We start from the raw sequence: 70083 nt of genomic DNA, 5'->3' as shown, positions 1-70083 counted from the left end.
GTATTTTTAGTGACTGTGAGCTTTAATCTCTTATAGTGAGCTCTTATGGTGCCCACACCCTAGCTGTATATGAAAACGAAGCAGTAAAAGAATGTGAGGAATACCCTCTAGGAGAGACAAGTAGAGAAGCAGCCAAATGTAATAGAATTGTCCAGAAACAGTGAATGAGGAGATTTGGGTTCCATAATAGGTTCCATATAGCGAGCGGTGTCACCTTGGACCTGTCACACCTTCTCTGGGCTTCAGTGTGTTCATCAGTACAACAGAGAGACTCATGGCATCATTTTCTAGATACTTCCCAGTACGTGGAGTAGTTGGCATACGAAGTGTGTTGAACTCAGCGTTTGGTCTTTCCCCATCACACTAGAGGTTATTTCTAAGAGAATATGCCTTCCTTTTAGGACCGTAATCGTAGACCATTATGGGTATTGCCAGACCCTCGGACGTGTCTCTAGTGATACTGTCCATGCACTGATCTGAGCCCTTGGAAGGTGAACATTTCATGTGCACAGTCGGAAGCGCTACAGTTCGCTTCTCGGAAATGCAAAGCTTTCATACGAGACCAACACATGGGAACATGAGTCCATGTGATGAAGATGTCGTGCTGACTAGTACACGAATTTTACCAGCAAGTGCATGTTTTGGGCCGCTGGGTAAGAGCACCTGAAGATAGTGGAATGCAGCCCATTGTGAAGGCCAACAGCACCATGCCAAGGGCCCACTGTCCTCCACACCCTTCCTCTGGGCTCTCACAGCTGTACTCTCGGTTTCGGAATTGCTTATTTGCATGGTTCCCTCCCGTCTTCCTGCATTTTTTGTTAAACTTTTTTGTGTTCCCGAAAATGAGCAGGCACGGGGGTTTACAGGTGCCTCAGGAGGGTGTTGGTGATAAAATTTCTGCTAGTGAGCGTAACAGAAGAAAAGCTTAACCACAGGAAAGCTCAAAATTACAAAGCGCTTTGAAAAGAAAAGGGAAAAACCCATGACATTGATCGTGCATGCAGGTGGCATAAAGGAGTCAGAGGCAGTGCTGGGAAGATAAGGGCAGTCACCTCGCTGGAACCGGCCAGTGCTACAGAGTTTGCTAGAACGAGCGTGAGGAAATGGAAGACAGGAGCCCTGTCAGGTGTGTGGATTGAGTACCAGACACAGCGGCAGTCAGAGGCAGCCTTTCTCAGAACAAAGAAGGCCTTAGCAGTTGATGAAGACCTTAAGAAAAAGACCTTTAAAAAAGCTGGAACTCCTGCAGAAGTGCCTTCATCTGGAAGAAGCAGTGTCTGTTCTGTGACTTCAGGAACCGCCATGGCTTCCGCCACGTTAAGCTCTCGGTGCGGCTGTGAGTGCATGTGGGAGAAGTGTAGACAGTTCCCCGGTATTAAGACAGTTGACTGATGAAGAAGGCTGTACCCAAGATGAGATTTTTAACTTTAAGGAAACCAGTCTCTATTGGAAGTGGATTCCCTCGAGAGCCTGTGTCCTGAAGGAAGAAACGCACTGTTGAGGGCTGAAGGCCACAGAGATCAGCTGGTGTGATGTTGGGTTCAAATGCCGGTGGGGTTGTAAAGCTGAAGCTTGCCGTGAGCACACTGCCCGCGCACGAGCTTTGAAAGGAGTCGCGAAGACGAGCCTCCTGTAGCCGTAGCAAGAGAGGCTGCCTGACAGTGTAGATACTTATGGTCTTCCAGGTGATGTTTTGTAGATGGTTTAAAAAAGTAACTACAAGAGGAAAAAAAAAATTATGTTTCAAAATTCTTTTGATTCAGGAAATTATAAGCCATCCAAGCCATCCTCCAACAAATCCTGAGCTTTCTTCAAATATTAAAATTCTCTTTTCCCTTCCTAATACAACTTTGGTACTCTAGCCCCTTGATCAGGGTGTGAGCTCAGCCTTTAAGGCTTTTTGCTTAAAGAGAATATTCAAGATGTTTCTTGCACCTACAAGGGGGTGAAATGCATACACAGTTTTTTCATTCTGGAATCAGTTCAACATTAAACTTGCCCTTGAGATTATTGGAGAGGTTTGGAATGACATCACAAAAGCCTGCTTGCTTGCAGGGTAGCATGAAGTTCTCCCTGATTCAGTTCGTGATTCCAGGGGCCGTGAGCCTTCTCAAGAGCTGTGAGCTTCCCAAGAGCTTTCCCAAAGCAAAGCACAGCTGTGTCGCTCTGGCGGAGGCTGCTCATCTGATGAGTGAAGGTACGGGGTGCTGCGGCGGTCCCATGCGGAAGCCCTTGTTCTGTGGGGGCTGCCGCGCTTGGTCACGGGCCACAAAAGGGAGGTGTGGAAGTTGTTCGTGGCTCCATCACTTTCTGCTTCCGGCGATGGAGTGGGTGTGGCAGCTGGCCAAGGACAATGCGGATCACACGGGCTTCGCATTTCTGTGCAAGCTCTGATTTGGAGCCATACGAGCTGTGGTTTATGAACGACAGAAAATGTTTAAGCAGCACAGACTGGGTATCTGCTTGTCAGTCAGTGCCCGAGACGTGAAAACAAGGCAACGAGCCAGGACTGTTTCTGTGTATCTTCTGAAATCAGCACATTTGGCAAACGAGCAAAGGCTTCCCCAGTTGGACTTCCGAAAGCTGTGTCTCTGTCCCCGCTGCACGCTGTCCCCACACCTCTTTCCGACACGGTAGCTTCCCCTTCGTCAGGCAAAGTCCGGCAGGAAATGTAGCCATTCTTTACAATGTCTTTTCGACTATGTTTTTAATGCTTTTATTTTTACTAGGATTACTATCGTTGTACAGGTGCTCTGGTGACAAAGTTGTCTAGATGTTCAGTGGTCTGTCCGGCAACTTTATTTTCTCCATAAACCTTGTTATTTTCTGTGCAGCTTTGCAGAATGCATGTTTTCTCATGTGTTCACATATTCTGCGGTAGATGCCTGTCTAAGCAGTCTCTTACCTGTAGCCTGCATATCTTCTCCCTTTGTTTCAAATAAGCCATATTAGTTTTTCCTGTAAGATGGCCTGTTACTGTAGAATTTTCCTCTTTTCGCTTTGTTGAAAAATGTAGCCGTGGTAGGCCTTGGTGCTCGGTCAGTTCTGGGAAATGTTCACATTTGGTAACTTTTCATACGATTCAGGATTATAGGTATCTCCCTACTCTTACAGAATATTGCATTTGCATACATGTTTTTCATTTTTCTTGTTCCTGTGTGATTTCTGGAGGAGGGGGAAATGTCACCGTTGCAGGCATGTTTGGCTGCCCGCTGGACACAGGTGTCCCTGCTTCAGAAGGTTTCTCTCTGCCCCCTTGACGCCACTTGATTTTACAAAACTTGCATTAGTACAGGAATGGCTCCTTTTCACAAAAATGAAAAATCCTCTTTGGATTTCTTCTGGTGAGAAAACAGGAGCGAATGCAGTCCTTTCAGAGGCGAAGCGGCCCTGGGCGAGCTGACAAAGCGGAGGGACTGTTGTGTGCCATTTTGCTTACGGTACTTCCATAGGAGCGCTCTGCTCTCGGACGGAGGCCCCTGTGTCTGTCCTCCCCTCTGCCCTCCTTAAGACACAGTGATTCTGCCCATGGCAGCAGTGTCCCTTCCTAAATGCTTTTCTGGATTTCCTTGTACTTGAGTTGGCTGTGCTGCTTAGCTCTGGCCGGGGTTGCGGGGGGGCGGCGGGGAATAAGCATGTATTCTGGGAGTTTCTGGGAAGTCTTTTACTTTTCTTATAAAATGTGGCAGATGTGTTCAGTTCTGTATTTTCCCACTTCTGTTTTAAACATAAATGGGGCATCTGGAGCCATCTCAGAAACTTCTTCAGTTGATGAATTTTGAGAGACTAGGATGACAATATTAGAAACAAAAGTGTTTCTATTCATGGTGATTGCTGATGAATATAAAGTTGTAATCTGTACATTTTAAAGCATAACATCTCACTAGCTGATGTCTGAATGTTGGTATGGACTATGTTAGCATAGTTCCTAACGTTGTTCCTATGTTAGCATAGGAAATGATGAGATACCACTAATACCTAGTAAAGTGAATGTAATGTTATATAAAAATTTTATATGTATCTTTACACTGTAGCATTGAAAATCTCAGCACAAGGTCAGACGTCCATGAAAGCATCAATTCCAAACAGTAAGATCCTCCAGCCTTATGTTTTCCGTCTGCCAGATCCAGACGGACTGCATGTAGAAACCTCGTATCTGAGTGTATAATGTACTGCAAATCAGTAAGCAAAAGGACACGTGCCCCAATTAAAAAATCAACAAAATACTCGAACATGCATTGCACAAAAAAAGGATAACTAGCCAGTAAAAGTGTAAAGCAATGATTCAATCTTACTAATCAGAAAAATGCAAATTAAAACAACGTGTGGTACCACTTTATTCCAACCAGCTTGGATTAAAAGTGCTGATGTGACCAAATTTTGGTAAGGACGTTGAGCCACTTTCCGAATGCTTATGTCCTGGTAGGATAAGTTGTTTTGATCACTTTGGAAATACCTACCGCGTGTAACCATGTTCTGACCTAACAAACCTAGTCCCAGGTATGTGTCTACAAGAGACACTTTCGAAGACATGTAAAATAATGGTCGTAGCAGCATCATTATAATTGCCAGAGACTCTGAACAACTGAAATGATTACTAGAAATGGGACGGGGGAACGTAGTTACAGTGTGTTTGTACCGTCGGATACTATACAACTATGAAAATAAATGGACGACTACGTTCGACAGTGTGGATACGTTTCACAAACATGATGTTGAACAAAGAAGCCAACAAAAATAAATGCACGTTGTATGATTTTGTTGATATAAAGTGCAGAAAGCAAAATGCGTCTGTGGGGATCCGTGTCAGAGTAGGACTTACTTTGGGGGGAGAGGGTGTGGCACAGGTAGCCTTCTGAGAGGCTGATTGTGTTCTAGGTGGTTTACTTTGTGGTAGATCATCCAGCTCTACGCTTATGAGCTCTCTGTTTTCCTAAGCATGTAATACTCCAACTAAAAACTGTATTAATTACGAGGTGGCTGAACAGCTGACCCTTGACCTCTGGATGCTGAGGTCAAGCGCCATGTGGGCCCGCGCGGAGTGTACAGGCTGCTGGAGAGTCTCTCTCCCTCTGCCCCTCCCCCATCACGTGCGTGCGCTCTTTCTCTGAAATAAATCTTTAAAAATTGTATTAATTTAAAGATTTTTATCCCATCGTGATGTCTCCTGTACGATGGTCTAGGGTATTTGACTAAATGCACACTTTTAGTTTCATGGGTCATGAGACTGAGGAATTCTTTTTGTAAAGGGAAGACCTGGGGAGGGAAATGTTCAGAATTAACCGAGTTTGCAGATGCCCCCCCAAAGGAGGAGCTGGCTTTTCCTTCGGTTTTGCAGGTGAGGTGCAGAGCGTGGGTAACACACCGGTGTACGGCAGAGCGCGGGTTGGTGAGGTCCCCACACAGGGCTCCGTTCCGATAAAGCGGATGTTGTCTTTGTTTTGGCCTCAAGAACATTTGGTGAGGCAGCCTGTGGATGCTTGCGTCGATCGCACTGGGGCTTCCGCAAGGCTGTTGTGTGAGAAAGCAGGCTTGGCAGGAACATGCGGTGGACGTTCAGGCCGCCGCCGCTGAAAGGAGCCCACCCCGAGAGGCCGAGCGGCGTGTTCTGTGTTCTTGTCACTGTGAGGTCTATTAGGTAAATACAAACGAGAGTTTCTCTGCTTAGGGAGATGATAGCTTGCCTTTTTTTTTTTTTTTTTTAAAGTAACTTTCATTCTTGCTCTGTTTTATTTTTTTTAAAGACTTTTATTTATTTGTGAGAGAGAGAGAGTGAGCGAATGAGCACACACATGCACAAGCAGGGGGAACAGCAGGCAGAGAGAGAAGCAGGCTGCACGTTGAGCAGGGAACCTATGTGGGACTCGATCCCAGGCCCCTGGGATCATGACCTGAGCTGAAGGCAGATGCTTAACTGACTGAGCCCGCAAGGTATCCCCAAAAATGGCTTCTTATGGGAGTGGGGGTGGAGTAGTATAGGAGCAAGACTTCTCTGAATATATATTTTGATTTTTCCCATAGCATGTGTTTTAAATATTTAATAAGCAATGTTACATTCAAAATGATTAAACAAACACAGAAACAGATACACTCAACTGTGTATCAAATTAATAACTAACAGCAAAACAGTAACTCAGGGGACTTGGGCATTGTGTTCTGACTATGTGCTCTTAGTGCAGTACTGTGTGTGGGCACAGAAAGCCCCAGAGTGATTTTGTAGGGGTGTCGTTGGGAGTCTTCTACAACACAAAGCACTGTAATTCTGAAACTTCTGTGCTTATTGTAGGTCACAGTAAATAAGTAGATGCAAGCAGTGGATTGAACTGGGTGGTTTTTGTTTCACTGTGGGAGAAGAATATGTTAAAATGGAATATGGAAAGCTGAAGTGTGGTGTTGAAATGGAATTGAATTCATGATAACCTACATATGCCCTTAACCGCTCTGTCCGCTGCAGGGCCGGGAGGGGGTGGTGCACCAGAACAGTGAGCCCTGCTGCTGCTCAGCCTGTTACCAGCACTGTTGCTCAGAAATGAATCGAGCCTCCTTGGGGAGACAGTTGAAACTAGATCCAGGACCGGGGAAATGCCGTGTGGCCCGTATGTGTGTTGTTCTGGAAAGCACAGATGTGCTGGAAACAGGAGTGGGGTCATGTGCCAAGGATGCAGGACCCTGATGAGCGGGACATGGGTAGCTGAGTGGGAGACAATTTAAGGTCAATGCGAGTGAGGATGCAGTGGGCCACAAAGTAAGTCTGCACGGATGTTTAAGATGAGAGACGGGGCACCTGGGCGGCTCCGTTGGGTAAGCGTCCAACTCGTGCTTTTGGCTCAGATCATGACTGACCTTAGGGTCATGAGACGAAGGCCTCCCCCCTACCCCCCACAGGCTCTGCTCTGAGCATGGAGCCTGCCGAAGGTTCTCCCTCCCTCTCCCCTGCCCCATGCGAGCAGTGCGCACGCCTGCTCTCCCTCCCTGACAGAGAAAGACAGACAGACAGACAGAAACCTCTTTATAGAAGATTGCTAGCTAGTAAATGTAGAAGGAATTGTAAAGGCAGCAGTCACCATTTTGCAACCCCCAGTATAAAAATGGACCAGAATTACCAGAGAATGCTAAAACCGTTGGGGAATAGCTATTTACATAGTTCTACACTATGACCCCACAGCTGACTTACTGATTACAGTGGGAGACGTGAATGGATAGAGCTGGAGGCCACTACCTGAGCTAAGTGACCAAGGTCCCCATTATCCATAATGCAGTAACTCGACGGTGTGCAGCAGCACACAGCACTTACCTAGTATTCTTCCGGAAATCGCCCACCAGAGTCCACGTGCGAAGGAAGACTAAGACAGATCCCTAATGTGGAGATTCTGTGACATAACTGGCTCTGACTTTTCAAAAATTGAATGTCATAAAAAGGCAGGAAACTATTTTAGATTAAAAGAACCAAAAGATACAATAACCAAAACCAATATATAAATATTGCTTCACAGAGTTAAAAAAAAACCATAAAATGTATTTTGGGGACAGTTAGGGAAATTTATTTACAAACCATATATGAGATGATTAGTGTAAGGAGAAGATAATGTTTTCTTTTTCACCCAACCCAGTGATCCAAAATGATTGGCTTCTTTCCCCATCCATACGCTCGGGTAGTGTTTTCCACATTTATTCTAAAACAACTGGCAGATTCCTTTTTGGGTTGAAGCTCATCAGTAACTCGTAGGTAACTTGCATAGCCTCACCTCAAATATTTATTTTTAATTGCGCACACTGAAATCCATTTACAGCTTGCTTTTAATTATCACGATTTGGGGAGGATTCCTTTCATGAGTTTCTGTTGTCATCCCCCAACAGAAACCACCGGGATGAGTAGCAACTTCTGTCCAGTGGGGACGGTTGCTGTTGTATAGCTCTGGCTTTGTCAGTCCCAGGATTTTTCTCTCTTCTTGTTCCTTCTTTGATTCCTCTTAAGAATCCAGTGAAGACTTTTTTCTTCTTATGTTCTATTTCAGTAGAAGAATGTTCCGAGGTTTGTGCAGTGATCACATATATTAATTTCCAGATGTACCTGTTTGTCCTCAGGCCCCACAGAGCACAGATGGGCCAGAAATTCCTGTGGAGGAAATGACTCCTACGGAGACTGCGAAGGAGTCCTTTGGTGCCCAGCTCCAGCGTGTTGAAGACAGAATGGAATGTGACTCTCCAGAGCCACACCAGTCACCGCAGGACAGTGGTGAGGAGCTCCCTACTCAGCGGGGAGTCTGCTTCTCTCTCTGCCCCTCCCCCGGCTCTTGCGGGCTCGCTCGCTCTCTCTTTTTCTCCCATTCAAATAAATAAATCTTTTAAAAATCCATTGCTGTATTGCTGAGGCTTTTCTAGCCCAAAAAAAAAAAAAAAAAAAAAGTCTTTTTTTGTTAGTAAATAAATAACATCAATTTACTTCTTATTTTACATAAAACAGTGCTTTACTTCAGGCTAATCCCAGGTACTGCTCTGGAAAATCACATCGTGGCTTTCTGCTCTTGACTCTGTCACAACTGTCTGTTCCTGGCAGGGGTTCCTCATTTACCTTCTGTTCCTCCAAGGCTGGACTCCAACCAAAACCGCATTCCCCCTATTTTTGTGCTCGTAGCCTCTCTCTCTACCCCAGACTCTAGTGGCTACTTGGGCAGTATATATATTTCAAATTATATTCCCAAGTATTCTAACAGGTTTTTTCTTTATATTGTAGGGTCATTCTTGTGGCTTTCCATGATGTCTCAAAGCATGGGTGATGATAACCCCAGTCGTTTAGACACTAATGAACCAGAAATCGAACCAGAAAACATGAGAGAGAAGTTCTTCAGAAGCTTAGCAGTGTTACTGGAAAACAAAAGTAATAATACCAAGATATTTTCTAAAGCAAAGTACTGTCAGTTAATAAGGGAAGTGAAAGAGGCAAAAGTGAAGTCCAGAAAGGAATCTGTAGACTACCGCCGCTTAGCTAGATTTGATGTGGTCCTCGTACAAGGAAACGAGAAGCTGATTGAGGCCGCAAATGGGGAAACAGACAAGGTGCGGTATTACTTACACAGCGAGGAGTTATTTGACATTCTGCACGATACCCATCTCCGCACTGGACACGGCGGGCGCACCCGCATGGAGAAAGAGTTACAAGCGAAATACGGGAACGTCACAAAGGAAGTCATAATGCTATACCTGACACTCTGCGGAGCGTGCCGGCAGAAGAACGCGAAACTCAAGAAAGTTCTCACATCTAAGCCAATGAAGGAAGTGAATTCGAGATGCCAAGTGGATCTTATAGACATGCAGTTGAATCCCGATGGGGAGTATAAATTTATTATGCATTATCAAGACCTTTATACAAAGTTGAGTTTCTTGCGGCCATTAAAATCTAAAAAGCCTAAGGAAGTTGCACATGCTCTTTTAGATATTTTTACAATTATTGGAGCACCCAGTGTCCTACAGTCTGACAATGGGAGGGAATTTTCAAGCCAGGTTGTCAGTGAACTCAGTAATATTTGGCCGGAATTAAAAATTGTCCATGGGAAGCCTCTACCCTGTCAAAGCCAAAGTTCTGTGAATCAAACTAACGAGGATATCCAAACTAGGATTCTCTCCCGGATGCAAACTCACCAGTCATCACACTGGGCTGAATTTTTGTGGTTCATTCAGATGACCCAGAATCAGCCCTATCACCGAGGCATGCAGCAGACTCCACGTGAAGGCAGCTGGAGCTCTGAAGCTAAACTAGGCCTGTGTCATTCCCAGTTACCCGAAGACCTTCCTGCTAGCCTGAGTCCAGAAAACGGATCCGAACAAAATGCGGCAGGAGCACAGCATGAAGAGAACATGGAGACTGGCTCGGACAGCAGTGACCTTGAAGAACATCTTTCTGCTCCTCCCACCAGGGCCATGAGGAAGCCTCCCGAAAACAGACTAAGATTCGTACCCTGTGTGGTGTGTGAGAAGGAGTGCTCGGGGGCTCATCATTGCATATCCTGTGATGAAAGCGTCCATGCGGTCTGCGGAGCGCCCCGCCAGCAGGACCCCGAGGGCTGTCATCACAGAATGACGTGCAGCCTCTGCTGCGAGACCACGACAATGAAAAGGAAGCATGACGAGACCCAGAGAAGTTTGACCGGTCAGCCTTTCAAGATGCGGAAGCCATCAGAGACACCATTTCCCTCAGACGACGTCGGAGATTGGGTAAGAGTCCGAGCACCTGCAGCAGATCAGGGCAGGGAAGAGCTTCGTTACCGCCCCTGTGCTCGCAGGGGAGGGTGTTTGGGCACACTGGAGACGCTGAAGCCCATGTGGCCGACTTGATTTTGTTTTCTCCAGAGAGAGAAACCCCATTACTGTTAGTGCGCCAGCCCCTCAATGCCTTTTTGCAGGTTGGAAGTTATGACCTTGAATCCTGCGCTGTATGTTGTCTGGGGTTATAATAGTATCTCTCTACTCTTTCTGGTATCAGGCATTTCCTGGGGGGCGGGTAGGAAAGCTAAGGGTGCATTTCCCCAGGAGGATGAATGTGGGAAGAGCGGGACTGGACTTGACTTTGTTGTAGTTGTATGTGAGTTTGGGTGGGGAGGGAGGCTAGGAAAGGGCTTCTCAGGGCAAGTGAAGAAGTATTTAGGGGGAGGGGTGATCCGTTTGATAGTGAGGAATCATATGAGACAGGAGATTGTGAGATGTCTGTGTTGAGAAACGCTGTTTACAGATTTAAACGGAGAGTGTGAGATAAGACCAAAGAGATGTGTGTGAAATCAGCAGGTTTTATAAAGTAGAGTTACTGTGTGTGGAGTTTAGAGTTTCCAGATATGGAGGCTGGCCATGATTTGGGCCCGTGGTGCCTGGAGTGTGATCTTCAGACCAGCTCTGGTCTGCAGACGGTTTCTCCTAGTTCAGAGTGGTGAGTACATTAAGGAGGAGTTAGAACAATTCGACGTTGCTGTAGCACCCAGGCAGGTGATTCCTGAACTCGTGATTTTGAATAGAACACGGGTGGGTTTGGGGGTCACTGACCTCTTGGGGCCAGTCCTCATGCTGGGAGATGCACAAGGTCAGGCACCGTGACAGCATGTGATGTCTGATGGCCAGTCTGTCTGCCATAACTTGGAATCATGTAAACCTTTATTTACCTTCGTAACTTAATTTTAAAACCATTTTTAAGTTTTTAATCAAGCCTAGTTTTTAATCTGTAGTTTGTTACCAGAAAAAGGAGGAAAGTAAAATCTGTATTATTTATTTTTAATCCTAATTTCCAGATGGCGAAACAAGCCTCACTGGACTTTTTTGTCAAGAAAAAACACACCTTTTCTGAATATAGCAGCCGTACTAAGAGAAATGGTAACAATGGAAGTCGCCCAGAGCAGGGGAAATCCAGAAGAGTTCACACAAGTTTCACTCGGAAGTATGACCCCTCGTATATTGAGTTCGGGTTTGTAGCTGTAATCGATGGTGCAGTGCTGAAGCCACAGTGTATTATTTGTGGAGATATCCTTGCCAATGAAGCCATGAAACCATCAAAGCTGAAGCGGCACTTGTATTCAAAACATAAAGAGATAAGTTCACAACCGAAAGAATTCTTTGAGAGAAAGAGTAGTGAATTAAAGAGCCAGCCGAAGCCGGTGCTGAATGTTTCTCACATAAACATCAGTGCTCTGCGGGCGTCCTACAAGGTGGCGCTCCCAGTGGCCAAGTCTAAGACGCCATACACAATCGCGGAGACGCTGGTGAAAGACTGCATCAGAGAGGTCTGCCTGGAGATGCTGGGTGAGTCCGCAGCCCAGAAGGTGGCCCAGGTGCCGCTTTCCAACGACACCATAGCCCGGCGCATTCAGGAGCTGGCGAGCGACATGGAGGACCAGCTTGTAGAGCAAATAAAAGAAGCAAAGTACTTTTCGTTGCAGCTCGATGAATGCAGAGACGCTGCTAACACGGTCATTCTTCTGGTGTATGTGCGGTTCGAACATGATGATGATATAAAGGAAGAATTCTTCTTTTCAGCCTCTTTACCGACAAACACGACTAGCACGGAGCTGTATGAAGCTGTGAAGAATTACGTTGTCAACAAGTGTGGTCTGGAGTTCAGGTTTTGTGTGGGGGTGTGTTCTGATGGCACAGCCTCCATGACAGGGCCGTGCTCTGAGGTGGTGACCCAGATCAAGGAGCTGGCCCCAGAGTGCAAAATAACACATTGCTTCATTCATCGAGAAAGTCTGGCCATGAGAAAGGTGTCAGCGGAGCTAAACAGTGTGCTCACTGACACGGTAAAAATCGTGAATTATGTCAAGTCTAACGCGTTCAATTCCAGACTGTTCTCTCTGTTGTGCGACAACATGGAAGCTGACCACAAGCAGCTGTTGCTGCACGCCGAGATGCGGTGGTTGTCTCGGGGAAAGGTTCTGTCGAGAATGTTTGAAATACGAAATGAACTCTTAGTGTTTCTGCAAAGCAAGAAGCCAGTTTGGTCCCAGCTTTTTAGAGATGTGAATTGGACAGCCAGACTTGCTTATTTATCTGATATATTCAGTATTTTTAATGATCTTAATGTTTCCATGCAAGGGAAGAATGCAACCTGTTTTTCAATGGCTGACAAGATTGAAGGGCAAAAACAGAAGTTAGAAGCCTGGAAACACAGAGTTTCTGCAGGTTGTTATGACATGTTCCATAATTTAACAACAGTAATCCAGGAAGTAGGTAATGACCTTGATGTTGTCCGTCTGCGGAAAGTGATCAGTGAACATCTTACGAATCTGTTGGATTGTTTGGAATTGTATTTTCCTTCAAAAGAAGATCTGCGTGTGGGAAACTCGTGGATCCAAAATCCATTTCTTCCACCAAAAGATAATTTAAATTTAACTGTAACCCTCCAGGATAACTTGTTGAAGCTGGCTACTGATGAAGGATTGAAAACGAATTTTGAAAATACAGCATCGCTTGCTTCATTTTGGATAAAAGTTAAAAATGAGTATCCTGAACTTGCTGAGGTTGCTTTAAAATGCCTCCTTCTGTTCCCCTCAACATCCCTCTGCGAGACTGGGTTCTCTACTCTAAGTGTTATTAAAACAAAACACAGGAACAGTTTAAATATCCATTATCCCCTGAGAGTAGCGTTGTCATCAATTCAGCCGAGGTTAGACAAATTAACAAGCAAGAAGCAAGCTCACTTATCCCATTAAGAACTTGAAGGTGTCCAGGAAGATCACGCACCTACACATCACAGAACAGGAAAAGCTACGATTAAAATAACAGTTCTCTGTATAAATTGTCTATATGTACACTTTCAGTTAAATGTATAGTTTTTATAATTTTTTATTCTTTCTTACATTTGTTATATTTATTAAAATGTAACTTTAAATCTCTTGCTTCTCCTATTAAAAAATTTGGTCCTGTCTTTCGTACGCCTTTGTCACTGTTGTGTTTCCTCGGGGTATTCAGATTGTAGGACAGCTTCAGGCTGGCAGTGATTTCTTGGAGATGGTGTCTCAGCCTACTGATGGGAAGGGAACTCGGGGCTGGAATCAGACTTGGAATGCCAGGGTCGGGGCCGGGGGGTGGGTGGGCTTGTGCAGCTGGTCCTGGGGGAAGCTGATGTGAAGGTTCCTCCGTAGGTGTGCGCTTAGTGTGGCTGAGGTGGGGAAGCACTTCCTCGTCACGGTGTCATGGCTTTGGACTCAGCGTTGGTTCGTTCCGATTTCGTCACAGTTGGGGAGCGGGCCACAGTGAGGAGCTGAGGTCGGGTAAGGATCTCTAGACTTGGCTTGAGCCGATCGCTGTGAGGTTTTGTGGGACAAAGCCAGGTACTGGCTCTGCTGTAATGACCTCCGCCGCGCGGAGACGGTCCTGAATATGCCACACACCTGCACTCGCTCGGAAAGCAGAATTGCTTTCCCTCTACGTTTCTTTTTTAGGAATATTTGTCTTTCCTCCGTTTCTTCCTCCACGCGTCTAATTGTCTTACTGCACATTTTTTTCTTCAACGTCTTCTGAGCTATAGTTTACATGAAGACGTGAACTTGACGACTGGTGATGCCGTAAGTCAGAGGTAAGACGTTTTTCTGCCCGGTGTCTGCTGGTTCGGCAGTGAGTTCCCGTGTCCGTGGACACGTGTGTGCGTATTCCCATGCGCATGTGTGACTTCGGTGTTTGTCCCATTTATCAGGACGGGCGCGTTGCTCTAAAATTGTATTTATAGTCATTGATGTGTAGCAGGATGTCGTGTCGAGTACCCCCTATTCCAAAGAATGGTTGGCACGCTTCGACCCAGAAGCCTCCTGCCTCTCTCGCAAGCAGAGCGCACAGACACACCTCCCAGTGTCAGAAACCACTTGTAAGTGACGCCTTCAGGAAGAGGGCACTTGCATTCCACTTCCAGACTGGGTGCTAGTCTAGCCAGGGGATGTGCTCACCGGCTCTGTGACCACGCGAGCAGGAGGAAGAAGCTGGAGAGAGGTGTTTCGACCTGCAGGAGATTGGCCCACGGTCCCACAGTTTGGCACAAAGATGGGTCAGGTGACATCAAGGAAGGTAGGTCTGAGTCCTCTGCTAGTGTTCCAGCCGGGAAGACGGTCCTCCGGCCAGGAGAGCTCGCCCGCAAAGGCTGCTGACTTTATAGCTGCCGGGACGTGAAGGAGGGGAAGCTGAAGGTAAATGATCCTCTAGACACACTTGTGGGCAAAGCCCCCACGGACGCCTGAGAAAGTCTCTCATGTTCCCCATAAAAAAGCTAGAATTCCAGGGTTTGATCTTATTTACACTTCGTGCGCGCGCGCGTGTTCACACTGACACCTTCAGCCGAACCCCGGTCGCGGGCTTTGTCATGAGCAGGGCTGAGTTTGGGGAAAGCAGGTTACAAGAGGGATGTGCAGTGACAGCTCAGCATCACGTCCTGAGTAATAGCTTGCAGGAGGGCTTTCCTGGTGTTTACCAAGATAGAGTATTCTGAACGCTCAGAAACTATGGAGTTCGGTAATACATATTTTTAATTATAGGCCTTACTACAAATAAGAGCTTTGTTTTTTGTTTATTTGCTTGAGAGAGATCAGCAGCGGGGCCAGGCAGGGTGGGGAGGGAGAGTCCTAAGCAGAGTCAGCCAAGCGCAGAGCCTGATGCAGGGCTCAACCTCACAACCCCGAGGTCATGACCTGAGCCAGAACCAAGAGTCAGACGCTCAACCGACTGAGCCACCCAGACACCCCTGCATTAGAAATTATGACGATGAAATAAAAACCTATTTGCTGGTTCAAAGAATATACTATGTGCTTTGTGTTCTCATATACTTAAGTTGAATTTACTACCAGTTTATATTATTGTTGGTTATTATTGATACAATTATGATTTTAGTTAATTAAGCCTTGGGTTCACTAAAAAATATAAAAGGGAAAGAGCCTCAGGCCATTATGGACTGTATTTTTGTATTTTTTTTTCTAAGATTTTATTTATTTGACACACAGATCACAAGTAAGCAGAGCGACAGGGAAGCAGGCTCCCCAGAGGGCAGAGAGCAGAGAGCCCGATGCGGGGCTCAATCCCAGGACCCTGAGATCACGACCCAAGCCGAAGGCAGAGGCTCAACCCTCTGAGCCACCCGGTACCCCGGACTGCATGATTTTTAAGAGTGGGATTATAATTATAATGTGCTTTACCTTAGTAAACACTATTTTTGACTGAAATCTCTTTTGCATCTCTAGGAGGGCAAATTTTCCAAATTGCCATTTTCCAGTCTGAAAAATCTTCTCTCATAGTTAATGTAAGGAACCAAAAGTGAACTCAGAGTGACTGGAGTATGAAGGAACACAGGGCGCTGTAGGTGGGAAACATGGCCGGAGATGGTTCACGAGGACAGACCCAGGTAAGGAGTGTAGCCTTCATCCTGAAGACCCGGGGAAGCACTAAATGGATGATAGAAGGTGACTGGAGTTATGTGTTAGCAGGATTTCTCTGCCTGCAGCCTGGCTGGTGACCCGGTATGCTAGAGGCAAGAAAGCCATGTCCTGTCACGGGCTAGATTGGTGGTCGTGGTGTGGTTGGGGCACGGCTGTCAGGATGAAAGAAAAGGGACATATTTGAGAGGCTCAGTATTGTAAGGGTGCCAGTTTCCGATCCTACTGAATGTCCCAAGAGAGGTTTCATGCCTGAGAACAATGATCTATACATACATATACTCACTTATACATATACATACACCCATATATACACGTATATATGCAGAGGGTCAGACTTGCCAGGAACATTAAAAAAAAGATAAGAAAACTTGCTTATTCTCACCTCAAACACCGAAACTTATCTTGAAGCCATAATGTGTAGGACAGGGTGGTGTGAGAACAGAGAGACAAATAAACCACCGGGGAGAAGAGGGATCCCAGAAGCAGTCCCACTGATCTGTGGAAGTGTGATATGACCAGGCTATTCCTGCTCAACAGAGAAAATAAAAAATAGATTATCCATTTGCGAGAAAATGAAGTTGGATCCCTCAATTCTAAATATATTAAAGATGTGAATGTATAATGCAAAGCTATAGAACTTTTTTGTAAGCTATGACCCAGTGAAGTTGAAGATGGCCCACTGTTGGCTACGTGTCCGGCAGCTGCAGGAGCCGGGCCTCCAGCACTCATGACAGCAGTGCTAACAAGAGCCCAGATGGCCATCCACAGAGTAAAGCGTACCTACTCAACAACGAGATACAGTGGCAACATTGAGTCACTGTTGAGAATTGGGGGGTTGATGGAATATATATGTATTTGTCAAAGCTCATCAAATTATGTGATTAAGATGAGTGCGTTTCGTTGTATGTACACTGCACCTCAATAAAGTTTGCTTTAAACACAGGTGACCTGTAGTTACGTCAACATGGGCTTAATTCCAGGGTACAGTATCGAAGGAGAAAGCAATGTTGCCCGGCAGGACTGAAGTCTTGCTCAGTCCATATCAGAAGAAGCTTCAGGAAGAGTTTTGAAAGTCTGAAAACCTAAACAGGACAAGTGAGAGATACGATGTGGTACAAACACGAAGAAGAAGAACACCACAGGATGTGGAAACAACTCCAGATAGAGGTCCCTGCATCGGGCCAGGGAGGGACGGAGGGCGTGACTGTGGGAGGGCACTCTGGTCAGAGTTGGTTCTGAACACACGTGGTGAGGACACTACTGTTCAACTTAAGGGGGATTTTTGTTTTAGTGCCTTGTATGCACGTTATAAATATTCTTTGATAACTTTTCAAAGGTCAAAGTACAAAACAATTAGTTAATAGAATATAAATCTGACAAAAGTGATGCTGAACACAGGCAGCAACCTCTTCGACCTCAGCCACAGCAATTCCTTCCTGAAAACATCGCCAAAGGCAAGGGAAGCAAGGGCAAAAATGAACTATTGGGATTTCATCAAGATCAAAAGCTTCTGCACAGCAAAGGAAACAGTCAACAAAACCAAAAGACAACTGACAGAATGGGAGAAGATATTTGCAAACGACATATCAGATAAAAGGCTAGTATCCAAAATCTATAAAGAACTTAGCAAACTCAACACCCAAAGAACAAATAATCCAATCAAGAAATGGGCAGAGGATGTGAACAGACATTTCCCCAAAGGAGACATCCAGATGGCCAACAGACACATGAAAAAGTGCTCCATATCACTCGGCATCAGGGAAATACAAATCAAAAGCACGATGAGATACTACCTCACACCAGTCAGAATGGCTAAAATTAACAAGTCAGGAAACATGGGGACACCTGGGTGGCTCAGTTGGTTGGGTGGCTGCCTTCGGCTCGGGTCATGATCCCACATCGGGTTGAGTCCCACATTGGGCTCCTTGCTCGGCAGGGAGCCTGCTTCTACCTCTGCCTCTGCTGCCACTCTTGTCTGCCTGTGCTCGCTCTCGCTTGCTCGCGCTCTCTCTGACAAATAATTAAATAAAATCTTAAAAAAAAAAGTCAGGAAATGACAGATGCTGGTGAGAATGCGGAGAAAGGGGAACCCTCCTACCCTGTTGGTGGGAATGCAAGCTGGTGCAGCCACTCTGGAAAACAGCATGGAGGTTCCTCAAAAAGTTGAAAATAGAGCTACCCTACGACCCAGCAATCTTACTGCTGGGTATTTACCCTAAAGATACAAACATAGTGATCCAAAGGGGCACATGCACCCGAATGTTTATAGCAGCAATGTCCACAATAGCCAAACTATGGAAAGAACCTAGATGTCCATCAACAGATGAATGGATCAAGAAGATGTGGTGTGTGTATATATATATATATATATATATATATATATACACACACACAATGGAATACTATGCAGCCATCAAAAGAAATGAAATTTTGCCATTTGTGACATCATGGATGGAACTAGAGGTATTATGCTCAGCGAAATAAGTTAATCAGAGAAAGACAACTATCATATGATCTCCCTGATATGAGGAAGTTGAGAGGCAACATGGGGGTTAGGGGGGTAAGAAAAGAATTAATGAAATAAGATGGGATCAGGAGGGAGACAAACCATAAGAGACTCTTAATCTTAAAAAACAAACTGAGGGTTGCTGGGGGTAGGGAGGTAGGGAGAGGGTGATTGGATTGTGGACACTGGGGAAGGTCTGTGCTATGGTGAGTGCTGTGAAGTGTGTAAACCTGGCAATTCACAGACCTATACCCCTGGGGCTAATAATATATTATATGTTAATAAAAAAAAATTTTTTAAAGTGATGCTGAAGACAGGATGAAAAGATTTTAAAAATGAAAAATTGTGAAAGAATTGATGTTATGAAGGAAAGACCAGGAAATTTCAACATCTGTTTATGAGAAGATAATAGAGAGAATAGTCAGTCTTTGAAGAGATGAAGCATAAGAATATTCTGGAATTGAGAAAGGACCATGCCCCCCCCCCCAAATCAAGCTACACAATGAGCTGAAAGCAAGATAAATAAAACTAGGTTTATACACAGACCCATCATAGTGGGAAAATAGATTAAAAGACATTTAAAAATAACAAATAGAAGTGACTCATGGTAGGTTTTTCTAAAGCTATAACAACAACCAGAAAAAGTTGAAAAACATTTTTAAAGAGCTGAGAAAAAATAACTTTCAACCGAATATAGATGAAACCTACTGCTCACTGTGTTCAAGAATGACAGAGGAATAGAAATACTTCACAAATCTTACAAGAGACAGATACCAACAGACTTTCCCTAAAACTACTAAGGACGTAATTAAGAAAGAATGAAAGTATGAAGGAAAAACTAAGTTCAACAGGAATGATAAGCAAAGAAAACAATAAACACCTGGGAAATCTAGATAAACATTTATGGTGAAATAATGTTACTAATACTGTGTGATTATTGGGGTTAAAACACCAGGAGGGAACTTAAAACACTAAACAACAAGTAAGTTGGGCAGAGCAGGGTGAAAAGAACTTTTTATTTATTTATTTATTTTTAAAGATTTTATTTATTTATTTGACAGAGAGATCACAGTAGGAGAGAGGAAGGGAAGAGATCACAGAGAGAGAGGAAGGGAAGCAGGCCCCCTGCTGAGCAGAGAGCCTGATGTGGGACTCGATCCCAGGACCCTGAGATCATGACCTGGGCCGAAGGCAGCGGCTTAACCCACTGAGCCACCCAGGCGCCCAAAGAGAACTTTTTAAAAGGATAATTTAAACTATAAGGAACAAACCCAATTTTCTTTAACTTATATCCAACAAATGCGATTTTTTAGTGACAAGATATTTCATTGAAAGTCCTAATGGCAATTACTATGAATGTCTTTGAATTTGATAGGAGAGCTTCTTGCTCATCTGAGCAAAGGAACTATACAGAAATTCAAATTCATGATGACAAGATGCAGAGTAGGCATATATCTAACCTAACCTAATCCGACTTTAACCTATCTGGTAAGTGCTTTTCATACCTATGTAGTAATTGGCGCATTAATATATCCCGATCTTTCTTCACAATAAAGAAGAGTGACTTTTTATGATCAAAAGCACTGAATCAACCCTCATCTTTTGTTTAAACATTTTTATTTAAATTCAGTTAATTAACATATAACTTATTATTGGTTTCAGAGGTACAGGTCTATGATTCATCAATCTTTTTTTTTTTTTTTTAAAGATTTTATTTATTTATTTGACAGACAGAGATCACAAGCAGGCAGACAGGCAGGCAGAGAGAGAGAGAGGAGGAAGCAGGCTCCCTGCAGAGCAGAGAGCCCAATGCAGGACTTGATCCCAAGACCCTGAGATCATGACCTGAGCCGAAGGCAGCAGCTTAACCCACTGAGCCACCCAGGTGCCCCTGATTCATCCATCTTATACAATACCCAGTGCTCATTACATCACATGCTCTCCCTCTGTCCATCACCCAGGGACTCCATCCCTGTACTCCCCCCTGCCAGCAACCCTCAGTTTGTTTCCTATGATTAAGAGTCTCTTACGGTTTATTTTATTTTTTTTTAAAGATTTTATTTATTTATTTGACAGAAATCACAAGTAGACAGAGAGGCAGGCAGAGAGAGAGAGAAAGGGAAGCAGGCTTCCCGCTGAGCGGAGAACCCGATGTGGGGCTCGATCCCAGGACCTTGGGATCATGACCAGAGCTGAAGGCAGAGGCTTTAACCCACTGAGCCACCCAGGCACCCCAAGTCTCTTACAGTTTATCTCCCTCTCTGGTTTTATCTTGTTTTATTTTTTCCTCCCTTCCCCTATGATCCTCTGTTTTGTTTCTTAAATTCCACGTATGAGTGAGATCATATGGTAATTGTCTTTCTCTGATTGACTTATTTCACTTAGCATAACACCCTCTAGTTCCATCCACGTCATTGTATTTTTTGATGGCTGCATAGTGTTCCATTGTGTGTATGTATGTGTGTATATATGTATGTGTGTGTATATATATATACCACACCTGCTTTATCCATTCATCTGTTGATGGACATCTAGGTTCTTTCCATAGTTTGGCTATTGTGGACATTGCTGCTCTAAACATTTGGGTGCGCGTGTCCCTTCAGATCACTACATTTGTATCTTTGGGGTAAACCCATAGTAGTACAATTGCTGGGTTGTAGGGTAGCTCTATTTTTTAATGTCTTCAGGAACCTACATACTGTTTTCCAGAGTGGCTGCACTAGCTTGCATTCCCACCAACAGTGTAGGGGGGTTCCCCTTTCTCTGCATCCTCACCAATGTCTGTGGCAATTTGTTAATTTGAGCCATTCTTACTGGTGTGAGGTGGGATCTCATTGTGGTTTTGATTTGTATTTTCCTGATGCCGAGTGATGTTGAGCATTTTTTCATGTTGTCTGCTGGCCATTTGGTTGTCTTCTTCGGAGAAGTGTCTGTTCATGTCTTCTGCCATTTCTTGATTGGATTATTTATTCTTTGGGTGTTGAGTTTGAGAAGTTCTTTATAGATTTTGTATACTAGCCCTTTATCTGACATGTCATTTGCAAATATCTTCTCCCATTTTGTCAGTTGTCTTTTGGTTTTGTCAACTGCTCCTTCACTGTGCAAAAGCTGCTTACCTTGATGAAGTCCCAGTAGTTCATTTTGCCTTTGCTTCCCTTGTCTTTGGAGATGTGTCTAGCAAGAAGTTGCTGCGGCTGAGGTTGAAGAGGTTGCTGCTTATGTTCTTCTCTAGGAGTTTGATGGATTCTAGTCTCAAATTGAGGTCTTTCATCCATTTTGAGTCTTTTTGTGTGTGTGGTGTAAGGAAATGGTCCAGTTTCATTCTTCTGCATGTGGCTGTCCGATTTTCCCCACACCATTTGTTGAAGAGCCTGTCCCTTTCCCATTGGACATTCTTTCCTGCTTTATCGAAGATTAGTTGACCATAGAGCTAAGGGTCTATTTCTGGGCTCTCTGTTCTGTTCCATTGATCTATGTGTCTGTTTTTGTGCCAGTACCATACTGTCTTGATGACGACAGCTTTGTAATACAGCTTGATGTCTGGAATTGTGATGCTATCAGTTTGGGTTTTCTTTTTCAACATTCCTTTGGCTATTCAGCCAAAACCACAAGATACCTAGGAATAAAGCTAACCAAAGAGGCAAAGGGTCTGTACTCAGAAAACTATAGAACATTTATGAAAGAAACTGAGGCAGACACAAAAGAAATGGAAGAACATTCCATACTCATGGATTGGCAAGAACAGATATTATTAAAGTGTCTATGCTATCCAGAGCAATCTACACCTTCAGTGCAATCCCTATCAAAATACCATTGACATTTTTCACAGAGCTAGAACAAATAATCCTAAAATGTGTATGGTCCTGGAGAAGACCCCAAATACCCCTCATCTTTTCTTCTTACGATTTCTGTGTCATTATAAAAACTCCTACCGACCTCCCTGACTGTGCACTCGCTCCCCTTCAGTCTGTTCTCAAAAGCCAGGAGGGTGCTCTTAAAATGCAGAATAAACTATGATACTGCTCAAAAGCCTCCAGCAGCTTCCTCTCTCTTTCCAAGTAAATTGCAAACCTTAGAGTAGCTCAGAATGCCTTATCCTATCCATCCCTCTCTGCCCTGGTTTCTTATTCCTCTTCCCTATTTTATTTTATTTTCCCCATCGACCTACCTTACAAATTGTTGTTTCACCCCTAGAATATGGAATGCCTTCTGGCATTCCCTTCCGAGAGGATGGGTTTTTAATCTGTTTTGTTTATTATTGCTGTATCCCTATGACCTTTTAGAAAAACACCTAGCATATGGTAATGTTCAATATATATTTGGAGAATAAATGGACAAACATGTCAATCTGGAGACTCAGGATTATATTAATATTTTCCATTGTAACAAATGGTGATATTAATTCCACTTATAATTTGCCGTATATTTTTCATGCACAAATTGCCTTCATAAGTCAAGGGAAGATTGTATCATAAAATGATATTTCAGAAGAGGGAGTAGAAATTTCCTCTTTGGACAGGAAGCTAACTCTTTGGAACAAATTAAGGTCTTTATTTCACTACTTTCACCAAAATAAATCCTAGATATATTATTGTTTAAATGTATTTTTCAACTCTTAGGGTAAATTTAGATGATAATTATATAAATAGTGGGAGGGAAAGTCATCAAAGAATTATTCCCAGGAAAGCTACCATAAAGAAGCAAGTATTGGATTTAATCCCGTTGAAAATTTACAATTGTATATTGAAACAAGCTATTAGTATATATAAAAATAAAATTGGTAACTGGGAAAGCGTTTAGAATACCTTTGGTCTGTTATATTTGTATGTTTGATGCTGATCTTTCCAATAAATAAAAGCATTGAACGGCATAAAAGGAAAGAGATGGGTCCGGGATTCTAGGGCCTCAGGTGACATCTACTTCTCACAGGTCTCTTGTCTAGCTAGCTTCTGCTGGGCTCAGCGGGGACTGGCCAGGCTTTTGTTACGTTCTCTATGTGTTTCCATATATCTTCTCATTCCTGACCAGCAGCCACCTGGCATGCTCCTCTTTTGGCCCGTGCAGGTGGGTGGGTGGCCCGTGCAGGGGGCAGGTGCAGGGGGGCTGGAGAACTTCAGCTCAGCTCACAGCCCCACGCTCGCCCACATACTGCTGGTCCGATCAAGCCCTGTTGCTAAACCCAGTGTCAGTGGATTAGGAAAGTCTATCTCAGCTTTAGGGAAGACAGCAAAGGCAAAAAACATAAACAAAAAGCCCAGAATATTCAACTAAAAGTCTTTAAAATCATAAACGCATTTTTTTTATAGTGCAAGATAAAGTGGTCTCAAGATTATTTCAACAGCCCAGATAGCTGCCTGAGTGCCAGTCAGTTATGCAACTGACTCTTGGTTTCAGCTCAGGTGGTGATCTTGAGGTCATGATCAAGCCCCGCATTGGGCTCTGATCCTTGGCGAGTCTGCTTGAGATTCCCTCTCTGCCCCTTCCCTGCCATTGTCTTTCTCTCTCTAAAATAAATGAATCTTTTTTTAAAGAGTAGTCCAGAAACGTTGTTAGGGACCCAGGTTTTTCGTGTTCTAACCGTTGCTCTGTTGGTCTTTGTTCTGAGGTATGACATCAGAGGTCACAGCTGGCTTTCCCAGTGTCATTCACAGAATAGCAGCTAAGTAGGAAAGAAACTTTTCTCAAAACTCTCTTTCATCAGTAAGGAAAAGTCTTTCCCAAAAGCCTCCAGTGATCTCCCCTTCAGCTAAAAAGCCACAACTTGTCACAAAATTACCTTACACAGATCTTCACTGAAGGGGAGTTGAACACATCCTGGCTGTTGGTTTAAGCGCCCCCCCAAAAAAACTTCAGAGTTTCTCTTTTATATAAAGATAACTATTATTCAGTAAAAGAGAATAAAGCTTAAAAGCCTCAAAACAGAACATTTTCAACACAGATAAGGAGGAGATGAGCAAATAAAGAAAATTAAAACAAAAACAAAAACCCAGGGTTTTACAAATGAGAGACAATACTGTATGGCGGTTGTGGTAGATGATCATTATTTTTTTAAAAGATTTTATTTATTTATTTATTTATTTATTTGGCAGACAGAGATCACAAGCAGGCAGAGAGGCAGGCAGAGAGAGAGGAGGAAGCAGACCCCCTGCTGAGCAGAGAGCCGGATGCTCGGTCCCAGGACCCTGAGATCATGACCTGAGCCGAAGGTAGAGGCTTTAACCCACTGAGCCACCCAGGTGCCCATGGTAGATGATTATTATTCACAAGTATTTGCTGCCACTTCCTGGTGCCAGATTATTACTCCCAGGGATAAGATTTTTATTTCCTGGGGTCAGATTTGCCTTGTTCACTTCACCCTGGATAGTGAAATGTAAGCAGAATTGACATGTTGCAGTCCTTGATTTGCCGTCTCTTTTTTTTTTTTTTTTTTAAATATTTTACTTATTTATTTGACAGACAGAGATCACAAGCAGGCAGAGAGGCAGGCAGAGGGAGAGGAGGAAGCAGGCTCCCCGCTGAGCAGAGAGCCTGATGCGGGGCTCCATCCCAGGATCCTGGGATCATAACCCGAGCCGAAGGCAGAGGCTTTAAGCCACTGAGCCACCCAAGCGTCCCCCATCTCTTTTTCTGTCCTCTGTCAAGGGACCATTCATGTTCCGGGTGGCGAGGGCCCCACCTCCCTGGGCCGGATCACGGTGGACAAATAGCTTGAGCTGGAAATGCATCTTGGCTTTTTTAAGTCACTGTGATTCCTGGGCGGTTAGTTGTCAGAGCACTCTGAAAACACTTCATGAAGAACAAATGACTTGCATATAGACAAAAATGCATCAGAAAAAAAATGTGAAAAAGTACTCTTTCTACGATTAAGAGTTTTTTGGTGGGGGAAGAGTTTTAGGTTCGCAGGAAATGGAGGGGGAAGATACAGAGATTTCCCATGAAGTTCCTGCCCCCAGCCATGCATAGGCTCCCCAGCGGTGAACATCCTGAACGTGGGTGAGACATTTGTTTGAATTAACCTGCCTCCACACATTATTACCCAAAGTTCATAGTTTACATGAGTGACATAGTTTACATAGAATGAATTGCATTCACTCTTTCTGTCCATTCTATGGGTTTGGACAACTGTAACAAGTACTCATCATTACGGTATCATACAGAGTACTTTCACTGCCCTAAAAATTCCTGGTGCTCTGTGGGAGAACAGGACCTCAGGAACCCACACAAAGGGCAACAGCTCTACGCCTGTGGGAAAGCCTGTTACTCCCTGTCATTCGGTGCGGAATCCCGTGATGATGGTGGGTAAGAGAGCGAGGCCTGCTGAGGTCAGTCCTCCCACCCCTGAGCCCCCTGGTTAACGCCTCACTGGGATCTTGCTAACAGCCACACGGGTCCCGGCTGCCCCTCACGCTTCGGCTTTCTTGAGTTCCTTGTCGCTCCTTATGTCCACATACATTACCTCCCACAATAACAAAACTGAGAATCCACCCAGACTGGGGGCTCGGGGTCCCGCCTGCTCCTCTTGCTGGGCCTGGGCGCGGTGCTCCTGCCTGTCTTTGCTCCAGGTTACTGGGCTCCGTGTAATCATTTCATCTCCGGACAAGCGCGCTCTGGGGCACTGACCCATCTGTTCACCCGCCACTCTACCGAGAAAGCCTGGCAGCCGTTGAACTCTTTACTGTCCCCATAGTTTCGCCTTTTCCAGACTGACATATAGTTGAAACTAGAGTGTGCAGACTTTAAGACAGGCTTCTTTCGCTTGCTAATATGCATTTAAGGTTCCTCAATATCTTTTCCTGGCTTGATAGCTCATTTCCTTTTATCTCTGGATAACATTGTCTGGATGTAGCACAGATTTTTTACCCCATCACCTACTGAAGGACATCTTGATTGCTTCCAAGTTTGGCAAATTGTGAGTAAAGCTGCCATCAATACCCGTGTGTACCTTTTGGATGGACATAACTTTTCAACTCCTTTGGGTAAATAACAATGAAGGTGATTGCTAGATCACATGGTAAGAGTATGTTTAGTTTTGTCTTCGAAAGTGGCTGCACCATTTTGCACTCCCACCGAGAATGGAGGAGAGTTCCTGTTGCTCCACATCCTTGCCAGTGTTCTGGATTTCGGCCATGCTAATTGGTATGCAGTAGTATCTCATTGTTGCTTTCATCTGCATTTACCCGGTGACATATGATGTGAAGCATCTTTTCATAGGCTTGTTTGCCATCTGTATATCTCTTTAGTGACATGTCTTTTAAGATCTTTAACATCTTTTTAATTGAGGGTTTGGGGTTTTTTTGGTTTTTCAATTTTAAGAGTTCTTTATATATTTTGGATATTGGTTCTTTATCAGAAACATATTTTGAGGGGCACCTGGGTAGCTCAGTTGGTTAAACATCTGACTTCAGCTCAGGTCATGATCTCAGTGTCACGGGATCGAGTCCCCCACTGGGCTCTTGCTAAGCAGGAAACCTGCTTCTCTCTCTCCCTCTGTGGCTGGCTGCCCTTGTTCGTGTGCTTGCTTTCTCTCCCTCCCTCTGACAAATAAATAAGTAAAATCATTTTTAAAATGCTCATCTACTTAACTACATTACTTAAGAACACTCTACCACCAAGCCAATTACTTCAAATTGAATTCCCTTCTGTCTTTTTGAAAGATCAACTTTTTAAAAAGATTATTTATTTATTTATTTGACAGAGAAAGATCACAAGTAGGCAGAGAGGCAGACAGAGAGAGAGGAGGAAGCAGGCTCCCTGCTGAGCAGAGAGCCCAATGCAGGACTCGATCCCAGAACCCTGAGATCATGACCTGAGCCGAAGGCAGCGGCTTAACCCATTGAGCCACCCAGGCACCCTGAAAGATCAATTTTTATCTGAGAAAGTAATTGCTTTAATTGCACAAAATGCCCAGGAGTCTTGGCAGCAGTAGGATGGAAACCAATGTCCTTAGAGAGACTGGAGTGTAATTCAGAGATGTGGCTCTTTTGGCTTTCTACCATGTTGGAGAAATGTATGCAAGTAGTTTTACCTTTTAAAAGATGCAAGGATGTGTTGTTTTTTTTTTTAAAGACTTTATTTATTTATTTGCCAGAGACAGAGGGAGAGAGAGCGCGAGCACAGGCAGACAAAGAGGCAGGCAGAGGCAGAGGGAGAAGCAGGCTCCCTGCTGAGCAAGGAGCCCGATGTGGGACTCGATCCCAGGACCCTGGGATCATGACCTGAGCCGAAGGCAGCTGCTTAACCAACTGAGCCACCCAGGCATCCCAAGGATGTATTTTGTATGAATGCAGAGTTGACAGCCCATACTTTTTTCCCCCCTTCTCTAAGATAGACACTGGCCAGAGGCTTCAGTTCTTCCAAACTGGGACAATTAATTGGAATATGCATTTGGACTGTCTACACAATTCCTACCTATGAAAGATCACTTTCCCATCCTTCTAAATCAGCTACCACAGAAAGAGATCTCTCAACTGATTATGGGCCTGGCTTCTGCTTCAGATTGTTGCTGTGAGCTTTGTCACCCGTGTTGCCTGTGTTCAGACACCACAGTGGAAAGAAGTGGACTTACAAAGGAATAATCATCCTATTACAAGAAAATCAGTCCTTGAGCAAGTGAGTAGGAATCCACTGGCTTCTGTGGCACTGGCATTGAAATAAGGTCTTGTGTTTAACAGCGGAGTTTGTTGGGAAGTTGTTTCTCATCTACCTTTTATCTAGTTTGTCATATTTTTTAAAAAAGATTTTATTTATTTGACAGAGAGAGAGAGAGAGAGAGAGAGCTGGAAAGGGAACACAAAGGGGAACTGGGAGAGGGAGAAGCAGGCTTCCTGAACAGCAGGGAGCCAGATGTGGGGCTCCATCCCATGACCAGAGGATCATGACCTGAGCTAAAGACAGATGCTTAACGACTGAGCTACCAAGATGCCCCTCTAGTTTGTTATATTTCATCCTTGGGTGTTTTCAGCTTGTCCATTTCCTTTCTGTGTAATTACAGACGTATGGAAATCACATACGCCGCTTGCAACTGTGTTTGTGGAGAGTTAAACATTCTTGCCATGACTCAAAATTCCAGTCCTAAGTACACATCTGTCCTGTAATCATTTGGCTGAAAGTAAGTGCCCCACCCCCATTTGGTTTAAATCACAGAACTGATAATGCTACATGCGCACCAGGAGGATATGAAAACATTTCTTACATAATGAGGCTTTTTTGGGGAGAGCAGACAAGGCTCCCAAAGAGGTACAAAAATGGTTCGAGAGAGCAAGGATGGGTGAGTAGCTTTGGCTATTACTGTGGCTGGAGGGTGGGGCTGGGTGAAGGTTCCTGAGTCTGAACCAGGATTGTGCAGTTTGACCTTCCCACTCGTGCCAAGACAGGGAGCTTGTGCTCTTTCTCAGGAGCTGGCTGAGCCGTGTGAAGAGGGTTGTCTTGAAAGCTATCAGCAAACATCAGTAGTAGTCAACTTCTTAATCACTATACCCCAAAAATTTGTGCGCAAGTCCACACACACAAAAGAGATTTACAAGAGTGGTGGGTTTTGTATGTTTGTTTGTTTGTTTGTTTTTAGAGATGGAGAGAGCGCGCGCAGGGGAGGGGAAGGAGGAGAGGGGGAGAGAGAATCTTGAGCAGGTGACACAGGGTTTGATCTCACAAACCTGAATCATGACCTGAGCCAAAATCAAAAATCAGGTGCTTAACTGACTTAGCTACCCAGTCACCCTGCACAGGCGTTCTTAATAGCCGAATTCTTGATTTCCCCAAACTGGAAACAGCCCAAATGTCCATCATGAGCAGAATGGATAGGTACGTTGAGACATATTCATACAATCCAACAAAAAAGAGCATTGTTAAATGCAGCATGGGTGACTCCCACCTGGTGCTACTCGAGAGAAGCTGGGCATAGAAGTACATTTTGTCTAACTCAGTAAGACAAAATCAGTAAGTGCTGTCAGAAATCAAGAGAGTGGTTACCTTATGAAGAAAGTGATTGCAGGGTGTGGGAGGACACCTGCTGTGAGACTAGCCAGTGATATTCTATTTCCTGACATAGCTCAAGTGACAAACTTAGTTCTGGGTCTCATTTGATGGAAACAGTGGCAATAAAGTGGAACAAAAGGTATGGGTGAAAGTTCACAGATACGTTCTCTTTGCAAATAGTCATGTGTATATATGTATGTTTCAGTACTTTCCTGGATGTTTGTTACATTTCAATTATAAAAAAGAAAAAGCCATCGGTTAAGAAAGAGAACATTTCCCTGTTACATGTCTCTCTCACTCTGAGATAACCAGTATAACAATACTTACGGTGATCATTCTCTTTCTTTTAAATATTATGCTGTATCCATAAAAAAATAGATTACTTAGTATACTTAATTTGTAGTTTCTATAAATGAAACCATGCTATCTTTGTTTTGAGAGATTTTCTTGTTATTGACATATCATGTTACTATCTTATTTTGTGTGGTTTCTAGATTTTTCTTTATTGCATGTAATTGCTTTTGTAAATTGTTACAGCTGTCAGGAAAATGTGTTAAAACTCTTCTACTAATTATAATAGTTTTTTTTTTTACTTAGTTGATCTTTGTACACAAGCATACAGTCTGGTTTTTTATTTGTTTGTTTGTTTGTTTTTTAAAGACAGCTCTGTTTCTTCCTTTCTAGTCATTATACCTTTTTTTTTTTTTAATTTTTCCTTTTGTCTGGTAGGGAATAGAAATGGCATTCCTGGTCTACTCCAGGTGTCCCCCGTCTCAAACAGAATGTTTTGAATTTTTTACCTTTAAGCGCTGTTTTCTGCATATTGTTTTTGTATTTTAAAAATCCGGTTAAAGAAATTTCCTTGTCTGTGATCTTCCTTTCTCACCTTGTCTTTGTCTGGCTTTGACCTTAGGACAAAGTCAGGCTTATAAAATGAGATGGTAAGACTTCCCTCTGTCACTATATTTGGAGGCGTTTTTGTCCACTTGAAATTTTTCTCCTTGGAATATTTTGCAGATCTTCCAGATTACAATATCGGGGCTTGGCATCCTCTCTGTGGGAAAAAAGTTGACTATTTATTCAATTTATTGAATGATTTGGTGCTATTGATATGTGCGGCTGCCCAAGAGGATTGCCCTTTCTGGACCTTCTGCGCCTTCTTACAAAGGTCCCTGGAAGGCACTGGCGGCTCCATTCTGTGCAGGAGGGCCAAGGCCTCGGAGGTGCCCTGGATCCCGCCCAACCTGACACTGTCCCAGCAGCATTGCGCCAAACTTACTGTGATTTTCCTTTACTCCTAGGGTTCTGTTCTGACTTTGTCCTCCTCCAGGGGTCTCTGTTCTGACTTTGTCCTCTTAAAGGTGACCTGGGAGTCTGGCCCAGGATGGCTGGCCCTTTCCTCCTGTCTTTGCACGTGGACGAGGCGGGCAGAGCCGGCGCCGCACCAGTTCGCACTTCCGTTCACAAAGGACACGTGCAGTCGGTTAAAGGGGGGTGGAGGAAGCCAGAGTCCCGCTGTGCTTCCGCCTGTCACCGCGTGAAGTGTTGGCTTTGGCGAGCGGCAGCCACGTTCTCTGAAGTGGGATTTACGGAGAAGTAACGTGACTTTGTTGGGCTGCAAAAGGGCAGTCCGCGGGCAATCCGCAAATAATCCGGAGAGCCCGGATGCTCAACACTTGACGCATTTTTTGCAACAAAAGAGTCGTTGGACCACGTGGCCTAATGGATAAGGCGTCTGACTTCGGATCAGAAGATTGAGGGTTCGAATCCCTTCGTGGTTGCAGCTCCCTTTTTCACGCTGCTCTCCCCCAGGCCTGTGTGCCTCGACCCTCAGGACCCGCTGGGACCCGCGCAGGAGGCGCTCGCACCCGCCCTTTGCAGGAAACGCGCGGCGGGGCAGGTGCACGCACAGCGGCCGGCAGCGGGAAGGCTCTGCCCTCTCGGCCCCTGCAGCACGGGTCCCTCTCGGTCACTTGGGCCAGCGATGACCTCCTCCCGCTCCCGGCGCCCCGCGGTCACGCGCGAGGACTTCACAGCCGCCACATCGAAAACCTGCTGTTTTGAGCCTGTGTGGACGCCGCCGCTCCCGAGGGGAGTCCGCTCCCGCACGCCGGTAGCCAGAGCAGAGGCGTGACCCCCGCTGACTCGGGCTCACGACCCCTTCCCCAAGGCGGCGGGACCACCTGCCGCCCCGCACCTCGGCCCCGCCGCCGCCCCTGCCCGCGGGCCTGAGACCCCGCCCCGAGCCTGCCGCCCCCAGGGGAAGCGAGAGAAGAGCCCGCGGCCGAGCACGCGGAGATGGACACGGAGTGGACAGAGCAAGACGGCGCGGCAAGTGAGATTCACGGTCTTAAACTGGGACATATTTTCAGTTCGTTCTCGAGGTCTTCCCGCGGCGAAAATCCGTTGCTTACCGGAGGCTTCTCTAAAACTTTCAAAGCAATGGTCTGGTCGGAGGTAACTCAGAGCGGGGACCGCCTCGGGGCCCCCGCCCGGGCCACGGAACCCCGCGCTCGGTGGCTGTCCCCGCCGGAACCAAGCAGAAGGCTGCGCCCCTGGAGCAGCGCGGCGCAGGGATGCGGGGGTGAAAGGGGGGGTGGGGAAGGGGGAGGGGGGGAGGGCGGGAGCCCCGTCTGGCGCGCGCCGGACCAAACCAGTCTGCACCAACGGGCTCCCGCTCCGCTTGCAGGGACGGTGGCCCCGGGCGGGGGTGGAGCGCGGTGGGGGACGTGCGGCCCCGGAAGCTGCACGACCCGACCCTGCGGTGCGCGGGTGCTGCCGCCGCGCCGCCCCTGCTGCCACCCGAGCCCCGCCCCACCTAAGCTCTGGAGAAGACGCCCCCAGACCTGCCCCGGGGAGCCCCCGGGGTTCTCTCCCGTCCGCGCCGCGGTTGTGCGGGGGCAGGAGCCCCGGGGAAGGCTTTTCTGAATCGCCCCGCAGGCCTCGCGCGCGTTTCCAGGGCGGCCAGCCCGGGCCCAGGGAGGTCACACTTCCACGGCGTGGGAAAGTTAAGAGGGAGAAAGACAAGACACCCAATCAGGTTTTGCAGAGTGCATCGTGAGTTGTTTGTTTGATTGTTTGTTTGTTTTACCAGTTAATGTACCTTTTAAATGAATTTGTTGAGGCAGTTTTCTTAGAATAAATGACATATATCTAAACATATATATGAGTTTGACACAGGTATAAACTCATCAGGCCGTCACTACAATAGAAATAATGAACGCAGACCACCCCCCTCCGGCAACCACTGCCTCTTGTCATTATGTTTGTCCTTTTATGAAATCCTACAATACAGGCTCTCTTTATACGTTCACCCACATTATTATTTTGAGATTCACCCATGATGCTTGAATCAGCAATTCGTTTATTTTTACTGCTAGATAGTATTCTGTTGTATGGGTATTCCACAGCTTGTTTACCCATTTGCTCATCGATGAATATTTGTTTTACCTCCAGCTATAAATAAAGTTGCCGTGAACGTTTGTGTATAGTCCTGTGGGGATATATTCTTTCATTTCTCTTAGGTAAATATGTACCACTGGAATGGCTGGGCCATATGGTGGGTTTATATTCAACTTTTTAAGAAGAAACTACCAAACTGAGGCTAGTATTACCTGCATACCTAACCGTATAGGGACATTATGAGAGAGAAGATCACAGGTCAGTCTCACTCTGGAACATGGACATGAATTATCTTGAAAGTTAAGAAAATGAACGCAGTCACATGTAAAATGAATTGTAAGTCATTTGGGTCTTGAGTTTATAGCAGGATTGCAAGGCTGGTTTACCATTAGAAAATAAATCATTCCACTTTGCACATTAAGAAGGAAATAAACCACATGATCACCTCAGTAGAGACAGAAAAAGGTCTTGCTAAAACTCAGCATTCCGTCACCATCAAAACTCCAAGCAACCTAACAGTAGAAGGTAATTTCTTTAACCTGGCATCTTTGAAAAACTGTCACCAACATCAATCTTTAATGTGAAATATTGAATGTATGCAGAATAATGAAAACATTCTGTTTGAGATTGGTGACAAATCAGGGACAGTAACTCTGTTTTATGGACTTCTGTGTGCGGCATTCCTTGCCTTTCTCAGTCGTGAGCAAAAAAGGGAGCACAAGGCCCCATGACTAGAGAGGAAGAAAGAAGCCTGTCCTTATTCTCAGAGGATATTACCTACAAAGATAAGTTATTAGATTATATAGATGTATTACAATGTAATAGCTTGTAAGAGCTAATAGATGGTAACATATAATAACGGCCTGGGAGAATGAAAATACGAGCTGTGGAGGATGTGTTACCCGCAGCAGGAAAATGAGAGGCCTGGGGGGTGCACCTCTGCTAAGCTTCCTCCAAGGAGCCCCTTTCTTTTTTACTCCACAGAAGCCCAAGAATCTGATAGAAAAACTTTATTTACGACACAGTTTTCATTTCTTATTTTAATCGGCCATCAATGGTCTTCACTGAGGAGCTCTGAGAGCATGTCATACAGTCCAAACCAAAAGGGGCTCTACTTGGCTGAAATTCTCCTGCTCTGCCTGCCTGTCTGACCCTGCCCCCTCCATCCCCCTGCCTCCTCCAGGTCCTTTCTGGAACTGAACTCCAGGTAGAGTTGGTTTCTGGCCTGAGCCAGGGCTGGTGGATTATGAGACTTTGAAAGCCTTTTTCTAAGATAGAAATCATTTCTTTCTCTAGACCTCTAAGTACTTCTTGGGGCTTCTAAATGAGAATAGTAGCACAAGGACACTGAATTTTGCCTCAAAACCCCAAAGCCCTTTAGGGCAGTCATGCACAACTCTTCTGCTGCCGTCACTGTAGACATTACAGCATTCAGTCCCACACTACTGGGTACCCGCCTCATGAGATTAAAGGTTAACATATTGTTTTGGAATATGCCCTTGGTTTGTTTTAATCGGATGTGGTAAAACACACAGGATTTGACTGTCATGAAAGAAGTTTTTGTACTCACAGATCCCCAGAAACAAAAGCCCTGGCATATGAGGAAGTACCAGGGTCAGGCAGGGGGTGGGGGGAGGGGCTGGGCAAGAGCCTTCCGCGTGGTTTTTGTGGGAGGAATGAGTGAGGCAGGGCAAACAGGCTTAGGACTGGGAGGTTTAAAGAGTTCACGGCTGTCCGCAGTGATCTGGTACCTGGCCCTGGGATGACTAGGGCAGGAGAATAGTGGCCTAGAGCACAGGAACTTGATGAGGAAACCCTCTGGAGCAGGAACTCTGGACTGGCTGGTTTGCATGGAAAAGGCACAGTCACAGGGGTTGTTTACTGCCTCTGGGAACTGATTAGCCCTCGGAGACAGGGACAGTCTTTCTCTAGGGTTGACAAGGCCCCAAGATGTCAAAGCATCAGGAAATACAGAAAATAAAAAATGTGATTAAAATACACCCAAAAAGCACTGCGTACGAGGCATGACATTTGGCCTGCACATAATAAATTGTATTTGTCATTTACATCACATATTTGTAGCTCATGGAGGGGGAGTGATATACCATATCATGTGGTTAATAGAGCTGGAAGGAATCCGATTCCGATATTCCTACCAGTTAGGGCTCAGTCTGTTACACCATTCCACCCCTCACATGGTGTCACTAATTCCTAACCATCTGTGACTGTCAACCTTTGCTCACCTGCAGGAACGGGCTCTTGTGTGGTAAGGAGACTTTTTCTTTATGGTCCCATCTCACAGATCAGATCCAAGTAGCCTTAGACTCAGACTCTGTTTTCCCAGATGTCTGAGCTTCAGGAGGTTCTGATAAACTCTGGAGTAGCTTTGGAACACCCCTCCAGCATGAGAAGAACAAACGATCTAGACCCAAAAGAAAACATGGCAGGCTTATTTCAGAACTCCCTCCTGAAAGCCTGACACATCCATCCTGCAACCAGGGTAAAAGTGAAAACTAGAGGCCAGAAGAGCTTTGCTACCCCTGGGGTCCTTACCTTCCCTGGGCTACCACTGGAAAGCTACCACTGGAAGACGTCAAGACTGATAGTGACATGTGAGATCGCATAGTTCTCTGGCTCACATCCTGGTCAAGACAGAGCCAATGGGGACCAAAGGTGTTTTGGGAGTCTAGGGCTGGAAGATGAGAAGCGGAAAAGGCAAAGAAGCCGGGGAATAAGAGGAAAAGGAAGGTGGTGGGGAGGGGGAAGAAGGTAAGAAAGAAGCAAGCAGGAAGAGAAGAGAATACTGACATTCACAAGCTGCCTTCCACGGACAGCCATCTTCGAACCCATCACATCTGGTTCTCACGAACAAGCAGGTGGCTGTTAGTGCGCCCGTGATGTCAATACGGAAGTCAACACAGAGAGAAAATAAACAATACGCTCTTTGTTTTCCTAATAATCCCAAGAGCTCCAAAACACAATTTATTTTCACTATTCAATGATAAAAACTTACGGAAGACAGGAAGAGAGTAATGAGGGAGAGAAGAACGTACCGGTGATGTTCAGGAGAAAGGCAATTCAGGGAATTCAGGAGCAAAGCGCCGGGAAGTCATGAGATGTTTAGAAGCCATCACGACATGAATTCATGATAAAACGGCTGCTGAGTGAAGGCTAATCTCATGTAGACCTCAGCCTCTTCTAGGAATAAATCACTTGTTAATTAAACAAATATTGATGTATTTTAAAGTCCATACACACCTCCTGTTACTTGGGACAAAAATGAACAACTTCAATGGTCTCTGCCTTGAGAGGCTTAATTTCAATCATGTCAATAAACAGAACTCCTGTCTGTGCATCTACGATTCCCCTGACTGTCCCCCACACTCTCCATGCTATTTGGTGTGCAGATGCGTTTTTCTTTTAAGGGTTTACTTATCTATTTGAGAGTGAGAGAGCATGAGCATGAGGAGGGGGTAGGGAAGCTGACAAAGGGCCTGATCCCAGGACACCGAGATCACAACCAGAGCCAAAGGCAGCCACTTAACTGTCTGAGCCACCCAGGTGCCCCACATGCTTTTAAAAAGCTTATAGCAGAAAGGGATGAGGAAGAGATAAAGCCACCACAGCAGGAAACCGGTGCAGTATTACCTTTGGCAGAAGAAAGCGATGCCATTTAACACCCATTTGCTTCTGTCTTTTCCAACAAGGAAAAATAATATTTATCCCTTAAAAACATTAACTCATTTCATCATCACACAATTTTTAAAAATTTAGAATAATCTTTATGCCTGGGCACCTGGGTGGTTCAGTGGGTTAAGCCGCTGCCTTTGGCTCAGGTCATGATCTCGGGGTCCTGGGATCGAGTCCTGCATCGGGCTCTCTGCTCAGCGGGGAGCCTGCTTACTCCTCTCTCTCTCTCTGCCTGCCTCTCTGCCTACTTGTGATCTCTCTCTGTCAAATAAATAAATAAAAATCTTTGAAAAAATTTTAAAAAGAGACTCAAAGTCTCAAAGTAATTAAAATAAGCATGGCATTGGCCAGGATAGGTAAACAGAGACAACAAACATAACAGAGAGTTTATGCTAGTGTGGACGCCTGACAGAGAAGAGAGGATGCACTACAGGTGGGGGAGGGAGCGAATTTTTAGGTAAATAGTTCTAGAAAAAAATGAGCATAAGTGTATTGACCAGTACTTCATCATAGAGAAAAAATATCTGCTTGAGTTAAAGACTTACATGTAAAAGACAAATGTATACAAATTTTAGAAAATTATCAAGAAGAGTGTATTTGTAAGCTTGGGATAAGGAAGAATTTCATAAACATGAACAACATGACAGCAGTAAGGAAAAAGATTGACCAATTTGACAGCATTAGAACATTTTAAGTTAGTTCACCCACCGACACCATAATGAAAGAAAAATGGCATTTATAGTTTGTGGGGTTTTTTCCACTGATGTCCTTTGTCGGGCTGGAGAGGTGTCTTTCTGTTCTTGGTTTGTTGAGACTTTTCATCAGGAAAGGGTATTGGATTTTGTCAAGTGTTTTTCTGCATCTATTGAAGTGATCACGTGGTTTTTGTTTTTTATTCTATTGATGTGGTATACTATAATAGCTGGTTTTTACATGTTAAACTCACTTTGCTTTCCTGGGATAAATCCCACTTGGTCATGGTATATAATTCCTTTTACGTGTTGCTGGAGTTTGTTAGTATTTTGCTGAGGATTTGTGTCCATGTTCATAAGAAACATTGGTCCTGTAGTTCTCTTGTGATATTTTTGTCTGTTTTTGGCATCAGGGTAGTAATGGCCTCATAAAATCAGTTAGGAAGTCTTTCGTTCTCTTCTATTTTTTAAAAGAATTTGTATGGGCCAGTTAGCTCAGCTGGTTAGAGTGTGGTGCTGATAAAAGAATTTGTGGGAGCACCTGGGTGGCTCAGTCAGTTAAGCATCAGCCTTTGGCTCATGTCATGATCCCAGGGTCCTGGGATTGAGCCCCATGTTGGGCTCCCTCTGCCCATCATTCCCCCTCCTTATGCTCTCTCTCTAGCAAATAAATAAAATCTTGTAAAAAATAAATAAAATCTTTCAAAAAAATAAAAGAGTTTGTAAAGAATTGATATTGATTCTTCTTTGAACGTTTGGTAGAATTCAGCAGTCAAGATGCCTGGGGATGATCTTTTCTCTGTGGGTAGTCTTTTGGTTACTAATTCGATCTCTTTGTATATTATAGATCCGTTTGTATTGTCTAATCTTCTTGAGTTGTTTCAGTAGTTTGTACTTTTCCGAAACTGTGTCCACTTCATCTGAGTAATCTAATGTGTTGGTGTACTGTTATTCACAGTATCCCTTGATAAGCCTTTTTATATCTGTAAGGTCAGTAGTGATGCTCCCTTCCTTCACTTCTAGTTCTAGGAGTTTCAGTCCACCCTCTTTTATCCTTAGTCAATCAGCTGAAGGTTTGTCAGTCTTGTTGATCTTTTCAAAAGGCCAGCTTTCAGTTTCAATGATTTTCTCTATTGTTTTCTGTTCTCTGTTTCACTAATTTCCACTCTAATATTTATTTCCTTACTTCTGCTTGCTTAGATTTAGTTTGCTGTTTTTTTCTGGTGCCTTAAGGTTACATTATTAATTGGAGATTTGTTTTCCTTTTTAACATAAGAATTTATAGCTGTGTGTGTTTTTCTAAGCCCAGTGTTAGCTGCATCATATAAGATTTCATATATTAAGCTTTCCTTTTAATTTATCTTAAAGTATTTCCTGTTCTTTTGGTTTTTTTCATTAATCCATTTGTTATTTAAGAGTATATTGCTTGATTTTCACATAATTGTAAGTTCTATCAAGTTTTTGGTTATTAATTTCTAATTTCATACATTGTGATTGGTGAATATATTTTGTATTATTTTGATCCTTTTAGATGTATCAAGGTTTGTTTTGTGGCTGAGTATATGGTTTATCCTTGAGAATGTACCATGTGCACTTGAGATGAATGTTTATTTGTTGTTGGTGGAATGTTCTATAGATGTCTGTTAGGTCTGGTTTATAATAGGATTCAAATCTTTATTTATTTTTTTTTTTTGTTGATCTTTTGTCTAGTTCCATCTATTATTGAAAGTAAGATTTTGGGGTGCCTGGGTGGTTCAGTTAAGTGTCTGCCTTCAGCTTAGGTCATCCCGGGGTCCTGGGGTCGTGGGATCGAGACCAGTGTCCGGCTCCCTGCTCAGTGCAGAGTCTGTTGCTCCCTCTCCCACTCCTCCTGCTCATGCTCATGTTTCCTCTCTCGCTGTGTCTTTCTCTGTCAAATAAGTAAACAAAATCTTAAAAAAAAAAAAAAGTAAAATTCTGAAATCTCCAACCATTATTGTTGAATAGTCTTTATTTCTTAAAGTTTTTGCTTCGTGAATTTTGGTGCTCTTTCATTGGGTGCATATGTATTGACAATTGTTATATATTTCTGATGGTTTGATCCTTTCATCATTGGGAAATGTTGTTCTTTATCTCTAGAACCTTTTTGTTTGTTTTAGTCTATTTTGTGTAATGTTGGACATAGACATTTCGGCATTCTTGTGGTTGCTGTGCACATGATGTATCTTTTTATGATTCTTTTATTTTCAACTATCCTATCTTTGAATCTAAAGTGTATCTCCTGTAGACCACATACAGTTGCATCTTTTTGTTTGAATCCAGAATGACAGTCTCTGCTATTTGATTGCTGGTTTGATTCATTCACAAGTTAGGTTATTTTTGATATAGTGGTATTTATATCTGCTATTTTACTTTCTGTTTTCTCTGTGTTTTATTGGCAAATATATTACATTTCTCTATTATGGGTCCACCAATACATTATGCATATATTCTTTTCTATCATTGCTTTTTTTGTATAAGCAAACAAGTCTGGCCTACATGTAGTATCTTGTGGATAACGCTGCAGGAAGGTCCCGGAGACCTAATTGAAAAAAGAACTGTGCATGTAACTTCCAGCCACCATGACTGCAAGTGCGAATTTCCGTTATAGGATTTCCTTGAAAAAATATTAGGCGACAAGCTACCAGATGTGAGTGCGTGGTATCTCTAAATTACTTCAATATGCAAATGTTTCTCCATGTGAATTCAGCCCTGGTCTCCTTGTCATGGGTCACAAGGCAAACCAGGACCTTCGATAATCAGACAGCCAGCAGTGGCAAGATGCAGCTAGAGGGGAGTAAGGATCCTACAGCCTGGTCTGTTTGGAAAAGCCGGCAAGGAATGTAGACACTGCCTCCTCATTCACACCTCTACTACTATAGAGATTTGCAAATTCTGGGCCTTTCAGCTCTAGGCTTGGTGCAAGGGCCGGAGGAGACAGTTTACTCCTGGAATAAATTTAAATATCCCAAGGTCCCCTTGATTTGGAGTCTCTATGCTATGGCAAGAACAGAGAGGACCCAATGTGTAGGACCATGAGAAGATCCCCCAAAGTAGTACTCTGCTAATTTGCCTCCTCTTATTCCGTGCTAAATGCATTTAGCAATCATGTGTGTCTTTGTAACAAACCTCACCCGAACTGAGCTGCTCAACACTGTTTCTTTTGTTTACAATTCTGCAGTTTAACAATTCGAGCTTCACTCAGCAGGGCAGTTCTTTCACTGGTTTTGCTTGTGGTCATTCACGTGATTGCAGTCACCCGTCAGTCTGATGTCTGGGGTGTCAGCCCACAAGCCTGGGATGGCCAGGATGGCGGCATCTCTTCCTCCGTTCTCTAGGAAGTTAGACGGGGTTTCTTCATGTGGAGGGTCTCAGGGGCCCAAGAGAGCAAGAGGGGCAGTTGGAAGGGCTCTCCAGGCCTCATCTTGGATCTCCTGCAAAATCACACCCACCGCATTGTACTGCGTCAATCACAAGATCAGGTCACGTCCAAGAGGCGGAGAAGTAGACCCCAACTCTTGATGGAAGATCCTGCCAAATCCCCTTGCAAGGGGGCGCGCGGAGAGATGGGAGGAATTTGTGGCTGTTAATTAACTGATCATGTATTATCTCCTTTGTAAGTGAGATAATTCACTCCGTGAATAACCTCTGCGCATACGTCCGCTGTACATCTGGGGGAGTCAAGTGTTCCCTGTCCCTTCTTTACCAAGCGTTCCCCTGGCCGGTCCCTGCGCCCTGTTTGGAGCCTGCAGGGCCTGGTGGGCGGCTCGGGGCGGGGAGCCGCATCTGGAGCAGGCCTGAGGGCGCGGAGCCCGCGGACGAATTCCCGCCTCCGTCGGGGTCTGCGGGAGGCCTCCCGCAACCGTCCGTCCAGACGCAAGTCTCCCCGCTCCAGTCGGAGGTGGTAAGGGTCAGCGGGTTTTGTGCGTCTGACACCCGCGTCTCCGCCGTCACTGCAGGCCTCGCGGAGCCGGGCGGGGCCGGTGCCGGTGCCGGTGCCGGTGCCGGTGCCGGTGCCGGTGCCGGTGCCGGTGCGGCCCGGAGGCGCCGAGAACCCGAGGCAGGGAAGGCAGTGCGGACAGGAGACCGTCCACGGAAAGACTTAGCAAAAACCAAGACTGCCCAGATGTCGTGGAGTGAACAAATCAGGCGGAGGAGTATTTTTCGGCCATTTTTATGATTTTTAGTGACTCTGGGCCCGAGTCTTTGTCTGACGGTCCGGTCCTCGCCGAGCTCGCTGCGGTGAGCAGTCGTCGTGGCAGCCGGTGCCGACTCGGCCGGCGGGGGCGGGGGGGGGGGGGGTTGTAAAAGCTGCTCCAGGTGAGGCTCGAACTCACAACCTCGGCATCGCCCAACAGCTACTGTCTTATAAGTACCGCGCGCTAACCGATTGCGCCACTGGAGCCGCGCGAGTGTGGGCTGCGGAGGCATGTGTGATCCCGGGCGGACACCGCGCCGGGCGGTCGGTGCCTCGGACCCAGCCTTCCACGAGCCCCTGCGTCCGCGGCTCCCGCGCGCTCTCCCCCGCCTCCGGGGCCGCTGGAGGCGCAGGGTCGCAGGTGCGCTCCGACCCCCGCGCCTCTCCTCCCTCTGACTGGAATTGGGAGGAAGGAAGGTCACACGGGTCCAAACGGCTCCTTGCGAACAGCCGGGCCTGTGGGTGCCCTGGCGGGAGGGGAGGGCAGGGGAGGGGAGGGCGGAGGAGGGCAGGGGAGGGGAGGGCGGGGGAGGGCAGGGGAGGGGAGGGCGGGGGAGGGCAGGGGAGGAGAGGGTCCCACCCAGGAGGGTCCCACCCGAGGGATGGATGCCACCTGCCGGGCGCAGTGTGTTCCCAGCCGGGGTCCCCGCTGGCCTTCCTCCCGCGCGGGCCACCTGCCGCCCGACCCTTTGCAGCTGGCTTCTAGCCTCAGAATGGCAAAATCCGGTACTGCCCTGAAGCCTTTTGAGGGCGGGTATTGCCTAAGGAAGGAGCACTGTTTTGCAAATACAGAGCTGCAAAACGGGCCAAGGAAATGCAGGAAACGACATGAAAATTACTTGAACATTTTCTAAGGTCTCGGGCTCAGATCTTCTCTTTACTTGTGCTGTGGGTCATTTCACACCGTTCGATAAAGGTTTTCACAGGAGTAATATTGGAGCGGGCATGTCTAACTGCACATTCACCCACGCTCTATGTAACACGTGTGCGTTTATGTATTATTTTTAATTAGAAAAAATTTTAATTTCTACTCCTTTACTATATCTTATTGTGCAGGAGACAGTCTCACACACATATCTGAGATAACGTGTGGTCACACACTGTGTGTAAGGCCAGTCACCGCAGGCGCAGTGGCCCGTCTGTCCAGAGTCCGCAGCTTAGGGGTCTCCCTTCCTGACTTCTACATTAATACTTGAAAGTTAGAAATGTCATGTGCAAGAAGTGTTAAAGGGGCTGTAGAAAATGATCGCTTTATTAAACATTATAGTTGTAGAAATGGAGTATATATTTTTTTAAGGTTTTAATTTTTATTGGTGTGCCCCAATATTTCTTCATGTCTTTCCTTTTAAAAAAGAAAATACGTATTTATTTATTTTAGAGAGAGAGAGGAGGTGGCAGAGTCATCGGCAGAGGCAGAGAAGCAGACTCCGTACTGAGTCCCCACACGGGACTTGATCCCAGTTCCCCCAGATTACAGACCAGAGTCCTGGCTTAACCGACTGCACCACCCAGGTGTTCCTGAAGTGTAGTTTCTTTGAGAAATGAAAAACCAGGAAGTTAGTGGTAAATCCCACTTACCGTTGTTGGCACATCAGTATAGGCCGGCAGGGAAAATACTGTGATGACCTGCCTCTCTGATACCCAGAAGACATTCTTGTTCAAGCTTTAGTGCCTTCCTGTGTTTTCACTAGATGAAGTACTCATCTTCTGCTGCTTTTCATTCTTTTCCATATTTTACATAGAGGATTGGTACAGCCTTTAAAACTTCACGAAGAGGAGCAAATTCAATATCCACCGATTTCTTCTCAAAAGGCTTTTTAACTCCTCAGATAGCCTGGCCGTTCCACTCTCCTGAATACTCTAGCCATGACAAAACTCAATAGGACACAGGCAAATCCAACAAACAGAAGAAGAAATCTACTGAGTTTTGGAATGTTTGGTGCATTCAACCCACCAGGGATTGTGAGCCCTAAGCTGTAAACAGGACGCTGGGTGTGAGTCCTTCCATAAGATAGCGTCCAAGCGAGCTGCTATCTCTGGTGCCCATGTTCTTCGGCCATAGAGCCTGCACTTGGAGGTGCCAACAGTAACATCGTCAGTGACTCTTCTGGTGATGAGGAGGAGAGAATGACACCAGCGGCGCAGACACATTCACGGCCACAGGTGCACCCAGGATGGGTCCTTTAGCTTCAGGTTGGGACACTTGAGCGCTGAGAACAGGACTCAGTTCAGTGTCTCCATGTTGGTGGCTGCAGGGGCAGCTCTTGACCCCGTGTATTCTTTTATTTTTATTGAACCCTGTAACATAAACTATGTCCCATGATGGTCAAGCTAGAGGAAACACTTAGATAGCCCTTTGCACCTGTTCTGAGGACTGAACACGTAACGACTCATTATTCCACATCCTTACATTATTCGTAAGAGACTGTGTTCAAGCCACCCACTGATCTGTCCCAATTTAACTGGATGCCTTTGACCTGTCTTCTGATAGAGAAGACATTCAGTATGGAGGTTGAGGTTGAGGACCCATGCCCCAGAGCAGGGCTGTCTTTCTGATCCTGTCTCTTCTCTTCCCAGGAATTTCCCAGCCCGAGCTAACGAGTGAGCTCAGTTCTTGGTCCCGGGGAAGAGCCAGAGGTCTGACCAGCCCATCGGTCCTGTCTCATCTCTGATCCCAAAGCCACTAATATTGTCTTCTGAGTAGGAATGTGGCCTTCCTAGCTGAGAAGTCAGTCTCTGACAGGACGACATTCCCAGGGGGTCAGTGTCCTCCACACTTTCTGAGCAGACGCAGGTGCTCTGTGAGCCGGAGGTAAGGGTCTGAGGTGGCAATGTCGGGGTGTCTAGAGAGTATGATGAGTCAGGGGAAGACTTTATGATGGTGTTCAGGTGATTTTTTTTTTTTTGAACTAATGGCCCCAAAAGTGTTACACGTAACCTTATTTTCCACATATTTCTTTAAAGACTCCAAGGATGTAAGTTCATCTTTTCTGACAAAGATCCCATAGCAGGGGCAGCAGTGTCAATCCGGGCTGTTCCCTGGTTTAGTCTGAGGCAGGTGGTTGCTGTCATTTCCCAGGACCTTCCCTTTCCTCTTTGTAGGAACAAACTGGTGTGTTACACGGAGAGACGGTCGTGTGTCCTGTTGGTCCTTTTGGCTCTTCTGTCACTCTGCCTAGGAGGACGGCTGCATCTGCTGCCCCAGCGGCGGGTCTGGGCATCAGCGTCAGGCCTTCCACTTGGCCTTCTCTGCTGTGACAGCTCGTACGCCACATATGAAGACGCTGGTGCAGCAGGTTTGCCCACTGCCACGTATGTCATTCTACCTGTACGGTGGGGACAGGAGAAATTTCTACCAGATGCATCCTTGGCCTCAGTGGCTGCACCGTGAACTGGACCTGGGCCCGGACTCCGGTTGCTTGGTCCCCACAGCCTCCGTTCTCACGGGGGCCGTGGCAACACGTCGGGTGCTCCGGTATCAACGGCCGCCTGGATCTTACTATGTCCAGCAGTGCTTGAGCTATAACGGTATTTCCCTTTCTCGGTTTTAGCGATGCGGAATGAATGGTCAGAAGTCCCTTTAGAAAAGGAATGGGGAAGTTACTCTACGTGTTTGTGGTGGTGGTGCAGGTCGTACCTTCTCAGGACCTGCACCTCTCCTTTGCTCAGAGATGCTGGGTCTGAAAACCGGTTCAGGATCGGAAGCTGAACAAGGTTTTGTGATTTTATGTGTGGCTGGGGCTGCTGCCCTCAGGCTCCAGTGATCCATTCTTGGTGTCTGCTGACTGGACAACAGTAACCTGTGCTGGCTGTTATCTACCTTGCTCTAGGGAAGCTGTGTTCTATGCGTCATCTCCAGCACTCTAGAGAGTGACTGCCCCCGCCCCCCCCACACACACTCTCACACTCTGATGCATGAGTGCTGCCGTCTCTGGCCCGGATCGTTTTGGGATAATCCACATTGCTAACAGCGAGATTACTTCAGCAGAATCTTCTTTAAGCCCAGGCCTTTCAAGGACACTTGCCACATAACTTCTCCATGATCCTACACTTTTCTTTTTATTTTCTCAAACTCCTGCAACATCGTCATCAGTGGGTTTCCAGCATCATGCTGTAAACCGCTCTAGTGCAGACATGCCTCTCAGCTCTTGACCCCTTCTTTCTGCTGTCAGCCACGACAGTCCTGGCATTTCTGCTGCATTTAGTGAGAGCTGTTTCTTTTTCCAGTCTGGAGAATCCAAACAGTGTGTTGGTTTCTTGCCAATGTGAGAAATTTCTGTCCTTTGGGAAAATCCTCTAATACCAGTGAACCCTCCTGTGGCTGACTTTGTGTCTCATGCCCCTTGATCCAGAACTCTTAGAATCTAGTTCTAGTTGGGTTGGGGGCAGAGCCCGTAACATTTAGCAGAACAGAAGCATCTGGGTTGTCGTCAAGCAAGAAGGACAGGCTTACCCTTAATAAGGAGAACTGGGGGTCTTGGAAAGTCTGGGGTTTAGGTGTTCTAATGCAACCAACCAGATGTCTCCACCCAGTGTCTCAAGTTCTCTTCTTTCCCAATCAAGCCCACGACCTAGGCACAATTTAGTTGGTGAATTTAACCTTCTTTAGAGATCTGCTCTTCCTATGATTAAGTCTTGGACCTCAACCATAGCCTCTTATGCCCTTGGGTTGCAGGAGATGAAAGGATCTTTACCTCCTCCCTCCGGGGCACTCTGGCTTCCACAGTTAGCCTTTAACTGGTCAGAGAGCGCCCTCGGCCTTCAGTCATCTCGAGGGGACTCGACCCAACCTGTCATTCCTGACAAGGGCGAACAGTCAAGAGCCCCCAGGTGACAACCTTGCACAGACCTGGGCGGGTAATTCCTTCTGTCCGAGGGCTTCAGGTAGTCTGGGAAACACGCCGTCTGTCATGGTCACAGCGAGGAGGACGAGAGACATGAGACAAGTCTGAGCACAGGCTAGGGTACAAAAACCACCACAGTCATGCCAGGTGCTGCCGAAGACATTTTATTAGGGACAGTGCAGGGCTGAGAAATCCGCGGGGGGCGGGGGGAGCCCATCCTTCCAAGGATGCCTTGCCCAGGTGTCTTAACCTGAGTGCGCTGGAAGGTCAGACAATAGGGAAGTTTCTGTAGGATCTAAAGTAGAGAGAGGCTCTGGGTCCCACTGCCATGGAGATGCCCTTCTCTCCATGCAAGGCTGTCTCCTGCTCCCACTCCTCCACCAGAATGACCAGTCAGCGTGCGTGCGTGTGCGAGGGGGTGTGTCGCGCACTGATCTGAAGGGACTTGGAAACTGACAGTACGTGTCTGGTCTCGGGGAGGGCAAGTGCTGCGAGGTGGGGCTGAGGCTGCCTAGCCGCCTGCCCTCTGTCGCTTCTGCACCTTCAGGGTGGACTGAGCAGGGGGAACATTCCGTCTAGGAACGTTCTCCTTCAGGCGGTGCCGGCAGACTGAGCCATCCTCCGGAAGACTGGTTTTCCTTGGATGGGGAGGCGTGACTGAATGTGTAACAGAGCTCTGAGGATCTGGGGATTCCTTCTTCTCCCACATGGTACTCTCCCAGGGAGGAATAGCGGTCGCCTCCTGCATGACTGCTCGGTGGAGAGTGGGGACGCTGGGATGGAGTGATCTGGGCAAGGGGGGGCCCGTGTAGGAAGAGGGTAGAGAGACGCGGCCTTTTTTAGAAGGTCTCCTGGGAAGAAGCAAGGCGGCCCCTCCCCCGTCCACCGCCCTATTTACTGTTGGGCTGTTTCAGGTACTCCAGGATGTCTGCCCTGACGGCGCCGACGGGAGTCCGGTGGGACCAGCGCATGACCGGGACTCCGTCAGGCCCCACCAGGAACTTCTCGAAGTTCCAGCGGATGTCGTGGACCTTTACGGGATCCCAGGATATGTGTCTCGAAGATCCCAGAACCTCTGAGGGGTGAGGGCAGGAGAGCTGCAACGGACAAACAGCATCATTTCTGGTATTTTCACCCAGAGGGAATCCGCTCCCTCCCATGCCTAGACATTCTGATTTCCCGCGATGCTTCACAAATCCTCCGACTGCCACCGTGCCAGCTATCCAGATGGCTGTAGATGTAACAGCAAAAGTCTGTCCCCTCCTCTGTACCCCTGTGACCCCTGTGATCACAAAGCCACACCACCGTAAAACACATCACCTCTGTGACTGTCCATTTCCTTTTCTGTGAAGCCAATGGTTTAGGTTAGAATGCAGTTTCCCAGCTCTTAGGGCTCCTGGGCCAGTAGCATTCGAAAAATATCTCTGGGACCGACATGGAGTTCCAGCATTTTGTTTTGTCAAATAACAAAACTTTAGAGAAACAGCATCACTTCATCGTTTAATTTTTTAAAAAGAAGATTGTAAGAATAAATTGCATATAGGTCCGAATCTTAGAGTAACGGGAAGCCCTATGAGTCAGTTGAGTTTATGAAACCTCCTTACACAGTGCTGTTTTCTTCAGTTTGCTGAGGGTGTGTAAACATCTCTATCTGGGCCAGCTCTGGCTCGCCATCCAGCATTTAGGAACAATTAACAACTGGTAGTTAGGGACCCTCTCAGCCCTCCGCTCTCCGGATCTAAAAGTCAGTGATTCATAAAAGGCGCTTATGACATGGTGTTAACCTGTTGATTTCTACTTCCCCCTCTCCAGCAGGAACCCATCAAGGACCAGAGACTATCTCTTCTTCTTCTTCTTCTTCTTCTTCTTCTTCTTCTTTTTTAGAATTAATTTATTTGACAGAGAGAAGGTGAGAGAGGAAACTCACTCACGCAGGGGGAGAGGGAGAAGCAGGCTTCCCACTGAGCAGGGAGCCCAATGCGGGGACTCAATCCCAGAACCCTGGGATCATGACCCGAGCCGAAGGCAGGCACTCAATGACTGGGCCACCCAGGCGCACCCCCTTCTTTATATCCATAGCAAGCTCATACTCAGCAAATGTACCTTGAATGAAGGAATGTCAGTAAGCAAACAAGGGTGGTCCTCGGAAACACGACCACTCTCCACAGCCCCCTCCATCACGAAAGCCGGAATCCCAGACATACTGACAAATTAAACCGCAATCTCTATGCGAACGTGGAGCCCTCTTGCCAAGAACCCAAGGCCACTTCCAGGCATGAGCCTTGGGTCCATTTCCACCGCACCAGCTCTGTGCTAGGAATGCGAGGGAAGAAGAGGTTTGGGTCAGTGATTCACTCACCTTCAAGAAGGTGAAGACCTTCTGTTCTTTCTCGCCATTCACATCCCCCTTCTCAAAAAGCTGGAAATTAGGTACGTAACCTCTCCCTGGACGGACGTGCCTGCAACGAGGTACAACATTCCCAGGAAGCTCCAGCACATATGCGAGCAAGCGAAGGCGGGCACTGTGGGGCCACGGGAGGGACAGGGAGAAGGGCGGATGTGGAAAACAGGGCTGGGAAGGGGAAATAAGGCGATTTGGGACTTTGGGCCCCCTGGTTCCCATAATTTTTCTCTGTTCTGCTGGCCCCCCCGCGCTGCTTCTGTTCCACTGTGTCCATGTTCCTGCACCTCTCTGGTCCCCCAGATCTCGGTCCCAGGGAGAAGGAGGTCTCTGGATGCCGCTAGACTCACATCAGGGTTGGACAAAGCTGATGTCCGTTTGCAGGTACGCCTAATGCCCACCCTCCCGGGAATCCCCACTCAGAGAGGCGCTGGAGGCTGGAGACAGAAGAAAGCTCGCCGGAGGCTCCTCTGGGATCGCAAACAAGCACTCACTTCAGCCCCGGAAGGATCTCCGAGTTGTCTCCGGGTTCCTGCTTTCCGAACTGGTTGCAGGGAAAGCCCAGCACAACCAGGCCCACGGGCATCAGCTCCTCCTGAAGTGCATTCAGTTCTGTGGGGTAGAGAAGGGGCAGTAGGAGGCCGGGCTGGAGACTCTGCCTTGCGGAGAGAATGATCTGGCCCATTTTCAGGGAAAGAGAGGCCTCAGGAAGGGAAAGTCTGATTGGAAAGGCTCCTAGTGGCGGGGCGGGAGTTAGATGCTAGAGCTCCCGACACGCCTTCAAAAGCCCTTTATCATAAGGGCCCTATTATATTTCCCAAGTGTCTGGCACATCAGAACCGGCTGAGGGCCCTTCCTGAAAACTAGGGATGACCAGGTGCTGTCCCAGAGAATTCTGTGAGTCCCTTCTGAGGCGGCACCCCCAGTCATCGTTACTATTCGGAACCTCCCCAGGTTCCTGTTGACGTAAGAGGTGCAAGTGCTCGTGGAAAGTGAACGGAGGTGTCGTTAACAGGTACAGCTTCAGCTCGACAAGATGGAAGTGTTCTGCAGATCCGTTTCTTAAGAATGTGAAAACACTTAACACTACTGACCAGTAACAGGAATGGCTAAAATTGTCAATTTTGTGTTGTATCTTTTGTTAACCACACACACACACAAGGTCTTGCCTTCCCTAGTGAGTTAATTGCTGGACTGAAGATTTCCTTTTTAAAGGAAAAGACACCGATGAGAATGGGCTGCTTTCCTCCGTACAGACTGGGTGTCCTGGGTGGAACAGATAAACCTGACAGGTGCAAAGAGAACCAGAGAAATCCCAGGCCCAGCTTCCTGGTGGTCTTCAACAATCCACAAGGATGTGAAAGATACGTTCTACCTAACGGTCCTCACCGACATGGCAAAACACAAGATTGCACCTGCCTTCTCTCACTGTTTGCCAATTTGATTGCTCAGATTTTTATCGCCAGCACTTTCTGGGCTGGATGACTTCAGTCCCCTGGCAAACACCAGCCAGTGCCACTCAGGTTCTGCACGGCCACCTGGTCAACTGGTACTTCCTGGGTCCTGTTCTGCTCCTTCTCTTTCTCCTCTCCCTTCCCTTGCTTTCTTTCCTGCTTTTTCACAAGCTAGAGGTCGCCTTCCTGATTCCATATGGTTCCCCAGTACCTCTCCCTGCATCCTTGCCCATCTTTAGTCACTGCACATGATCACTTCCTTCCGGGCAAAAGACAATAAACTGGGGATCCTGCCTTCCGGTCCTTAAGCAACCACTCTTTGGTGTCCTGGTCTGTTATGCACGAGTGGGAACTGAGTACATTGACTTTTGAAGTCACTATAAACTGGTAAAATGCGTTATGGTCCAACACAATGTTATTCAATCTTAAAAAAGAATGAGGAGATGGTCTTAACTCTAAAATACTTTTATTAAAACCAAAAGCAAAGTGCAAGTAGTATTTATATTACTCTGCCGCTGGGGGGTGCAGGAAAAAACACTCTGTCTGTGTATTTTGTACACATGATAACACCAGTCCTCTAAAGGGAGGAAGAAAGAGGCAGAAAGACTTCTCACTCTAGAGTTTTGATTCCTATAACTTGTGAGACTTGTGAACATATTACCTATTAAAAACATAATAAAAAACAACAAAAAATGAAGGTCTTGTTAGTTTAAATATAAGTCCCTCTATTTCTGGTAAAATTCATCCTATTCATTATTTTTTTTTAAGATTTTTATTTATTTATTTGACAGAGAGAGATCACAAGTAGGCAGAGAGGCAGGCAGAGAGAGAGGAGGAAAGCAGGCTCCCTGCTGAGCAGAGAGCATCAGAGCCCGATGCGGGACTCGATCCCAGGACCCTGACTTCATGACTGGAGCTGAAGGCAGTGGCTTAACCCACTGAGCCACTCAGGCACCCTCATTATTTTTTTTTTAAAGTAGGTTCCACATCCAGCACCAAGCCTGTAGCAGGGCTTGAACTCACAACCCCAAGATCAAGACCTGCACTGAAATCAACAGTTGGACATTTAACCAACTGAGCCACTCAGGCACCCTTCATCCTGCTTGTTGTTGTCAAACGACGTGGTCTGAGGTAGGAGAAAGATAACGTCCCTCCGTGGGTAAGGCAGACAGGGGGCGTCTCCGTCCAGAAGACACTGAGCTGGGGCAGGAAGACCCGCCTCCTTCCCCACCTGCTGTAGCCGCTCTCAGCAAACGCAGCAGCATGTATGAAGCCCCAGCGCCACCCCTGCTTTGTAGGTGACCTGTAAAACCCTGGGAGAGTCTCACCAACAAGGATCCTGCCTCTGATATTTACCAAGGAGGCTTCTGGAATCTGTGGAGGGGCTCCTAGCCCTCCGAGATTTGTCAATTCTCTTGGAACGCTCAGGAGCAAAGCAGAGGCAGGACATAGGGAAGAAGTCAGCAAACTTTCTGTAAAGGTCCAGAGAGTGAACACCTTAGACGTGGCCGGGCAGGCGGCCTCCATCATCACTACCTCAACTGCTCCCCTTGCCCGGAGACGTGAAATGTGTGTGTAAGTGCAGGGGCAGGGCTGTGTTCCCATAAAACTATGTTTCCAAAGGCAGGCCCGCCAGACCAGGCCTATGGGCCTTTGCCGGCGGGCTCCTGACATCAGGGAAGGAAGTCACTTGATCACGAGGATTGATTTTGATGTATAACGAGACTGTCGTTCTAATTATGATTTAGAATATAATGAGCTAGAACATTCAGTCCCAAGGAGATGTGGCTCTGAAGTCTTACCCGGATACTGAGCCGTCAGGCCGCAATAGGTGGCCACATTGACAAGAAGAATGAGCTTGCCCGCGTACTGCTTGAACTGGATGAGCTCGTTTCCGTTCAGAGTGAGGGCTTCATAGTCGTAGATGGTGCCTTTCACTTCTTTGTAGCAATTCATCTGAAGGGTTAAAAAAAGGATGATATTAATAACAACAGTTCCTAACATCTGTGTGTGCTGTCAAAGCACTCAGACTGGTGCCTGTGTTACCTGAAAACGAACCAGGAAACAAACAGGAGTTGTCTGCGGGTGTATGACAGGATTGAGGCTTAGTGTCGTGACTTGGAAGCCACTGGTTTTTGAGCAATAGTCCATCTCCCTATCCTGTTACCCTGGGAGAGGCAGGAGAGCAGGGGATGTGCTGAGTGAGAGGAACGGAGCAGAGACCCGTGAGCTGAGATGGGAGCCCTAGAAGGACGTGAGGCCAGAGAGGAAGGCGCGCTGCCTTTCATGCCTCTGTGCAAATGAGGCATCTCGTTGATTCTGGGTGGAAGGTGTCCTGCCTGGATGCCCCAGTGAAGGATTGTGTTTGTGGTGGAGAGAACTCTGGGCTGCGAGTCAGAAGCCAGCTCTGCTGTCGAGGTCTCTTGTGAACCTGGGCAGTCATGCTCGGCCCTCAGTTTCCCCGCCGGTAAAATGAAGACATTATCTAGATTCCAATCAGGTCCTCAGGGTGCCTTCCCCATTGAACATTCTAGAAACTGATCTTAGCCGTGCCTTGAATAGTGTTCTCCATCCTGTCCCTCTCTTGCTGGTGTGATGGTCTTCCAAGACACTGCTCTGAAACCGACTGTAGCTCCCCCCCCCCCCCGGTGGACATGGAGGGCACAGGTCCACCTGTTAAAGCCACTGAAACCTGTGCGGCTGCACCCAGCTGCCGCAGTGTGAACCCCTCAGCCCGCCCGTCCTAGCTCGCCTTCAGCACAGCTCCACCTGGCCTGTTCCTCCCCAAGTGTCCTCAACTCATCTGGGCAGAATTCCACCAACACGAATAAATCCCGTAATACAGAAATGAATTGTCCAGGACGTCCTCACTGCCTGTTCTTTGGTTAAATCTCTCTCCAAGGCAGATCCCACCCGATTCTTCCTCCACGCTAGCCACATAGGGTCCAAGAAGGACCCCTTTTCCGACATTGGGAAAGCTGCTGCCAGTTGCTCATGGGGCACAGGGAGTATGAAACAGAAAGTGTGAGAAGGAAACCACCAATCTACATGGTGAGAAAAAGGCCGAGGAACTGATCTGAGAAAGGAAAGAAGGTCATAATCTGTTAAGGAAGGTCCAGGCTTAAACTAGGAGGAAGCCAGGCTCCCTGGAAATCCAATGGACTGGAAAGGATTTTAGCCAACCACCACCTGTCCAGATGCAACACAAGCAAAACCAGACTTTCTCCAGCCTTCTAAGCCAACTGCTTCTTTACTAGCTCACCAGGCTCTCGAACTCGCTCCCTGCTCCTGGGCAGAAAGGTGCCTTCTCTACGCATTCTTTCGCATGTTCCCTGGAGCAGAACTGAGACAGGCACGGAGAGAACACTGTGTCAAAGCATCCATCCGTTCCATGGTGCTGATTCCAACCTAAATATTTTAAAGAATTTTTCTCTTATTTTTTTCCTTTGCTACTGCAGTGGCATTTACTGAAAATCACGTTGGGTAACTAGGGTGTGGCGATTCAGAGAGACTCGGGACCTGGGGAGCCCTTCTCAGGCCAGCTGGCTCCGACACTCATCACTGCTTCAAGCCTATTTAAGTCTGTCTGATACATCTCCAACGCCTCCAGACTCAGCTTTTTATGAAGCAAATGTTACAGCCCAGGGCCCAGGGTCTAATACCCAGTTAGGCAGCCCTGAGTAACAGAAAAGCCACAAAAATTCTCAAAAGTGGAGCATCAGCCAGGAGGTCCTCCCGTCAATTTCAGAGAGGTAAGAAGGTCTTACCGGCGCTGCCCTTTACGGACACATTCTACATGTCAGGATGACTGCTCACCCGCCCACGAGGTACATACTGTTGCCCACAGATTTCAGATGAGAAAGCAAGCAGAGGCTACCAAGGCAAAGGGACTTGTCCAAGACCAGAAGTGACAGCTGCACTACCCAGATGAAAGGTTGCTGGCCTCTCCCTTCATGGTTCCATTTTGCCTTCAGGTCACCCAGATCATTGCGTCCCTTCCCACGGCTGCACCCACCTCCATCCCGCAGCTACCCCACCCCCCCTGCAGTTGCACCCGCGGTTCGCCAGTAAGGCGACTGAGCTGTGAACTGGGACTAGACTGGGGCCAGAATCCAAGACTCCCGATTCTAAATCCAGTTGCTTGAGGGCCTCCAATGATTGATTAATTTATGTGTTTGAGAGGGAGAGCGAGAGCGAGAGAGAGAGAACATGCGCGTGGGAGGGGGGAGGGGCAGAGAGATGCAGACTCCCCGCCGGGCTCAGTCCCAGGACCCTGAGACCATGACCTGATCAGGAGGCAGATGTTTGACCAACTGAGCCACCCATGTGCCCCAAACCTCCAGTTATTTTGCCTGCATTTTGTGTTTCTCTGATTAACTCTCTGACTTTATCCACCCGTAAAACTTCCACACTGGTTTTCTTCCTCCTCGTCCTAGCTGTCCTGCTGAGCTGCAGCCCAGATGACATAGCCCACCCTCTCCTCCAAACCCTGCCCCCACCGTGACGCCTGCTGCCTTCCTGCACCTTCGGCCCAGCGCTGACACAGGTACCGGTGTGGCCACCCTGACAAGAGATGCAGGAGAGCAAGGACCACAGTAAGGAGACTTCCCTCCCAGTGTGCAGCTCAAGGAGCACCGGTCTCTAGGGTCCAAGAAGAGGCCAGAAGAGAAGAAAGGCTAATGGAAAACCACAAGAAGAAAGAAAGCAGAAGTCAGAGTCTTACAAGAAGGACTGGAGCAGGACAGAGCAGTCGCTCGGCCTGTCTGGAGGTCACTCACCCTCGTCCTATCAGGCCTGGCACGGGTCTGCAGAAAGCCGATCAGCAGAACCAGTGCGAGGAGGGAGGCTCTCAGCTGCGCGGTCATGGCTGTGTGTCTGTGGCTCTCGTCTTCCAGGCCAAGATCTAGCTCGCCTCCGTGGCCTTCGGATACACCATCCAAGACCGCGTAGGCCAATCGCAATGCGTAAGGACTTCTGGGCCGTGAGTGGGGACCTAGAATTTAAACCACACCCTCACCCACACACTTCCCATGGGCACTTGGTGCTCACCGGTGCGGCACAGACCTGGGACATATAAATTCTGGCAGAATCATGAAAAGGTGAGGGCATGCACCCACGGTCCTTGCAGATTACTACGTGTTTTACCTGCATGGGGAGTAGGGTGGACGCAGACAAGGCATCCCCAGCTTTGCAGTGGGGTCCCTGCAGACAGCTGACAGAGACGGCCCAGATCCCGTTCCTAATCGCTCGATGGGTGGACCACCTAGGACCTCTCCAAGGGAGCTGGAAGGAAACTGGGCCCGAGGAGGGAGAGATACTCTCAACCTGGGCGAAGGAAGCCCCTTTCTACGTTCATGACCAACTGCCTTAGGGCTGACAAGTCATCAGGAGAGCAGCCAGCCCTGCAGACACCGCAGCAGGCCCCCTCAGGGTCTGAGCTGGGAGACGGTGTTCTCCTCACCCATGATCAAAGATGCATTCCGCGTTTATCAGATTGGCCAGCGTTGAAAGGCTTGGAGGCACCCGGCATGGGGGGCGTGGGTCCAGTCTAGGCGGCCCTTGGGTACCAGACCGGGGAGGGGGACCGGCCGCCGCCAATCTTCTGGGGGATAGCCCACCGTTCGGAGTGCGTAGGCGGTTCTTTGGAAAGTGCTCTTCATCTAGGGACGCCCCAGGGCCAGAAAAGGACAAGGGCAGGAGACACAAATGCCTCCAGAAGAAAAATGCTGCCGTGTTGGGGCTGCAGTTCTGCTCACGCGGGGACTGGATGGGGACACAGACTGGAGCCTAGGAATTGGGGGATTTCCCGCTTACCTGATGTATTGAACCCCCGCCTCCCAGGGAGTCTACTTTTGGTCCCCACGTGTGGGGTCAGAGTTCATCGCACTCCTGAATTCGTGACCACTTGTCCTTGCAAGGCCCCCCTCTAATTTCGCGTATTGTTCCCAGACGTCAGCGCCCACTCCCATTCTCCCCCCCCCTCCCCATGGGTAAAGTATGTCTCGTTCTCCTATTGTTTGTGTTCTTGAAATACGCGGGCGTCCCTCATCAGGTTATTAGTCCCTTGATGCTTAAAACATCATTTAGGTTCTCCCCCATTTGGACGTCAGATTCAAAGGGTTGAGCTAACCAAACTCTTAAATTGGTGGCACTTTATCATCATTAGGCTGTGCAATGAGTGTCTTATTATATACATATATTTCTTAAGTAGTCGCCACACCAAGCTCGAACTCATGACTGTGACATCAAGACCTGAGCTGAGATCAAGACTCGGACATTTAACCCACTGAACCACTCAGGCATCCCTTATTATATTAATGTTTTTTTAATTGTTTTTTGTCCCCAGTCCACTCCCACTTTCCCAAGCTGTTGGGGGACTTGGTGAGGAAAGAGCTCTGCATCCTGGAAGGCCGAGGGCCCTGATGACAAGAGGCGAATGAGTAAAACAAGGGGGAAAGTTCGTGGGCTGGCTGTCCCCAGAGTCTGGAATCCCACCCGGGGCTCCTCAGGCCAAGGTGAGTGACAAGGAGATGCTGGGAACTCTGGGCTCCTTGAGGAGGTCGTCTCATAGCCTCCCGTCTTGTCCCCGCCTTCCCACACCCTCCCCCGCAGAGGGTCTTCAAGCCAGGGTGCTCAGGTCACTCCCCCTGCCCTGCTGTAAGTTCATCTCCCCTCAGTGGCCCCAGGGCCACACACAGAGCTGCCACCCACTGCTGCCTCCTCCTCCTCCCAAAAACTCATGTCCCATCGGCTCCAGCTCCGTCCTGTGAGTTGCACATTCCTGAGCTCTCTTGGAAAACAGAAGCTTTTTGTTCTCCCAGATTGTCATCTCTTCTCAGAGGCCTCCAGTCTAGTGGTAGGAAGGGGAGAAAGGGAGCCCAAAACAATGACCTCTGACCCGGCCCCAAAGCTCCCTGAGCCCAGGCAGCTGAGCTGGCTTCCGCGGGGTGTGTCTGCCACCCCTGCTGACTACCCCGCCTGTCCCCTCTCTCTGCTCAAAGCATGCAAGAATGCTGGAGTTGGAAGCTGCAGCTTCCCTAATCACAGTTTTAATTGTTCCTGCCCAAGCTGCAGGACTTGGGGCAACTTGCCCTCTGCATCTCTGGCTTTTACTTGTAAACTTGGGAGAATAACATGAACTCAACAGGGGTAAGTAGAAAAAAACGAAGATAATTCGTTTCAGCGCCAAGCCCTGGACGTGGCCCAAGGTAAGCACGCCGCATGTACTCAACAGGCGAAGAAACCAGCGCGCAAACAGAAACACCCGTTTCCCCAAAGTCCTGTGAGCGCACACCCTGCTCCCGCACACTGTTTTAAATTCCTTCCCTTTTTGCCATTTTATCTCTACTCAGTGCACAGGAACTCCCAGAGGGGAAGAGAAACTTGCATCATAAACTCTGCATCATGGGTCAGATTGAGGGGCTAAAATCTCCCCCAGTCCCTGTGTCCCAGTGCCGTAGCCTCTCTGGGAGAAGTCTCCGGAAGTCTCCGGAAATCTCCCCAGGAGGCCCAAGGGGCACTTCCTGTCTGGGTCCACCTGCCCCTAGCAGGGGCCGCTGCAATCAAACCCCACCGTTTCCTTCCTGGAGAGTGGAAACCATCTCTGGCTCTTGTTCTCTCTTTCAGGCTCTTCCCTTCCTGCAGCCGCTGGAGCCTCTGGACACCTGACTGCTGACCCTGCACCACTGGCAAGGTCAGGCTGACCAGGTGAGAGGGCATCGGAGCTGGACACGCAGGTCCTGGGGCTCTCTGGAGGAGGCAGAGAGGCAGGCAGAGAGAGAGAGAGAGAGAGGGGAAAGCAGGGCCCCCTGCTGAGCAGAGCGCCCAGATGCAGGGCTCGATCCCAGGACCCTGGGATCCTGACCTCAGCTGAAGGCAGAGGCTTTAACCCACTGAGCCACCCAGGCGCCCCCGGAATGCAGTTTTATCAAACAAGATTCCCAAGTGGAAGTGTTTGTGACCCCAGCCACAGTTTTAAGGCGGAAAGCCTGTCCGGATCTAAACTGCCGTACTTGTCACTTTCTGACTGTAAAAGTCCTACGATTGCAAGTAGTCCATAATCTTTGCTAGGCAGGGGGGCAAAAGTCCCTACATCTTAACCACTGCCTGCTTTTTCCCACTCAGACTCCTTGCGCTAGGACGTTGATAAGGAGAACTTTCTCACCCGAGGTCACGCAGCTAGTGAGTGGCCGCTTAGACTCAAATAAAGCCCTCACACTCCCTCCTAGCCTAAAAACCACTTCACCCTACCTGAAAATCCATAACAAGTTTCTTGGGTTTTACTAAAAGTAACAGAAGTTTGGTTCCTCTGATCATAAAGGAAGCAGGTTCAACTTCTGCTAAGATGTTGTTTTCCTCTTCCGCCCAGATTCAAACCCAGGCTCCCAACCCAAACCTGACCTAGAGATTTTTGTCCCCATTTACTTGGGGACAGTTTTCCGTAAATGTTTTCCGTGAATTGATCATCTCTGTGGGCACCTGGGACCCCCACACAGACTTCCAGGATTTTCCTTATTCCAGGAGCAAGTGTGCGGCACGAGACCTATTCCTAAATCCCCAACTCTGAAATAATAGTGCCTACGTTTCTATAAGATTTGTAGCTCACAAATGGCCTTCACATCAGTGACCCCACTTAGTCCTCCCACTGGGCCCCTGGGTAGGGAGGACACGCATTCCTTGTTCGAATTTGCAAGGGAAAGTGACGTTCAGAAGGGGGACATGACTTGGGCCAAGTCTCAGGATAGTGCAGACCTAGATCGTAAACTTGGTTTTTAGTTCAGATCCATCTGTCTCTCCACTCTTGGCTCTTTTCCCCATAAAATATGTTTGGACACGAAGGAAAGTCCTGGAGAGACCACTGTCCTTTCCCATTTCCTTTTCATCCACGTGTTTCCTTAACCTTATGACTTCCTCCCCCAAACATGCTGATGTCCGGGGCTCTCCTCTGGGCAAGGCTGGCCGTGGCCCTGAGGATTCACTCAGACTTTCCGAAGGGTGTGTCCCTGAGGCCCGCCTTCCTGCCTTCCTCCCGGGCCTCCAGGGAGCAGGGAGGCTGGAAGAGCTCTGCTTCCTGGGGGTTAGGCTAGGAGGCAGTGAGGGGAAGGCTGTGTGCTCCCCTAGCAGTGTTCTGTCTGTTACTCCTGTCCGAATGCGTTGGGGGAGGGCGTGGGAGAGAGCTCCCTGTCCATGCACAACCGCTGGAAGCTGAGGAGCCCATGTTGTTCAAAACCGGAGCGCCCCCCTCTCCACCCCCCCACCCCCGCCCCCGACAGCAAAGTCTCCAGGCTGCTCCCGCAGGAATAAACATGCCCATATCTACAAGCACACCCTGCAGCCATCACCAGCGACTCCACCATGGGGCATTGGGAAAACACCTCCCTAGGCCTCAGTTGAGCCACCTATAAATCAGAATCACCAAAGTCCCTTCTAAGGCTGACATCCTCAGTTCATTTTCCCAGGTTTTGAGAAATTCTGATCACCTCTGAACCTGATTTGATCAGTTTTTTTACCTGTAGGTGATGGAGAAACAAGAGTAAGAATTAAGAAATCTTAGGAATTTCGAGCTCTGCTGTGTCATACAGTCATCTGGGTTTCCAGGCCACAACTGTATACATGAGAACCGGATGCTCAGGAAGGTGGAAAGTTTGCCCTGTCTAGGTTCTGCCCTGCCAGGGCCAGACAAACCCAGACCCTCTACGCATCCTCTGTGTGGCAGTCAGTTGAGATTTGGAACAACAAAGTCGAGACCAAGGCCACTTGGCTTCTCCTCCCCATCCTACAGCCTGCCGGCCTGTGGCACCGGAGGAAGGGTGTCCGGGCAGCGAAAGGGCAGGAGTTGACCTCGAACCTCTGTGCAGTGTTCCAGGGAAGCCCAGAGACGAGATGGGCGCTCTTTGCAGCTAAGATCACCAGGGGCAGGAAATACTCACAGAGGAAGTGGTATGATGGTCGGGATTTGTCTCAAAATGATTCTGTGAGAACGCGTCTGGGGGGCTGTGGGGAGAGCGCATGTGGATCTAGACAGAGGCTGAGCTGGTCGCCGCTGACGTCATAGCTACGTCATAGCTACGTGAGGGGAGCCGTGCCTTCCTCTCTACCCCTCGTAATGGTTGAGATGTTCCGTAATAAACTTTTAACTAAAAGGAACACGATGAAGACACCCGGGGTGGGGGAATTCGTAAAAGTCATGGATAGAGAAGGAATAGAGCAGGTCAGAGGATGAAGGAGATAAGCGGGAGAGAGGGGGAAGGAGGCAGGTGATGAAGGTTTAGAATGTAAGTGAGGTTCAGAGCCACAACCAGGAGGAGTCTGAAGACATCTTTGGTGCAAAACTGTGATTTTATTAAAGTGCGGAGACAGGACCTGTGGACAGGAAGAGCTGCTGCCCCAGGGTTGTGAGTGCTGGTTATATACTAGGGGCTTGGGGAGGTGAGGAAAGTGAGGTTCCGAGAGCACTTTCATATGCTGATGAGGATGCTCAGGAAACGGGAGGCCTGGCTCCACAAGCCCAGGCCGTTTTCCCTCTAATGAGGCACTAACAGGAAAACAGTTGGGGAAAAAAAAAAAAAGAAGAAGAAGAAAACAGTTGGGAGCTTCCTGGAACGTTACATTCCTCCCAGCCCACGTCCTTGTCAATGGGCTGCAGGTTTAAAAGAAATTCAGTTTTATTTACATTTCCCTCTGCCTAGCCTCCCTCCGTTGTATGGAGGGGAGAGTGATGTTAGCGCTTCAGGAACGGAGTTCTGGGTCTCTGGAAGGTAGGCTGTTGGTAAGAAAGCCCCTTCCTTGTAAACCACTAGGACTTTTGTAAGCGGAGGGAGACTCCGGTCTTGCAGGATGATGATCTCTACAAGTTAACTATTGGTTCTTCCTTGAGGGCCGCCCGAGTGCCCAAGGACTGTCCCTGACACACATCCATGGGGTGTGGAGTGTCAGCTTCTGCTTTGCCCTCGGCTTGCCTTCTGCTCCCTCATCAGAAGGAAGAAAACAAAGAAACAACAGGACTTACGCGAGCATTCACTAAGTCCTTACTCCATGCCAGACATTTTCAGGTATAATTTATTAAACTTTATTTTAAAAGTCAGTATCATTGTGTTCTTATACAAAGAAAAAGCTAATACGTAAAAATTACATAACTTGGGGCACCTGGGTAGCTCAGCGGGTTAAGCCTCTGCCTTCGGCTCAGGTCGTGATCTCAGGGTCCTGGGATCGAGCCCCGCATCGGGCTCTCTGCTCAGCAGGGAGCCTGCTTCCCCCTCCCCCCTGCCTGCCTCTCTGCCTACTTGTGATCTCTCTCTCCCTCTCTGTCAAATAAATAAATAAAATCTTTTTTAAAAAAATTACATAACTTGCTCAAAATTGCATAGCTAGAAAGAACTCAAAGCCAGGTCTGTTTAAATCCTAAAGCCAAACTTTTTACCCTGTGCACAACAGAGAGGGAGGAAAAGAGAGAGCAATTGTAGACACAAGTGCTGAAGTGTATAAAGTGTAGAAATGGGGGGGAAATAGGAGAAAGAAGGAGGATCAGTGCATTCAGCATCAGGGACTGGGTTGATAAGGCGGCCTTCCAGAGCCACTCCCAGATCTGAGGCGATAGGGGGTGGCCCTGCTCAGCCTTGACTCTTGTGAGGAATGATTTAAACCTGGTGTGCCATGTATGGACCTTGCTGTGGAGGGAACACAAATTCTGCAGTCCCTGTCCCCTGCTACCTGCACCCAGGACCTGCCGGACATTCGTGACTGGCCCGGCCACTAACTTCTTATGAGTGTGTGTGGGTGTGTGTTTGCACGCTAAATTATAGCGGAAAGGAAACAAGGAATAAATAAATGCAGAACTTGAAGAAAATGCTAGGTTAATCATTCACGACAAGGAAGCAATGTTACTTCACATTGACTTTGCTTCTTTCCCCAGAGCCTTGGCCGGTATTCAGAGCCTTTGAAACACAGACAGATATACTGGGAGCTCCAAGCTTCTCTCTCATCACCGGCCATTGGTTTTCCTGGTTTGGGCTCTGAGAAACCCCAGCCCTTGAGTAGGGCCGCTGCTGTGCGGGTCCAGGCCCTGTGCGTACCACTGAAGGGACAGCACCCCCATCTGTCCCCTGAACTCGGGATCAGAGCACTTAAATAACACTCCGTGCTGCTCTGCGTCTGTGCACTGAAGCGTGGCAGGTGGAAAGGTTCTGTGCGACGACCTTGTACACGCATCACAAGTATAACACAGAAGCTCATCTCGGCGTGCGCTCCGGCTTCCTTGACATAGCCTGAACAAGGCGGCGGGCTGAAACCAGCAGACAGCACTGCCAGAGTGCCCGGCCCGTCCTTGCTCCGGATGCCGGGAGCACAATCACCTTCCCAGCAAACTCGAGCAACTGTGGGGTCGGTCAGTGGAAAGCACAGGTGGCTTCTTCGCTGATCCTGTTCCTCTTGTCTTGGCTAAATTGTGCTCCAGCTTCATGGGAATGCTCACTCTTCCCCGAAAAAAAGGAAAGGAAAAAAAAAATCAGCAGAATTTTTTTCTCCCACTACATGAAGAGTATACACACATTTTAAGTGTGTTACCTCCTCCTTTGACACATCTACGTACTCATGATCTTGAAAAACCTCTCTGCCCGGTAGCTAGTCAAACAAAATACTGTGAGCGTACTGAAGGCACCTGCGCTCTGATGTACCGGGTAAGCCGAATTTCACACGTTTCTTCAGTCATTTAAAAAAATTTTCCCTTCATAACCAGTGTTTCTTGTGTGTTATTCAAGACATTTTTCTTAATCCCCAGGTCACAGAGGTACTTGTCATCTACAAACTGCATTGTTTAGGCTTTCACATTTATATCTATAATACTCCTAGATTTCATTTATTCACAAGCTTTTATTCTGGAAATGAAAAAATATACACTTATAAAACGGAAACATGATCACTGGAAAAATACAAGTGTGGGGGGGGGCCTGGCTGGCTGAGTCGTGGGAGCATGCGACTCTCAACCTCAGGTCATGAGTTCAAGCCCCGCTGCTGGGCACCGAGCCTGCTTTAAAAAAAGAAATGTGATCCCTGGTTTAGGCACCTCGTGCTTTCAGCAGTATTGATGTTGTTCACTTATATGCACTTACGTGCCTTTGCTTGTTTGTTTTGTTGGATCATTTGTGAAAGTATGTTGCAGACATACAGATACAGATCTGTCGATGATACATCAGTAACTTAGATCCTAAGAACAACATATTCTACCTAAAGATATCTGATCCTTCCTCAGATGCCAATTAAAAACCTCCCAAATTCTAACATTCATTCCATAATCAAAATCATCCAGCAGTTCCTAAACTGACTATAATTTTTGTTCAAACTGGGATTCATCCAAGGTTCTTTTTTAGTATTTTATTTATTAATTTGAGAGAGAATAAGAGAGAGCATGAGTTGGATAGAGGGGCAGGTGGGGGAGAGAGAGCATGCACAAGAGCAGCAGGCTCGCCGCTGAGCAGAGAGCCCGATGCGAGACTCGATCCCAAGACCCTGAGATCATGACCTGAGCTGAAGGCAGGTACAACCGACTGAGCCACCCAGGCGCCTCCCAAGGTTCACGTTTTGTTATTGATTGCTAATGTGTTTTTCACATCTTTTACTTTAAATCTGGAACAATCCCACTAAAGTGCTTTTTAAGGGCATCTTTGAAGACACAAGTCCAGTTGTCCTGTTTGCCTCATTGGTTCCTCAGTCAGTGATATTCCTCTGGTTCTCTCCCTCTGTATTTCTTGTTTTGGTGGAAGTGAGGCCAAAGACTTGAATGGACAGAGATTTTGTATATGACAGAGGTGGAGGTAACATTTTAATTTTTTTCCTGTTGGATATCCAATTGAATCGTCACTATTTATTTTTTTTTTAAATCCTTTCTTTTTCTATTTGCAGTGTTCTTCGTCGTAAATCAAGTGTTGTGATATGCACATGTCTGTTTCTATTTCTTTCCATTGCTCTGTTCATCCTTAAGATAGCAATGTTTAATGTAGCTTTTAATGAGCAATTATATTTTATAAGCAAGTTCTCCTATACCCCTCAAAAGTCTGGACGATTTTGACCATTTGCACTTATATTTAAATTTTTTTCCAGGTTTTTTTATATTTAAGTTTTTAAGTTTTAATTCCAGTATTGTGAACACAGTGTTATATTAGTCTCAGGAGAACAATCTAGTGAATCAGCAATTCTGTACCTTACTCCGTGTTCGTCGTGGTAAGTGTCTTTTAATCCCCATGACCTATTTCCCCCAACCCCCACCAACCTCCCCTCTGGTGACCATCAGTTTATTCCCTAGAGTTAAGGGTCTGTTTCTTGGTGTGTCTCTTTTTTTCTCCTTTATTTGTTTTGTTTCTGAATTCCCCATATGAATGCGATCATATGGTATTTACCTTTCTCTGACTGACGTTTTCACTTAGCATAATACTCTCTAGCTCCATCCATGGTGTTCCAAATGGCAAGACTGCATTCTTTTTAATGGCTGAGTAATATTCCTCTGTGTGTGTGTGTGTGTGTGTGTGTGTGTGTGTGTAGAGAGAGAGTGAGAGACACCACATCTTCTTTTTTTTTTTTTTTTAAGATTTTATCTATTTATTTGACACAGAGAGATCACAGATGACAAGCAGGCGGTGGGGGGGGAATCAGGCTCCCCGCTGAGCAGAGAGCCTGATGTGGGACTCAGTCACAGGACCCTGAGATCATGACCCGAGCTGAAGGCAGAGGCTTAACCCACTGAGCCACCCAGGCGCCCCAGCACCGCATCTTCTATATCCATTCATCTCTTCATGGACGCTTGGGCTGTCTCCATAGTCTGTCAACTATAAATAAAGCTTCTGCAAACATCGACATGTACGTATCCCTCTGATTTAGTGTTTCTGTATTTGGGGGGCAGATACCCAGTAGTGCGATTACTGGATCATAAGGTAATCTCATTTTGAACTTTTTTTTCTTTAAGATTGTATTTATTTATTTGACAGAGAGAGAGAGACAGTGAGAGAGGGAACACAAGCAGGGGGAGTGGGAGAGGGAGAAGCAGGCTCCCCACTGAGCAGGGAACCCCACGTGGGACTCGATCCTAGGACCCTGGGATCATAACCTGAGCTGAAGGCAGATATCTAACAACTAAGCCACCCAGGCGCCCCACCATTTTTAACCTTTTGAGGAATCTCCACACTGTTTTCCAAAATGGCTGCACCAGCTTGAATTCCCACCAACAGTGTAAGAGGGCTCTGCTTTCTCCACATCCTCTCCAACACTTGTTGTTTACTGTGTTTTTTATTTTAGCCACATTTAAATTTCTTAATCATTTTTTCAGTCCACGGAAATTTAGGAATTTGGGAAATCTGGGACTTTGATTAGGATTTGCATTGAATTTATAGAATGATTTGGGTAGAAATGACATCTGCTTTTTGTCATTTAGATTAGTTTGATTTTCTAGAGTGTTACAGAAATAGAATCATGTAGTATATACTCTTCTTTGTTTGGCTTCTTTTACTCAATATAATTATTCTGAGATTCTGTGTTGGGGCCTATATTCACAGTTCCCTTCTGAATAGCACAGCACTGCACTGTGTGGCTGCACCATAGTCTGTCTATCCCGTCAGTTGTTGGTGGGCATCTGGGTTGCTCCTTGTATCGGAGTGTAAGCAAAGCTACTGTAAGCACTTGTGTCCAAGTCTTCACGCGCGCACGTGCTTTCCTGTCTCTTGAGAATGGAATGGCTGAATCACATCAAGTTCCGTGTTTACTGGCCGGGGTGCTTCTCGTGACGGTCGACATTGTCGCCGGCAGTGTGAGAGTTGTAGGTACTGTACATGCTCACTGACACTTGCTGTGATCAGTCTTTGCATTTCAGGAGTAGTGGTATCTTACTGTGGCTTTATTTTGCGTTTCTCTCATGAGTAACGATCCCGAACATCTTTCATGTGCTATTTGTGTTCCGTGTGTCTTTGGCAGTCTGTATGTTTGAATCGGGGCCATTTTTTAAATTGAGTTGGTTTCTTAATATTGAATTTTGGAAGTTCTTTATATAGTCCAGATTTAAGTGCTTTATCAGGTATGTATGTGACTTGGAAATATTTTCTCCATGTCTCTGCCTTGTCTTTTCAGCCCCTTAATTGTGACCTTCAAAGAGTAAAAGAGTAAAAGTTCCTAATTTTTATAGAGTTCAGTTTATAAGTTTTTCTACTGTGCATTGTGCTTTTGGTGTCCTGTCATAAGAACTCTCTGCCTAGCCCAAGATCACAAAAATCTTCTATGTTTTCTTCTGGAAGTTCTGTAGCTAATTCACATTTAGGTCCTCGCTTCATTTTGAGGTTAATTTCAGATTCTCCTATTGGGCTGCCGCTCCTGAGTGTCTACTGTAGATACCGTAGTGCCAGAAAGCTCTGTGTGCTGCTTGCCTGGTGGCTTTCAGCACACCTTGCATGCCAGCGCACCCCAAAGACTGTTTCTCTGTGTTCTTGTCCCTTTCCTAGTGTGGTGTCCTGCCTTTGCCTATTAGTTGCTTTGAAGCATGACACAGAGAGAGCTTTTTAAAAATTAAAACCAGGGTAGAATCCATTTTATAATGTTAAGGTTAGATTGGAACGATCTTTGTGAACTAGTGGCCTTGAAAAGATATCTAAAATATTGTTACTTTGTCAAGAGAAATCCTCAAGTTCCTCACAGTTGCAGTTCTCACAGTTGAAAATGAGATAAGCAAAGAAGATTTCGAAAATGTTGTTGGGTTTGTTCCATTATAGCCAGGGAAGTAAAATTATAATGTGTTCTGTGTTATCAACAAAATATTCAAGCTCATGGTGAGTTTTAATACTTTTTGATTGTTCGATATTGAGATTTTGATTTTTCAATATTTTTTCAACGTTTAAATGTTCTGGAAAAAATTAACTATTCAAAATCCACAAGAACATATCTTTAGTGATACACATTTTTCTTTCATTCTGAAGATTTTTATTAAATTATAGTATATTACAGTTTATGTTCTAATAATAAGATTTTAGGGTAATGTGACATAAAAACCTACTTTGCCACATTACTTCCTCAGTTTCTTCTGCGCAGCTTTCTTCTTGACCATCTGTAATTGCTTCATGGCATTGAGCTGTGATTCTTGTGAAGTCAGACCGTTAAGGGATGCTGAGGGAGAGCTGCTTGATTCTGAAGTGGTTTTGCTAGTGGTACTTCCCCTGGGCCCTGATGTCCCACTATTTCTGTTCCCACTGAGCTGGCTGGTGCTTCCTGGAACTAAACTACTTGGACTAGAAGATCCACTTTGCTAACATTGTCACAGCTAATGGAGCGGCTAAGGGCAGTTTTGCCCAAAGTTAGAGGTGGAGGTGGTTTCAGTGGAATGGAAGGTGCAGTGGAACGGAAGGTGGAACCTGTTTTGGAACCTATTCCACATTTAGATGATGTCGCCAGACCAGTTAAACCCACAGGCTTCTGGTTAACTGATGAGGTCGCAGGCTTCCCACTATTATTTTGGGTTGTTGAATTCAGTTTCGCTGTTGATGGACCAGAGAAGGAAGTTTTAGCTGCAAAAGCTGCCTATCCAGTTAGGCCACTAGGTCCTGAAGAGGAAACACTGGGACTAGAAGAATTTCCTGACATAGCCGTGGATGTCTTGACCTCTGTTCTCTTAAATGCTAGAAAAGTTGTCTCTGAGTTTAGTTTCTAGTTTCTTAACCAATGGCTCTTTGACAGCCGGAGCAACAGGAGTGACTGTGGGGGCTGGTTTCTGTGGTGGTTTCTGAGTTTTTTGATCCATTCTTTTCATCTGTCCGGTTCATGGAGCACAGTTCCACACAGGATGAGGGTCATTCACTTCCTTGTCTGTCGCCTGGGGCTCGCGGCCATCTTGGTACTGGAGATCAGGGCACTCCTGACGTTCTTCTAACTGATCACAGGACGCCAGTGTCATTTGCCTACAAACAACACAGGCCAATCCCATCTCCATGGTATAACCGTCGGCACTAGTCTCCTCAAAACTGGAAAGGTCAGTCATGGCTAAATCCTTGCTAGTTTGGACGGTAACAGGAGAGGACCGTGTCTCTGGTTTCTCCAATCTAGGTTTCTTTGGAGCATCACCTCCTTCTGTGAGGTCTGGTTCCATTTTATCCGCTGGTCTCTTTTCCGCTTCTGTCTGTACTTTTTCAGTTGTGAGGGCCTCGCCATTGCTATTGCCAGAAAGAAGACTGCATGATGTTTGGGGCTCTTGTTTAACAGAAACAGGTTTTGCGCTTGAAATTTTGGGTGGCTCTACATCCTTCTGAGATGGACGGTAACTTGCATCAATGCCCCGAGCCAAAGATTCATCAAGTAGTGCCTTTAGCTTTTCTGCAGAATCCTTACTCTTTGAATGTAGGAAGCCTAGTGCTTAAAAAAAAAAAAAAAAAAAAAAAAGGGGTCAAGTTCCAAGCTCACAGTAGCAGCCATTGCAAACACCTCTCCGCCACACAGCTCTGTCCGTTCCCGGAAGCCCCTTCCGAACCGCTCCACATTTTTCTTTTTACCTTAGGCTCCAGTATGGCTCAGCTGAACACTGGTACTTATTTAAAACTTTAATAATGTTCATCATGGATTTTTTTGCATTAATTTTGACTTTGAGAAGCTATTGTATTAAAATAATTCTTATTTTAATTATTAAGAAAAATAAATAACATTCTTACATCATTGACTCTTCTAACTCATTAACGTGTATACTAACGATTAATTTAGGACTTTTCAAACACGTACCAGTTGAGACTAACATTTCTCATCAAAGCAATGTAGGACATCTTTTGCTAACTTCACTGCTGAGTATTTGGTTATGTTATTTTTAAAAATTAAGCTTAAATTTGTGGTTTATGAAAACTATACAAAAATATAGTAAATTTTGTGTTAATTTTTATCTAACGACTTCGCGAAGGTCACAAAATTATAATAATTTGTTGCTAGTTTCTTTTTAAATTATAGGTTTACAGGCTATACTCATGACAGTTTCATTTCTTTCTAATCTTTGTACATTAAATTTCCCTTTTGCCTTAAATTCACTGTCTTATCTGCCAATGCAATACTGAATTGAGGTAGTAACAGAGACCTCTTTTCCTTGATTATTATTTCAGAGGGTAATGATGAAATTTCAGCAAGAAGTATGAGACTTGTGGCAGACATGTGTTAGATCCTCCATCTGGTAGGAAAGGTTTCTTCTTTCCTCAGCTTGCTGTAAGTTTAAAATATGAATCAATGCCGAATTTTATCACATGCTTTTTGAAGCACATATTGAGATAACCCTGTGACATTATTTTGTTAAATTGGTGTATTCATTGCTTGACTTTGAATGTTAAACCATTTTTGCTTTCCTGGGGGTGGAAATCCAACTTTATATTGCTTAATTTGGTTTACTAAGATTTTGTATAGGATTTTTGCAACTATGTTCATGAAAAAGATTGTGCCTATGGCTTTTCTTTCTCATAATGTCCTTGTCATATATTTTTTGAAATACTTTATTTATTTATTTCTCAGAGAGAGAGAGCACAAGCAGGGGGAGCAGCAGGCAGAGCAGGCAGAGGGAGAAGCAGGCTCCCGACTGAGCAGGGGACTTGATGTGAGACTTGATCCCAGGACCCTGGGATTATGAGCTGAGCCAAAGGCAGACCACCGAGGTGTTCCTTGTCATATATATATATATATATATATATTTTTTTTTTTTGTCCTTGTCACATTTTGGAAGTATGGCTGCACTATCCTCATAACATGATTCAGGATTCTTCTTTTGCTATCCTCCAGAAGATTTTCTGTGAGCTCATGATCAGTTCTTTAAATGTTTGGTAGAATTTACTAGTAGAGTCATCTATACTTGGAAAATTATTTGTGAAAGATTTTTAAAAATAGATCAAATATCTTTAAGCACTGAATTATTTTTCATATGTTGTACTTATTACAGAAATAAATATAGAAAAGATACAGTTATATCCTTAGGCTCGTATATTCATCAGCATTAAGTTGTTTGTGATATATGTGTTCTTAACCC

The 70083-nt window shown here is 46.5% G+C and overlaps 2 protein-coding genes, 2 non-coding genes and 1 pseudogene across 9 annotated transcripts in view; 2 read left to right on the top strand and 3 right to left on the bottom strand.

The window, feature by feature from the left end:
- The window catches only part of SCAND3 (SCAN domain containing 3), a 14783-nt gene extending 1371 nt beyond the window's left edge, over nucleotides 1–13412 (top strand). For 3 of the 6 annotated variants that reach the window (XM_059176143.1, XM_059176142.1, XM_059176144.1), the window contains 3 exons: nucleotides 8086–8236; nucleotides 8735–10212; nucleotides 11274–13412. In XM_059176143.1, the coding sequence (XP_059032126.1) occupies nucleotides 8086–8236; nucleotides 8735–10212; nucleotides 11274–13190 (3546 nt within the window). In that variant the 3' untranslated portion in view covers nucleotides 13191–13412. Of the gene's footprint in view, nucleotides 1–2055; nucleotides 5133–8065; nucleotides 8237–8734; nucleotides 10213–11273 lie in introns of those variants that run through there. The other 3 variants (XR_009354267.1, XM_059176146.1, XM_059176145.1) reach the window with 3 other exon arrangements.
- A 17672-nt stretch (nucleotides 13413–31084) lies between these two features.
- Nucleotides 31085–31157, top strand: TRNAR-UCG (transfer RNA arginine (anticodon UCG)). The gene has a single exon. It is a non-coding gene; the product is annotated as a tRNA-Arg (tRNA).
- Nucleotides 31158–41490: 10333 nt separating this feature from the next.
- Nucleotides 41491–41583, bottom strand: TRNAI-UAU (transfer RNA isoleucine (anticodon UAU)). The gene is given in 2 exon segments: nucleotides 41491–41526; nucleotides 41546–41583. It is a non-coding gene; the product is annotated as a tRNA-Ile (tRNA).
- Nucleotides 41584–46394: 4811 nt separating this feature from the next.
- On the bottom strand, nucleotides 46395–55051 carry LOC131833054 (epididymal secretory glutathione peroxidase-like). The gene is made up of 5 exons (XM_059176307.1): nucleotides 54854–55051; nucleotides 51878–52031; nucleotides 49116–49233; nucleotides 48580–48679; nucleotides 46395–47317 (listed from the first exon to the last, which is right to left on the bottom strand). Exons 1-5 carry the CDS (start codon nucleotides 54938–54940, stop codon nucleotides 47111–47113), a joined length of 666 nt encoding a protein of 221 aa, XP_059032290.1. The 5' UTR covers nucleotides 54941–55051; the 3' UTR covers nucleotides 46395–47110.
- A 12056-nt stretch (nucleotides 55052–67107) lies between these two features.
- Nucleotides 67108–68507, bottom strand: LOC131832956 (integrator complex subunit 12-like; annotated as a pseudogene).
- Nucleotides 68508–70083: the final 1576 nt, after the last annotated feature.

Source organism: Mustela lutreola, chromosome 6 (genome assembly GCF_030435805.1).
Source record: "Mustela lutreola isolate mMusLut2 chromosome 6, mMusLut2.pri, whole genome shotgun sequence".
NCBI classification, from domain to species: domain Eukaryota; kingdom Metazoa; phylum Chordata; class Mammalia; order Carnivora; family Mustelidae; genus Mustela; species Mustela lutreola.
This window is presented reverse-complemented; position numbering and strand designations above follow the sequence as displayed.

Coding starts and splice junctions, on each gene's coding strand:
- LOC131833054 (XM_059176307.1), bottom strand. CDS start 54,940: ATGACCGCGCAGCTGAGAGCCTCCCTCCTCGCACTGGTTCTGCTGATC. Junction 52,032..54,853: donor CCAGGCCTGATAGGACGAGG/GTGAGTGACCTC, acceptor TTAACCCTTCAG/ATGAATTGCTACAAAGAAGT. Junction 48,680..49,115: donor GAGATCCTTCCGGGGCTGAA/GTGAGTGCTTGT, acceptor ACCTCGTTGCAG/GCACGTCCGTCCAGGGAGAG.